Below are 72,089 nucleotides of genomic sequence, written 5' to 3'. Positions count from 1 at the left end.
CTTCTTGCGGCCTTCCTGCTGCTCCAAGTATACGATCTTGCCCTTGACCTGCCTGAAGGGGCGACGAGGATCCTCATCATCGCCTCCCCCTGGCGCCGACACACTCTTCGTGCGTGGCATCCTGACCTGACGACTGCAAATGAGAGAGAGAGGCTAAGCACAGGTCGATAATATCCGAGAGAATGTCAAAAGAGGAGATGGCTACCTGGAAAGTTCACACGAGAGGTGAAAATCCAAGCAGGACAGGAGACGGCTCACGGGCAGGCAAGGTCACTGAAATGACAGAAGAGGTGAGCACGTATTAGTCACATAGTCATAAGTATATGAAATGTGAATAAATATATACACAGAGAAATATGGCACAGAAAACGAGAAATATGGCGATCGAGATGTCAAACGACGCGAAAACGGCGTTTGAACGAGAAATTGTGCCATAGGAGGTTTGGAATTCGAATTGAGGCACGAAATGACGTGGAATGGAGCCGATACTTCACGAATAGGTTTATATGACAGGAAAAAGTAATTTTAGCGCGCGGCTGCCGGTGCACCGGACATTGCACAGTGCAGTGTCCGGTGCACACCGGACTGTCCAGTTAGCCCAGACAGAGGGAAGTTTTGAAATTTTTGAATTTTTCTATCTAATTTCCAACCAAACCAAATTCCAACTTATAATCGCACAAAATAACACTTGTTGGGACAGGCATTGGTACCCTCATATATTTTCTCATAATTTTCAAAATATTTTGCCATAGGCTAGATAATTTTTAGAGAAAATAGGCAAATGGTGAAATTTGCATTTTGGTCTTTCACTAGGGGTTTTCATGAGTGATTTGAGTTTTGAATACTCCCCCTAAGTACAGTACCTCATGCATATTTCAAGAAGCAACAATCGCATAAAAAGTAAGAATTCAAGTGCTAAAAGCTTAAAACTAAGACTTGTCAAGTTCGATCCGAGTTAAGCTTTTTCACACGCTTTGTTGGCGGTTATCTCAACTAGGTTAGACAAGCCCTAGATGCAATACAAGAAATTTAAACATGAAATGCAAGCTTGATGACACCATTTGACATCTTACATAAAATTTCTGAGATCAAGAATATTTAGTTCATTCCTCAACATGCAAAAGCGGGTCTTATCAAGTGGCTTAGTGAAAATATCTGCTAATTGATCTTCCTACCTCACTCCTTCTAAAATGATATCTCCTTTAGCAACATGATCTCTAAGGAAGTGATGATGGATATCAATGTGCTTGGTGCGAGAGTGTTGTACAGGATTATTAGCAATTTTAACAGCACTCTCATTATCACACAACAAAGGTACCTTTTCTAGAACTACGCCATAGTCTAGAAGAGTTTGTTTCATATATAAAATTTGTGTGCAACAAGCACCCGCGGCAATGTATTCCGCTTCGGCGGTTGACAAGGCAACACTATTTTGCTTTTTGGATGTCCATGAAACTAGTGATCTACCAAGCAGATGGCATCCCCCAGAAGTACTTTTCCTATCAATTTTGCAACCGGCATAATCCGAATCGGAATAGCCAATTAAATCAAAAGTAGCTCCTTTGGGATACCACAGACCAACGCTTGTGGTGTGCCGGAGATACCTAAAAATTCTTTTAACAGCGCGAAGATGAGCTTTCTTAGGATTAGATTGAAATCTAGCACACATGCAGACACTAAACATGATATCGGGCCTAGATGCGGTAAGGTATAATAAACTACCAATCATAGAACGGTAGAGAGTTTGATTAACTGGGTTACCTCCCTCATCTAGGTCGAGATGTCCATTTGTTGGCATAGGTGTCTTGATTGGTTTGCACTTCTCCATGTTGAACCTTTTCAACAAGTCTTTGGTATACTTCTCTTGCGAGAGAAAGTTACCATCTTTCATTTGCTTGACTTGAAAGTCGAGGAAGTACGTCAGCTCACCAATCATTGACATCTCGAACTCCTTCGACATCAACTCACCAAATTCCTTGCAATGATAGTCATTTGTCGAGCCAAAGATTATATCATCAACATATACTTGACAAATAAAAATATCACCGTTATGTTTCTTTGTGAATAGAGTTGTGTCGACGGTCCCGATCTTGAAGCCCTTTTCGATGAGGAAGTCGCGAAGGCGCTCATATCAAGCCCTTGGAGCTTGCTTTAGCCCATATAGCGCCTTGGACAACCTGTAAGCATGGTTAGGATATCTAGGGTCTTCAAATCCAGGTGGTTGCTCAACATATACAAGTTCATTTATGAAGCCATTTAAAAATGCACTTTTTACATCCATTTGATAAAGTTTTATATCATAGCATGATGCATATGCAAGTAGGATACAGATGGCTTCTAGTCGAGCAACAGGTGCAAAGGTCTCTCCAAAATCTAAGCCTTCAACTTGAGAGAATCCCTTTGCAACAAGTCTTGCCTTGTTCCTTACAATCACACCTTGATCATCTTGTTTATTTCTGAACACCTACTTTGTTCCAATGATTCTTGTATCTTGTGGGGGCTTCTCCAGGGTCCAAACTTGGTTACGGGTGAAGTTGTTAAGTTCTTCATGCATGGCGTTCACCCAGTCCGGATCCTGTAGCGCCTCATCTATACAAGTAGGCTCAACACAAGAAACAAAGGAGTGATGTTCAATAAAAGAAGCATGTTTATGTGATTGAGTAATAACCCCTTGTGAAGGACTCCCAATGATTTGGTTTTGAGGATGAGCTTGAAGTAGTGATGAGTTTCTCCTGTCAACCACTTGGGAAGAAGATCCTGGAGCATCAACATCTTCGGCTTGTACCCTTACTTGTTCATGAGAGACAAATGTATCTTCATTTGCATGCCTCTCATTTTTTCATCATCTTGTGGTACATTTGATGAAGAAGGTCTGTCAATGTTTTGCACCTCTTCTTCATCTTCTTTTGGTTTGATAGCTCCAATTGGCATGTTCTTCATTGCTTCCCTAAGTGGCTCATCACCTACATCATCAAGATTTTCAAGTGCTCCTTGGGAGCCATTAGTCTCATCAAATTCCACATCATATGTTTTTTCTACCACGCTAGTGGCATGGTTGAATACTCGATATGCTTTGGACTTTAATGAATAACCCAAAAGAAAACCAATATCACAACGTCTTTGAAACTTTCCTAGGTGATGGCATTTCTTGTAGATGTAGCATTTGCACCCAAACACCCGGAAGAAGGAGACGTCTGGCTTTTTCCCATTTAGTACTTCATAGGGAGTCTTCGCAAGTAGCCGGTGAGGAAATAGCTTGTTTGATGCATAACATGCAGTGTTGACAGCTTCGGCCCAAAACCTCTCTGGTGTGTTATACTCATCAATCATTGTTCTTGCAAGTGTGATCAAGGTCCTGTTTTTTCTTTCAACAACTCCATTTTGTTAAGGTGTGTATGTTGCAGATACTTCATGCTTGATCCCAATTTCATCACAGTACTCATGAATGTTGGTGTTGTCAAATTCTTTGCCATTATCACTTCTAATCTTCTTGATCTTGCAATCAAATTCATTTTGTGCTTTCTTGGCAAACTTCTTGAATATGGATGCAACTTCAGATTTGTCATGGAGAAAGAACAACCAAGTGTATCTTGAGAAATCATCAACAATCACTAGACAGTAGAGGTTGCCACCAGCACTTACATAATTTGTAGGTCCAAATAAATCCATATGAAGTAGTTCTAGTGGCCTTGATGTTGACATGAAAGCTTTTGTAGGATGTGTGTTAGCAACTTGCTTCCCAGCTTGACATGCACTACATGGCTTGTCCTTTTCAAATACCACATCCTTTAATCCTCTAACCATGTCTTTCTTTAATACCTTCTTGAGTGTGCTCATCCCAACATGTGCAAGCCTCCTATGCCAAAGCCATCCAAGTGAAGCTTTGGTGAAGAGGCAAGTTCTTAAGTCTGCATCTTCTGAAGTGAAATCTACTAAGTAGAGATTGTTGTATCTAAATCCTTTGAACACCATTGATTCATCATCCATCTTTGATACAATAACCTCTGTTGGAGTGAATAAGCATTGAAGTCCAAGATCACAGAGTTGACCCACTGATAATAAATTGAAGCTCAAAGGTGCAACCAAGAGAACATTTGATATTGATAAATCATTTGAAATTGCCACCTTGTCAAGTCCTTGCACTTTCCCTTTTGAATTGTCTCCAAATGTGATTTTGTCTTGTCCATCAACATTCTCATCAAGTGAGGTGAACATTCGTGGGTTGCCTGTCATATGTTGTGTGCATCCACTATCAATAACACAATGGCTCCCACCGGTCCTGTAGTTCACCTACATCCACAGACAAATCAAGCTTGAGTTTTGAGGGCCCTATATTGCATAGGACCAGTGACTTTCTCAATCAAGGACTTTGCAACCCAAATTTGTCTAGGTCTACTCTTGTTTGGTGGACCTAGAAATGTAACTTTGACCTTTTCATTTGCAACTTTTCTTAGAACATAATGAGAATTGAAAGCAAATGGTCTTGAGTGCTTAGGCAAGAGAGTTGGTGGTTTGGCTTTGCAGTTGTGGGCAAAATGACCTTCATTTCCACACTCAAAGCATTTGATAGGCTTGTGAGTCTGCTTTGGCTTGTATTGAGTAGTAGCTTTCTTTTGCACAAAAGCATTGTATCCAATACCACTCTTGTTGTTTTTCATGACAGTGTTCATAAGCAACTCATTTTGGAGGTATTGGCCCTTGTTGAACTTTTGCACACTTGTTGCAAGATGTTCATTTTCACTCTTAAGTTTCTTGACCTCATTTTTAAGTCTTTCATTATCCACTGCCAACTCATTGTTGAAATCATTATTCTCAATAGCAACCTTTCCTCTAGTAGTTGCATCAGTCAAGTATTTCTTCAATTTTTGGTTGTCTAAAGTCAAGACTTCAACTTTTTCAGTCAATTCAGCATGTAGACTAGTTTGCTCTCCTTGACTCAAATCATCACATGAGGTTGCTACATCAATCTTAACAATAGGGTTAATAGCCTCATGTGTTTTTAAAGATAAAAGTTCATTTTCAACAAGAAGATTATCATGATCAAATTTAATCTGAGTATAGTCTTCCTTAATTTTTACTAGTCTATCTTGCAACTCCCTATTAGCTTCATTTAACTTGTCACATTTATCCTTAGCATCTTTTAGGGAGGTTGTGAGCTCATTTATAGTTGATGACATAGTTTTGTTCTCTTCTTTCATTTCATCACTAGCTTTCATAACTATGTCATATTTGGCATTTAAAGATTCATTTTCATTTTTCAACCTATCACATTTAGCTTTTGACTTCCTAATGATTTGAGTATATTCTTTAAGCAAGTCAGCTAGTTCATCATATGAAGGTGAAGCAAATTCCTCATCACTATCACTATCACTATCATCAGTAATATCAATATCATTTTGTAACTTCCGTTCACCTCTAACCATGAGGCATAAGTGAGAAGTCGATGATGGTGATGGTGGTGTTGAAGAGAAGTCCCCGGCGATGGTGGCAACTTTTTTATCATTCTCTTCTTCACTTGAAGAAGATCCACTTGATGACTCAATGTCAGTGAGCCAGTCACCAACAATATATGCCTTTCCATTTTTCTTTTTGTGGAACCTCTTTTTCTTCCCATCCTTCCTCTTGAAGAATTTCTTTTCCTTCTTCTCATCATCGCTGTCATCTTCTTTCTTGCCCTTGAACTTGTTCTTCTTGAGCTTGTTACATTGATGAGCTAGATGACCGAGCTCTCCACAGTTGTAGCAATCCATCTCAGAAATGGGCTTTCTTTTGTTGGAAAAGAATTTCTTCTTTCTTGAATCAAATTTGATGCCATCTCTATTGAGCCTCTTTAACATCTTGGTGGTCTTCCTTACCATCAAGGCAATGTTAGCATCAAGGTCATCATCACTTGAGGATTCTTCCTCAATTTGTATTTTAGCTTTTTCCTTTTCTTTCTTGATTTTCTTTGAGAGCCAAATCCTTTCTCTTGGAAGATGACTCATCTTTGTCGTTGATGTGCATGTATGATAGTCGCCTAGAGGGAGAGTGAATAGGGCGAAACTGAAATTTACAAATATAAACACAACTACAAGCCGGGTTAGCGTTAGAAACAAAACGAGTCCGCGAGAGAGGGTGCAAAACAAATCTCAAGCAAATAACAAGTGAGACACACGGATTTGTTTTACCGAGGTTTGGTTTTTGCAAACCTACTCCCCGTTGAGGAGGCCACAAAGGCCGGGTCTCTTTCAACCCTTCCCTCTCTCAAACGGTCCCTCGGACCGAGTGAGCTTCTCTTCTCAAATCACTTGGGAATCAAACTTCCCGCAAGGACCACCACACAATTGGTGTCTCTTGCCTCAATTATAAGTGAGTGTTTGATCACAAGAAAGAATGCCAAAGAAAAGAAGTGATCTAAGCGCAAGAGCTCAAATGAACACTACAAATCACTCTCTCTAGTCACTAATGCTTCGTGTGGAGTTGGGAGAGGATTTGATCTCTTTTTGGTGTGCTTTGCAATGAATGCTAGCTCTTGTATAGTGGTTGGAAGCTGGAAAACTTGGATGACTTGAATGTGGGGTGGTTGGGGGTATTTATAGCCCCAACCACCAAACTAGCCGTTTGGTGAGGCTGTCTGTTCGATGGCGCACCGGACAGTACGGTGCACACCGGACATGTCCGGTGCGACAGCCACGTCACCAAAAGCCGTTGGGTTCGACCGTTGGAGCTCTGTCTTCTGGGCCCGCCTAGATGTCCGGTGGCGCACCGGACAGGCACTGTAGATTGTCCGGTGCGCTAGTATGGGCGTGCCTGACCTCTGCGCGCGTAGCGCGCGCATTTAATGCATCGCAGGTAGCCGTTGGTGCCGAGATAGCTGTTGCCCTGCTGGTTCACCGGACAGTCCGGTGCACACCGGACATGTCCGGTGAATTATAGCGGAGCAGCCGCTGAGATTTCCCGAGGCTGGCGAGTTCCTGAGGCGCCGTTCCTTGGAGCACCGGACAGTCCGGTGAATTATAGCGGAGCGCCTCTGGAAATTCCCGAAGGTGGCAAGTTTGAGTTGGAGTCCTCTGGTGCACCGGACACTGTCCGGTGTACACCGGACAGTCCGGTGCCCCAGACCAGAGGTGCCTTTCGGTTGTCCCTTTGCTCCTTTGTTGAATCCAACATTTGATCTTTTTATTGGCTAAGTGTGAACCTTTTACACCTGTATAACTCATACACTAGAGCAAACTAGTTAGTCCAATTATTTGTGTTGGGCAATTCAACCACCAAAATTATTTAGAAACTAGGTGTAAGCCTAATTCCCTTTCAATCTCCCCCTTTTTGGTGATTGATGCCAACACAAACCAAAGCAAATATAGAAGTGCATAATTGAACTAGTTTGCATAATGTAAGTGTAAAGGTTGCTTGGAATTGAGCCAATATTAATACTTACAAGATATGCATGGATCGTTTCTTTCATTCTTAATATTTTGGACCACGCTTGCACCACATGTTTTGTTTTTGCAAATTCTTTTGTAAATCCTTTTCAAAGTTCTTTTGCATATAGTCAAAGGTAAATGAATAAGATTTGGCAAAGCATTTTCAAGATTTGAAATTTTCTCTCCCTGTTTCAAATTCTTTTCCCTTGACTAAACAAAACTCCCCCTAAATGAGATCCTCCTCTTAGTGTTCAAGAGGGTTTTGATATATCATTTTGAAATACTACTTTCTCCCCCTTTTGAACATAATAGGATACCAATTGAAAATACTCTTTTGAGAGACTAAGTTTTTGAAATTGGTGGTGGTGCGGTCCTTTTGCTTTGGGCTCATACTCTCTCCCCCTTTGGCATGAATTGCCAAAAACGGAATCATTAGAGCCCTTAGAAGTACTTTCTACCCCTTTGGTCATAAATAAAACATATGAGTAAAGATTATACCAAAGATGGAGAATGATGCGGAGAGACGGCGAAGGATGAGTAGTAGAGTGGAGTGGAAGCCTTTGTCTTCGCCGAAGACTCCAATTCCCTTTCAATATACCTATGACTTGGTTTGAAATACACTTGAAAACACATTAGTCATAGCATATATCAAAGAGACATGATCAAAGGTATACTTATGAGCTATGTGTGCAAGTTTAGCAAAAGAAATTCCTAGAATCAAGAATATTGAGCTCATGCCTAAGTTTGGTAAAAGATTGTTCATCAAGAGGCTTGGTAAAGATATCGGCTAATTGATCTTTAGTGTTAATATATGAAATCTCGATATCTCCCTTTTGTTGGTGATCCCTCAAAAAGTGATACCGAATGGCTATGAGTTTAGTGCGGCTATGCTCGACGGGATTATCCGCCATCTTGATTGCACTCTCATTATCACATAGCAAAGGGACTTTGGTCAATTTGTAACCGTAGTCCCGCAGGGTTTGCCTCATCCAAAGCAATTGCGCGCAACAATGGCCTGCGGTAATGTACTCGGCTTCGGCGGTGGAAAGAGCGACTGAATTTTGCTTCTTTGAAGCCCAAGACACCAAGGATCTTCCCAAGAACTGGCAAGTCCCCGATGTGCTCTTTCTATTGATTTTACACCCCGCCCAATCGGCATCCGAATAACCAATCAAATCAAATGTGGATCCCCTAGGATACCAAAGCCCAAACTTAGGAGTATAAGCCAAATATCTCAAGATTCGTTTTACGGCCGTAAGGTGAGCTTCCTTAGGGTCGGCTTGGAATCTTGCACACATGCATACAGAAAGCATAATATCCGGTCGAGAAGCACATAAATAGAGTAAAGAACCTATCATCGACCGGTATACCTTTTGATCCACGGACTTACCTCCCGTGTTGAGGTCGAGATGCCCATTAGTTCCCATGGGTGTCTTGATGGGTTTGGCATCCTTCATTCCAAACTTGCTTAGAATATCTTGAGTGTACTTTGTTTGGCTTAGGAAGGTGCCTTCTTGGAGTTGCTTCACTTGAAATCCTAAGAAATACTTCAACTCCCCCATCATAGACATCTCGAACTTTTGTGTCATGATCCTGCTAAACTCTTCACATGTAGATTTGTTAGTAGACCCAAATATAATATCATCAACATAAATTTGGCATACAAACAAATCATTCTCAAGTGTTTTGGTAAAGAGCGTAGGATCGGCTTTTCCGACTTTGAAGCCATTAGCAACAAGGAAATCTCTAAGGCATTCATACCATGCTCTTGGGGCTTGCTTGAGCCCATAAAGCGCCTTAGAGAGCTTATAGACATGGTTAGGGTACTCACTGTCTTCAAAGCCGGGAGGTTGCTCAACATAGACCTCTTCCTTGATCGGTCCGTTGAGGAAGGCACTTTTCACGTCCATTTGATAAAGCTTAAAGCCATGGTAAGTAGCATAGGCCAATAATATGCGAATTGACTCAAGCCTAGCTACGGGTGCATAGGTTTCACCGAAATCCAAACCTTCAACTTGGGAGTATCCCTTGGCCACAAGTCGAGCTTTGTTCCTTGTCACCACACCATGCTCATCTTGTTTGTTGCGGAAGACCCATTTGGTTCCTACAACATTTTGATTAGGACGTGGAACTAAATGCCATACCTCATTCCTAGTGAAGTTGTTGAGCTCCTCTTACATTGCCACCACCCAATCCGAATCTTGGAGTGCTTCCTCTACCCTGTGCGGCTCAATAGAGGAAACAAAAGAGTAATGTTCACAAAAATGTGCAACACGAGATCTAGTAGTTACCCACTTATGAATGTCGCCGAGGATGGTGTCGACGGGGTGATCTCGTTGGATTGCTTGGTGGACTCTTGGGTGTGGCGGCCTTTGCTCTTCATCCTCCTTGTCTTGATCATTTGTATCTCCCCCTTGATCATTGCCATCATCTTGAGGTGGCTCTTTTGTTTGATCTTTCACTTCATCAACTTGAGCTTATCCTCATTTGAGTTGGTGGAGATGCTTGCGTGGAGGAGGACGGTTGATCTTGTGCATTTGGAGGCTCTTCGGATTCCTTAGGACACACATCCCCAATGGACATGTTCCTTAGCGCGATGCATGGTGCCTCTTCATTACCTATCTCATCAAGATCAACTTGCTCTACTTGAGAGCCGTTAGTCTCATCAAACACAACGTCACAAGAAACTTCAACTTGTCCAGTGGACTTGTTAAAGATTCTATATGCCCTTGTGTTTGAATCATATCCTAGTAAAAAGCCTTCCACAGTCTTAGGAGCAAATTTAGATTTTCTACCTCTTTTAACAAGAATAAAGCATTTGCTACCAAGGACTCTAAAATATGAAATATTGGGCTTTTTACCAGTTAGGAGTTCATAGGATGTCTTCTTGAGGATTCGGTGTAGATATAACCGGTTGATGGCGTAGCAGGCGGTGTTGACCGCCTCGGCCCAAAACCGATCCGAAGTCTTGTACTCATCAAGCATGGTCCTTGCCATGTCCAATAGAGTTCGATTCTTCCTCTCCACTACACCATTTTGTTGTGGCGTGTAGGGAGAAGAGAACTCATGCTTGATTCCCTCCTCCTCAAGGAAGCCTTCAATTTGAGAGTTCTTGAACTCCGTCCCGTTGTCGCTTCTAATTTTCTTGATCCTTAGGCCGAACTCATTTTGAGCTCGTCTCAAGAATCCCTTTAAGGTTTCTTTGGTTTGAGATTTTTCCTGCAAAAAGAACACCCAAGTGAAGCGAGAATAATCATCCACTATTACAAGACAATACTTACTCCCGCCGATGCTTATGTAAGCAATCGGGCCGAATAGATCCATGTGAAGTAGCTCAAGCGGCCTGTCGGTCGTCATGATGTTATTGTGTGGATGATGGGCTCCAACTTGCTTTCCTGCCTGGCATGCGCTACAAACCCTGTCTTTCTCAAAATGAACATTTGTTAGTCCTAAAATGTGTTCTCCCTTTAGAAGCTTATGAAGATTCTTCATCCCAACATGGGCTAGTCGGCGGTGCCAGAGCCAACCCATTTTAGTCTTAGCAATTAAGCATGTGTCGAGGTCAGCTCTATCAAAATCTACTAAGTATAGCTGACCCTCTAACACACCCTTAAATGCTATTGAATCATCACTTCTTCTAAAGACAGTGACACCTACATCAGTAAAGAGACAGTTGTAGCCCATTTTGCATAATTGAGATACGGAAAGCAAATTGTAATCTAATGAATCTACAAGAAAAACATTGGAAATAGAATGGTCAGGAGATATATCTATTTTACCAAGACCTTTGACCAAACCTTGATTTCCATCCCCGAATGTGATAGCTCGTTGGGGATCCTGGTTTTTCTCATAGGAGGAGAACATCCTTTTCTCCCCTGTCATATGGTTTGTGCACCCGCTGTCGAGTATCCAACTTGAGCCCCCGGATGCATAAACCTACAAAACAATTTTAGTTCTTGACTTTAGGTACCCAAATGGTTTTGGGTCCTTTGGCATTAGACACAAGAACTTTGGGTACCCAAACACAAGTCTTTGACCCCTTGTGCTTGCCCCCAACATATTTGGCAACTACTTTGCCGGATTTGTTAGTTAAAACATATGATGCATCAAAAGTCTTTAATGAAATGCTATGTTCATTTGATGCATTAGGAGTTTTCCTTTTAGGCAACTTAGCATGGGTTGGTTGCCTAGAACTAGATGTCTCACCCTTATATATAAAAGCATGATTCGGGCCAGAGTGAGACTTCCTAGAATGAATTCTCCTAATTTTGTCCTCGGGATAACCGGCAGGGTATAAAATGTAACCCTCGTTATCCTGAGGCATGGGAGCCTTGCCCTTAACAAAGTTGGACAGTTTCTTAGGAGGGGCATTAAGTTTGACATTGTCTCCCCTTTGGAAGCCAATGCCATCCTTGATGCCAGGGTGTCTCCCATTGTAAAGCATGCTACGAGCAAATTTAAATTTTTCATTCTCTAAGTTATGCTCGGCAATTTTAGCATCTAATTTTGCTATGTGATCATTTTGTTGTTTAATTAAAGACATGTGATCATGAATAGCATTAATATCAACATCTCTACATCTAGTACAAATAGAAGTGTGCTCAATAGTAGATGTAGAGGGTTTGCAAGATTTTAATTCTACAACCTTAGCATGTAGCATATCATTCTTAGTTCTAAGGTCGGAAATAGTAGCATTGCAAACATCAAAATCTTTAGCCTTAGCAAGCAATGTTTCATTTTCAATCCTAAGGCTAGCAAGAGAAATGTTCAATTCTTCAATCCTAGCAAGTAATTCATCATTATTATTTCTAGAATTGGTAATTGAAACATTACAAACATGAGAATCAACCTTAGCTAACAAATTAGCATTTTCATTTCTAAGGTTGTCTATTGTCTCATGGCAAGTGCTTAGCTCACTAGATAATTTTTCACATTTCTCAATTTCTAGAGCATAAGCATTTTTAACCTTAACATGTTTCTTATTTTCCTTAATTAGGAAGTCCTCTTGAGAATCCAAAAGGTCATCCTTTTCATGAATAGCACTAATTAATTCATTTAATTTTTCCTTTTGTTCCTTGTTAAGGTTGGCAAAAAGGGTACACAAATTATCTTCCTCATCACTAGCATTATCATCACTAGAGGACTCATATCTAGTGGAGGATTTAGATTTAACCTTCTTCTTTTTGCTGTCCTTTGCCATGAGGCACTTGTGGCCGACGTTGGGGAAGAGGAGTCCCTTGGTGACGGCGATGTTGGCGGCGTCCTCGTCGTCGGAGGAGTCGGTGGAGCTCTCGTCGGAGTCCCACTCGCGGCACACGTGGGCATCGCCGCCCCTTTTCTTGTGGTACCTCTTCTTTTCTCTCCTCTTGCCCTTCTTGTCGTTATCCCTGTCACTGTCACTTGATAATGGACATTTAGCTATAAAGTGACCGGGCTTACCACACTTGTAGCAAACCTTCTTGGAACGGGATTTGTAATCCTTCCCCTTCCGTTGCTTGAGGATTTGGCGAAAGCTTTTGATGATTAAAGCCATCTCCTCGTTGTCGAGCTTTGAAGCATCGATAGGTTGTCTACTTGGTGTAGACTCTTCCTTTTTCTCCTTCGTTGCCTTGAATGCCACCGGTTGTGCTTCGGACGTGGAGGGATCATCAAGCTCGTTGATCTTCTTTGAGCCCTTGATCATACATTCAAAGCTCACAAAATTCCCGATAACTTCCTCGGGGGTCATTAGTGTATATCTAGGATTACCACGAATTAATTGAACTTGAGTGGGGTTAAGGAAGATGAGTGATCTAAGAATAACCTTAACCACCTCGTGGTCATCCCATTTCTTGCTCCCGAGGTTGTGCACTTGATTCACCAAGGTTTTGAGCCGGTTGTACATATCTTGTGGCTCCTCCCCTTGGCGAAGACGAAAGCGACCGAGCTCCCCCTCGATCGTTTCCCTCTTGGTGATCTTGGTGAGTTCATCACCTTCGTGCGTGGTCTTGAGTAAGTCCCAAATCTCCTTCGCACTCTTCAACCCTTGCACCTTGTTATATTCCTCTCTACTTAGAGAAGCAAGGAGTATGGTTGTGGCTTGGGAGTTGAAGTGCTCGATTTGGGCCACTTCATCCTCATCATAATCTTCATCCCCTACGGATGGTACCTGTGCACCAAACTCAACAACATCCCATATACTTTGGTGGAGTGAGGTTAGATGAAATCGCATTAAATCACTCCACCTAGCATAATCTTCACCATCAAAAGTTGGTGGTTTGCCTAATGGGACGGAAAGTAAAGGTGTATGTTTAGAAATGCGAGGGTAGCGTAGGGGGATCTTACTATACTTCTTACGCTCTTGGCGTTTAGAAGTGACGGACGCCGCGTCGGAGCCGGAGGTGGAGGTTGATGAAGAATCGGTCTCGTAGTAGACCACTTTCCTCATCCTCTTTTTCTTGTCCCCACTCCGACGCGTCTTGTGAGAAGAGGATTTCTCCTTCTTCTCCTTTTGGTGTGAAGAAGATTTCTTCTCCTTCCCTTTGGAGTTCTTCTTCTCCTTCCTCTTGGTGCGGGACTCTTCCGATGAAGTGCTCCCATGGCTTATAGTGGGCTTTTCGCCGGTCTCCATCTCCTTCTTGGCGTGATCTCCCGACATCACTTCGAGCGGTTAGGCTCTAATGAAGCACCGGGCTCTGATACCAATTGATAGTCGCCTAGAGGGGGGTGAATAGGGCGAAACTGAAATTTACAAATATAAACACAACTACAAGCCGGGTTAGCGTTAGAAACAAAACGAGTCCGCGAGAGAGGGTGCAAAACAAATCTCAAGCAAATAACAAGTGAGACACACGGATTTGTTTTACCGAGGTTCGGTTTTTGCAAACCTACTCCCCGTTGAGGAGGCCACAAAGGCCGGGTCTCTTTCAACCCTTCCCTCTCTCAAACGGTCCCTCGGACCGAGTGAGCTTCTCTTCTCAAATCACTTGGGAATCAAACTTCCCGCAAGGACCACCACACAATTGGTGTCTCTTGCCTCAATTACAAGTGAGTGTTTGATCACAAGAAAGAATGCCAAAGAAAAGAAGCGATCCAAGAGCAAGAGCTCAAATGAACACTACAAATCACTCTCTCTAGTCACTAATGCTTCGTGTGGAGTTGGGAGAGGATTTGATCTCTTTTTGGTGTGCTTTGCAATGAATGCTAGCTCTTGTATAGTGGTTGGAAGCTGGAAAACTTGGATGACTTGAATGTGGGGTGGTTGGTGGTATTTATAGCCCCAACCACCAAACTAGCCGTTTGGTGAGGCTGTCTGTTCGATGGCGCACCGGACAGTCCGGTGCACACCGGACATGTCCGGTGCGACAGCCACGTCACCAAAAGCCGTTGGGTTCGACCGTTGGAGCTCTGTCTTCTGGGCCCGCCTGGATGTCCGGTGGCGCACCGGACAGGCACTGTAGATTGTCCGGTGCGCCAGTATGGGCGTGCCTGACCTCTGCGCGCGCAGCGCGCACATTTAATGCGTCGCAGGTAGCCATTGGCGTCGAGATAGCCGTTGCCCTGCTGGTTCACCGGACAGTCCGGTGCACACCGGACATGTCCGGTGAATTATAGCGGAGCAGCCGCTGAGATTTCCCGAGGCTGGCGAGTTCCTGAGGCGTCGTTCCTTGGAGCACCGGACAATGTTCGGTGTGCACCGGACAGTCCAGTGAATTATAGCGGAGCGCCTCTGGAAATTCCCAAAGGTGGCAAGTTTGAGTTGGAGTCCTCTGGTGCACCGGACACTGTCCGGTGGTGCACCGGACACTGTCCGGTGTACACCGGACAGTCCGGTGCCCCAGACCAGAGGTGCCTTCGGTTGTCCCTTTGCTCCTTTGTTGAATCCAACATTTGATCTTTTTATTGGCTAAGTGTGAACCTTTTACACCTGTATAACTTATACATTAGAGCAAACTAGTTAGTCCAATTATTTGTGTTGGGCAATTCAACCACCAAAATTATTTAGGAACTAGGTGTAAGCCTAATTCCCTTTCAATGTACATCTCATGAGCATTGATCTTTCCCAATATCTGTGTAGGTGTGGTAACTGAAAGATCCATTTGATGTAGCACGGTGACAATGTGTCCATTTTTGTCTATTGGAAGGACACTAAGAATCTTCCTCACAACATCCGGTTGTGAGATTTGAGTAAGCCCCAATCCATTTACTTCCTATACAAGAATATTGAGACGTGAGTACATAGCATTGGCATTTTCATTAGCAAGCATTTCAAAAGAATTTAACTTTCTCATAGCAATGTGATATCTCTCCTCACGCTCACTTCTAGTTCCTTCATGTAGAGCACAAATGTCCATCCACAAATCATGAGCATTTTTATGATTTCTTACTCTATTGAACACATCTTTGCAAAGGCCTCTAAAAAGGGTGTTTTTGGCCTTGTCATTCCATTTTTCATAATTAAACTCATCACCTACAAGATTTGTGCGATCTCTAGGTTCGGGGAATCCTTGTGTGGTGGCTTTATAGACACCAATGTCTATAGCCTCTAAATATGCTTCCATACGAATTTTCCAATAAGGAAAATCGTCACCATCAAAAACGGGAGGAGGTCCATCCCCACCGGACATCGTAACTCTTAGCGGTTAAGCTAATCTAAGAGCAACAAGGCTTTGATACCAATTGAAAGGATCACGATGCCTAAGAGGGGGGTGAATTGGGCTTTTCTAAAAATCAACACTAATTAAAACCTAAGCAAGAGCTAAGCAAGAGCCCAACTTCACCCCAACAACTAGCACTAAGATAATAATACTAGAAATACAACAATGCTAAGATAATACTTCAAATACCTGCTAAACAAATACACAATGTAAAGTGCTTGAATTAAGTGCGGTATGTAAAGCAAGGTTTAGAAGACTCCTCCAATTTTTCCCGAGGTATCGAAGAGTCGGCACTCTCCACTAGTCCTCGTTGGAGCACCCGCGCAAGGGTATCGCTCCCCCTTGGTCCTCGCAAGAACCAAGTGCTCACTACGAGATGATCCTTTGCCACTCCGGCGCGGTGGATCCCTCGAGACCGCTTACAAACTTGAGTCGGGTCACCAACAAGATCTTCACGGTGATCACCGAGCTCCCAACGCCACCAAGCCGTCAAGGTGATGCCGATCACCAAGAGTAACAAGCCGTAGACTTTCGCTTGACCAAGAGAAGCCTAATGCAAGTGGTGTGTGCTCTAGGTGGCTCTCGCTAGCGCTAATGAGGAACAAATGCGGGATTAAGATTCTCTAATCTCCTCACTAGGATTTTGGTGCTTGCAATGCTCTAGCAATATGCTGGAATTAATGTGGGGCTGCAAGACATTGAATATGGTGGGTGGAGGGGGTATAAATAGCCCTCACCCACCAACTAGCCGTTACCAGCACTTTACTGCGCATGGGCGCACCGGACAGTCTGGTGCGCCAACGGTGCGCCACTGGTGCTCCAACGGTCGTTTACAATGGCTAGTTCTGACAGGTAGCCGTTGGACCGATGGAACACCGGACAGTCCAGTGCACTGTTCGGTGCGCCACTAAAATTCATTTCAAGAACAGGCGCTCTCGGGTTTCTGTGGGAGAGAACACTTCCCCAGGGCCATCTTGGCCTCACTTGGCAGAGGGTGCACCGGACAGTCCGGTGCCCCAAGGCCAGAAACCTTATCTCTTGTTTTTCAGCTGATTTTCAAATCGGTTTTCGTTCTAACTTGTGAGTGAGTTCTAGAGTGACACCTAGCACTGAATGTGAGTGTGATTGTGCACCAACACTACACTAGAACTCTCTTGGTCAAACTACTCATCGACAACCCCTCTTTATAATACGGCTAAAAGAGAATAAAAGACCTAACTAAATCACGAGTGTCCACATCTCCTTGACACTCGGACTCCGTAGTCCTTCACCTTTTGTTTCGTCGTTTTAGCCGTCGCTTTGAGTTCTCATCTCCGGGATTATTTTCACCGTTGTAGTACTTCTACCTGTAATGCGACCTAACTTACCATTTGTCTCTACAAAACACACGTTAGTCACATATAACATTAAGTTGTCATTAATCACTAAAACCAACCAGGGGCCTAGATGCTTTCACGTTGCTCTGGCGACCGTTGGCTCACCGGACAGTCCGGTGCACCACCGGACAGTCCGATGAATTATAGTCGTACGCCGCCGATTTTTCCCGAGTGGCCTGTTTATCGGAAGCCAGCCTACACCACCGGACATTGTCCGGTGCACTACCGGACAGTCCGATGTGCCAGACTGAGCTGAGTTTTGGCTGCACCGAGCCGAGTCTTTTTTGTTCTTTTCTTCTTTTATTCTCACTGTTTCTAGCACTTAGATAAAACATATTAGTACTTAAAAACTATGTACTAAGTCTAGAAAGATACCTTCTCTTCGATTTGCACTTCTCTCTTCATTTAGCACATAAGAACTTATTTAAATGTGTTGGGCACTTAATCACCAAAACATAATAGAAATTGTCTAAGGGCACATTTCCCTTTCAGAAGGCGTTTGACAGATAGGTCCCCTAGGGTACTTTCAAGCTCTTTTTTCAAGAACCCGACCTAAGATTCAGCAGACTTCGCTCGCTACTCCAGTTCCCTCACCTCCCTATCTTCTCCTTTAACTCCTCTCTGAGAGACAAATTCTCCATTTTAGCCGCAGTCGCTTTGTCCCTACTCTTCACCAAGGGGGGCTAGGGTGTCAGCAACAGCGGTAATCTGAAAAGCACACTATCAGCCTAGACCAAAACCAAAAGGCTAAAAATTTACGACAAAACCACCCTCACCGAACGAAGGTGAGCAGCGGCCTCCTTCAGAGCCCCTTTGTTGATCTTCAAGATATCAACATCCTCGGCTCCTGATGCGAAGACACCCAAAGACCCCCGTAGCACCAAACACCACTCCTGCAAATCACACGATTAATAAAAAAACTTACTCGGTGGTGACACCATTAGGGGCGACTTCGTAAGCATCTCCAGATCATCGAGATCGTAGTCCTTGTTGGTCAGGGGTACAATGCCTCTATCGGTCTCCTCAACAACATCAGCCTTGGAGGCAGTCTTCGCCTCTTTAGGAGACCTCGCGGGGGTAGACACCTTGGAAGCCCGAGCATTCCACTTCCTTGACCGACTAGCTAGGTTCCTTGCCCCATATACTGGGGCAGAGACCTTCCCCTTCAGGGATGTTATGTGAGTAAGGGAAGATAATTAATTCCCTTGCCATACGGGCTAGCGCAACATCCTCGCAACCACATGTTGCGGTCGTATTCCTCACCACCCACCGTTTTGTGCTTCCCGAGCCGACCCTCATTGGGATCAAATCTCTCCCCAACTTACCCCCAATGACTTTCTCGATGAAGTCCTCCGTGGCCTGGGCTCCCGCGTCGCTCGCCGATTGCAGTGGCTCGCTCATAGCTGCAAGATCCGTGGGAAATGCCTTAGAAGCAGCGCCCGCATCCACTCCTCTGAGCAGGCCGACAGGGTCTCAGTCGATGTCTGCGATAGGGCGGGGACCCCGGTCGGTGTCTTCCTCCCCCTCTTTAGCAAGGTTTTTTGCTCCCCATAGACAAGACTCATCAAGCTACAAACACGTTTTAGGCGAACGTAGCCCCCGCGCAGAGCATCACCCTTTTCAAGCTCAACCTCCATTACGGGACCAACAAGGTCCTCCATCTTAGTCTCTGCGACAAAAAGCTCACAGGAACGGTCTCAAAATCTGCTTGTCAAAACCATCAAAGTCTCTGCGGGTCATGGCCCTGACCGACCACCCTCGACTAAGTGGTCGCACGCTGCATGTCAGAAACTCTTCCACCAGGTCTCTGCCACTACAAGTAACTACAACAATCCTGAAAGCATGGTTCCTTTGGTCCTTTTCATCAACAGCAAAACGAGGGAAGGCTCAAATTGAAACGATGACATCGTACTGGGTCGAGGCCAGCCTTTGCCTCCCGCGCATCGCACATAGAACCAATTCTCCATCCACCCACCACACTTATTCTTAACACAGGGGGCTAGCTCAACAACTCTCTCTCCTTTGTTTTCCCCATCTTCTGGGTAAACTTGCAACTCCCAAACTGATCGATTCGTCCGTCTATTGACCTTTTCTGCCAATGCAAGCAATAGTGCTTAGCGAAGACCTCCACGGACGGGTCTCCGCCAAACGTGGTCGCCTCCCAAACAAACTTGCTCAGAGCCACCACTGTGTTTGGAGTCAGCTGATGAATCTGAACCTTGCACTTGTCGAGGACCTCAACCAGAAAATCATGGCAGGGAAAGCAAAGACCATCGAGAAACAAACTCTAAAAACCAAGACTTCGTCGTTCGTCCTGGGAATGGTCTCCGCTCCGGCACCCCGGCCACAGCCAACAGCGAAAAAACCCAAGGATTCCATTTCTTTCACTCTACGCCATGAAGTCTTCGAACGGCCTAGCTCATAATTCACTTGGCCCGGCCCACCAGCACGACTAACCCTAGTAGAGGAAGAGGTGGCGCCCGTCAGAGCGGCGGTGGCGCTCAGCGTCGTCGCCGCTCTATCGCCACTCGGAGGAGGCATGGCGGCGTACCAGGGTCGACGGCGACCGATGGTCTTAAAGTGGGCCAGTGGTCCGCACCACGGCATCGAGCTCACCGCCGGTGTGACAGCGTCGCCGGCGAGAAAACAAGCAACGGCTGAGCATCATTCTTTTTGCTACAAAAAGCAACAAGTAGGAGCTCAGCCCCCCCTAACGCGGACCACCAAATTTATAGTCGCGCGTGGGTGACTAACCAATTGTAACGCCATAGAATTCCCCAACAGTCACATCCAATGCCCTAGGTGGTTCACCCGATGATCGAGGGCAGCGTTCTTCACCTCAAACGCTAAAAGACTTCGGGGACGGTCCATCGGGATGAACAAATCCCTAGGGTGCTATTGTTGGGAGGACGCCGGACACAGCCTCGATCGCAAAGCGAAGACCATACTTTTTGTCGTGCTAACCCTACAGGCATACAGGTGATGGGGCCCTCGACTCAGGGACCGACAATGCATTAGATCCACATGCGAGGGGGTCTTCAACTCAGGCAACATTCTCCAATGAGGAGCTCACTAGCGAGGCGACCTTCGAACCAGCACACCGCAAGGGGTCAATAGAAGATGAGGCCTTCGCTGCTAAGACGACCAAAGGATCTTCATACGGAAAGGTGCAGCGAAGGGGGCGACGATGCGAAGTCTCGGAACGAAGAATACGAGTCTGCCCTTTGCACCGCTAGTCCACCAAAAGACGTCATCGGAGGCCCACAAGTCAGCATAGTGTTGGGGCGAAGGCGAAGACGCCACCCTTCGCTTGATGCCTTCGCCAGCCTCGCTGCACCAACGGAGACAAGACGACTGGCGGACTTACCCTTCGTCCCACGCGCCGCCGGACGAAGGCCTGTGACGAGGTCGTCCCATCTCGCGGCCTCGTCCAACATGGAGGCCCACGTGTGATCCGGCCCATTGTAACAGGCCCTGTGTGGCCGCTGCGCATTACGGGCCTAATTTGTAAAGGTCTCCCTGTAATTACAGTTTGTAACCCAGCTTTATGGGAATATTCCGGGGATAACCTAGGCGTCTGAGGGCACATGCGTCCTTAACTCAGGACGCTGGGCACTCATATACCTATAAATACCCCCGCACGGTGCCCTTGAGAGGCTAGATTAACAGAGCTTTTGCCATCTCGAATTGAAACCTTGTTTACGTTGCTCTCACTTCCCCGTTGGATCAACTTGCTCGGGAGAGCAAGTTCCAACATTTGGCGTCCACCGTTCGTGCTACGGAAAAACCACCCGCGATGGCACCCAAGAGAGCTAGCTCGAAGGCTGACGAGGCTGCGAAGGCAGCACTGCTGGCTGAGAAAAAGGGCAAGGCCCTTGTCGACACCACCCACCAAGAGGCCACCGAAGACGACGCTCTCAGCAAGAGGCAGCGCAACGAACAACCCACTCCCGAAGGCAGTCTCCGCACCTGCAGCTCTAGAGGACAACCGCAACTTCCCTCAGGCTTCGCTCCACCGGAGGGCGCGGACGTCATCGAGGACGGCGAAGTCATCGGCGTCTCAGCGGAGGAGTAGCTACAGTTGCGCGCCTTGCGCATCAAGAACCGCAACCTCCAGAAGCAAAAAGAAATCCTTGAGGCCAAGCGCCAACGTGTGTCTGCACAAGCTAAGGTGCGACAGATGATACGCGACGAAGAGCAGAAGGCCCTGGAGCTCGAACAAGAGATTGCGCTCATGCAGCGCGAAGGCCACCTCGGCCTGCAACACGGCCCTCCCCTGCAGCAGCGCGCACAAGTCGAAGACCTGTACTTCCCTCAGCACGGCCACGCCATCCCACACGCCACGGCATTCCAAGGTGTCAACTACCTCGACGAGCGAAGTCCTCTGGCACCACACCTGCAAGTGTCACCATGGCCCGCCAACTTCAGGGCAGGGACTTATCTCAAGTACAACGGCAGCACTGACCCGGCACAGTACATCATGAGTTATCAGGTCGCCGTTGCATCATCCGGAGGGGATGACGCCACCATGGCCAAGTCATTCATCATCGCCCTCAAAGGCCCAGCCCTCACCTGGTACACCAGGTTGCCCCCACTGTCCATCGACTCCTAGAGATGTCTCCGGGACAAATTCTTGCTCAACTTCCAAGGGTACCGCCCAGACACCGACGCCTTTGCTAAGCTTTCACTCTGCAAGCAGATGGAAAAAGAGACTATGTGGGAGTACTACCGCAAGTTTTTGACCCTCAAGTCGCAACTGCCTTCGGTCGATGACCAGATTGCCATCCACTACGCCATCAGCGGCCTTCGGGTCGGCGTCCTTTACAGCCACTGCATCAGGGATCCGCCCAAGAACCTCCAGGAGCTGTATCAGCTATTTGAAAAATACGCCAGATCCGAGGAGCTCCACCAGCGCAAAGTCGAGTCTCAGAGGAAACCCAAAGACACTCCACAGCCCAGCCGCACGTGGACGAGGACCTCGCAGGCAGACTCCGGTCGGGACGGCCGCAATTAGCAACAGGTGCACAACATCGCCAACCAAAGCCCCGCTGGCGAAGCCCCTCGCCGCCAGGAGTATCCCCCCAGGGCCGCGGAAACGGAACTCGCGGTCGGGGCCGGGGACGCGCGCAGCAGCCGCGCAGATTTTACTGCATGTTCCACGGCGAAGACTGCGCCCACCCTACAAGAGACTGCCCAGAAACGAAGGCAACCAGAGACAGGATGGCACGAGTGCAACCAGCCGACAACCCTAGAGTTGTCGCGCACACATACCAGCAACCCCTTCAGCCATACAACCACGGCCCCACTCCGCACCCACCGCACCACGCATACCAACATCACCAGGAGGTACAAATCGTACCTCCCCCACCCCCACCCCCACACCAGCAACAGCAAAACGTCCACCACCACAACCACCCCCAAGCCCCAAAGCAAGAAGACTTCACCGATCAACCGTATCGCGGAGTCATTCACATGATCACTGGGGGGTCCAGCGCAGACTTCGACACAAAGCGGCAGAAGAGGGACCATTACCGCAGCGTCAACCACGTCGCCGTCACCGGTCCAGTCGTGCAGACAAAGTGGTCCCATGTACCATTGACCTACGACGCCCGCGACGTCGACCTGCGCAACGCACCACACATCGACGCCATGGTTATCAACTACAGCGTGGCAGGATGGGATCTGCACAAAGTCTTAGTCGACAATGGCAGCCAGGCAGATATCATTTTCCTCCATGCCATCGATCGCATGGGCATAAGCCACAGTCTGCTCAAGCCTTCGGACAACCCGCTGTACGGCTTCGGCGGCAAGGGCACCTTTCCTGTCGGCAAAATAGAGTTACTCCTCTCCTTCGGTGTAGCACCCAATGCCCGAAGTGAGCAAGTCACATTCGACATCGTCGACATGGTGTACCCGTACAACGCCATAATGGGCCGGGGCTCCATCAACAAGTTCGAGGCAGCCATTCACGGTCTTTATCTGTGCATGAAGATCCTAGGTCCGCAAGGCGCCATCACAGTCTACGGCAACCAGCAGGCTGCGCGTAACATAGAAAAAGACTTCGTTCCCGGGCAAAGAAACGTACACTGCCTCACAGCCCAGCGCGAGGTCCCCGAATCTGCCAGCCCAACCGCCAAAGAACATGACAAAGCACAGCTGCAAAGCAACGACGGGACCAAGACTGTCCCCCTCGACAAGGCGACACCCAAGCAAACTGTCACCATCAGCGAAGACCTCACTTCGCATGACGATGAGAGACTCCTCTGCTGTCTGTCCAAGGATAAAGACGTCTTCGCCTGGTCCGCCCTCGACCTGGTTGGAGTCAGTCGCTCCATCATCGAGCACAGCTTGGGAATTGACCCTTTAGTAAGGTCGAAGAAACAGCGGCTGCGCAAGATGTCCGACGAGAAGACAGAGGCCGCCAAGGCTGAGGTACATCGCCTGCTTGAGGCCAAATTTATCGAGCCAATCGCCTACCGTACATGGCTCGCCAACGTAGTGATGGTGCAGAAGAAGAGCGGCAAATGGCGAATGTGTATCGATTTCACCAGTCTTAACAAGGCCTGCCCCAAGGACAACTTCCCGCTGCCTCGAATCGACAAAATCGTCGATAGTGCGGCCGGGTGCGAAGTCATGTCACTCCTCGATTGCTTCTCCGGCTACCATCAAATATACATGAAGAAGGAGGACAAGGCGAGCACCAGCTTCATAACACCCTTCGGCACGTATTGCTTCATCAGAATGCCGGAGGGACTTAAGAACGTCGGGTCCACTTTCTCTCGGCTCACCAAAACGGTGCTCGAGGGCCAAGTCGGCAGAAATATATTCACGTATGTGGACGACATCGTCGTGGCCAGCAGAAGCAAGGAAGACCATCTGGCCGACCTCGCCAAAACGTTTGCGAACATGCGGGACGCACGACTTCGCCTCAACCCCGAAAAGTGCGTTTTCGGTGTTCGCCAGGGGAAAATCTTGGGCTACCTGGTGTCGCACCGCGGGATTGAACCCAATCCAACCAAAATCCAGGCTATCATCAATATGACGCCCCCGCAGTCAGCCAGAGACGTGCAACGACTGACAGGCAGGTTGGCTGCCCTCAACAGATTCATCTCCAAATCCGCAGAGCGAAGCCTCCCTTTCCTCAAAACACTCCACGGCGCAAAAGACTTCGCATGGGGGCCAGAGCAGGCAGCGGCCTTCGCTTCATTGAAGCAGTACCTGTCAGAATTGGCGATTCTTATAAGCCCCGACCCCTCGCTACCCCTATTGCTCTACGTCGCGGCTTCGCCGCACGCGGTTAGCGCAGCGCTGGTTCAAGAGCAGAGCAAAGAGGGCACAATCAGGCAATGTCCAGTTTATTATGTCTCCGAAGTACTTACAACATCCAAATGTAATATGACGGAACTGGAAAAAATAGCCTATGCAGTTGTTATGGCCTCACGCAAATTGCGCCATTATTTTGAAGCATTCAAGGTTCGGGTCACCTCAGATAGGGGACTCGACAAATTATTCAGAAACCCGGAGGCATCAGTCCGGATTGCCAAATGGGCAGCCGAACTCTCCGGCTACCACATCACATTTGAACCCAGGACAGCTATCAAGTCACAAGTCCTAGCAGACTTCGTCGTCGACTGGACTGGGCCAATAACACAGCCGGACCCGTCCATAGAGAAGGTGTGGACAATCCATTACGACGGTGCATGGTGCCATGCGGGGGCAGGCGCCGCTGCAGTCATTACTTCACCCACAGGGGTCAAGCACAGATACGCAGCACGCCTCAGCTTTGCTTTGGAGTCTGACAGATGCACTAACAACATAGCAGAGTACGAAGCTGTCATCCTCGGCCTTCGCAAGCTAAGGGCCCTTGGCGTCACCACCTGCATCATCAGAACAGACTCCAAGGTAGTCGCCGACCAAGTCGAGAAAGACTACGCAGCGAAGGACCCCGCACTTATGCAGTACCTCGCAGCTATCCGTAGTCTCGAGAGGCAATTCAAAGGTTTCACCTTGCAGCATGTGGACCGTGCCAAGAATGAGGAGGCCGACGCGTTGGCCAAGGCAGCCGCCAGAGGCGAGGCCCTGCCCTCCAACGTATTCTACCATGTCATCGGCACGCCAGCCGTCCACAGCCCAGAGGGGCTCCAAATAACCAACGACAGCGAGGGCCACCGCATAGTCAACCTGATCATGACCGAAGACTAGCAGGCACCAATAACCCTGTTTCTGTAGGGGTACTATCATCCAACCGACATCAATGAGGCCAAGCGCCTCAAACATCGAAGCCGGGACTTCGCACTAATTGAAGGACAGCTTTACAAGAAGGGGGTCAGTCAACCCATGCTTAAATGTGTCACCGAAACCAAAGGCGTCCAAATTCTGCGCGAAGTCCACAACGGGACTTGCGGCTCTCACGCAGGGCCTAGGGCACTAGCCGCAAAGGTAATCCATCAAGGTTTCTACTGGCCCCCATGATCTGCGCCGCAAATCGGGTCACAAGGTCCTGCGAAGCCTGCCAGAAATTTTCTCCACGCTCGGGAAGCCCTTCGCAATTCACGAAGCTAATCGTCCATACATGGCCTCTTCAGCGCTGGGGCCTGGACATTGTCGGGCCCCTACCCACAGCCCAGGGGAACCTCAAGTTCACCTTCGTCGCTGTTGAGTATTTTACCAAATGGATCGAGGCGAGGGCTGTATCCACAATAACATCGAAGACTGCCCCAGAAATTCTTCTGGCAAAACATTGTTTGCCGCTTCGGAGTCCCGTCCGAACTCACAGTTGACAACGGCAAGCAATTTGACAGCCAAGACTTCAAGGATTTCTGCTTCTCCATTGGCACCAAGCTTGCCTTCGTCTCAGTATACCACCCGCAATCAAACGGAGTTGTGGAACGCGCAAATGGCAAAATTTTCACAACTGTCAAGAAGATGCTCCTCGACAATAAAAAGGACAAGTGGGCCGATTTGTTACCTGAAGCGGTCTGGGCATTAAACACGACTGAGTGCAGGGCGACTGGGTTCACCCCTTTCCGCCTTCTATATGGATCGGAGGCCATGACCCCGCAAGAAATAAAACATGGGTCACCACGGACAGTCCCGTCAGCCGTCCCCGACGTGGACGAGCCCACTTCGAAGGACCTCATCGACGGAGACCGCGTCTTCGCCCTACAGGCTCTAAACAAATACCAAGCCCAAACAAAAGCATGGCGCGACCACACGGTCATCCCGAGGGAATTCAGCGAAGGAGACCTCGTACTCGTCCGGACAGCTCGGACAGAGTCCCGGGGCAAGCTGGAGCCCAAGTGGGAGGGCCCTTTCATCGTCAAGACAAAGGCGTCCCCCAGCGCGTACAGGCTCACAACGCCATCCGGTGAGGACTTGGAGCATTCTTGGAACATTGATAATCTCCGCAAATTTTTTGTTTGACTCCTCAGGGCCAGCTCGCCCTTGTAATTCGCAAAACAATTTTATTCTGGCCCGCACTCTTTTCCTCCCGGGGGGTGAGGTTTTTAACGAGGCGGAGCCATGTAATATACAAGTGAAAAATCCCTCGCAAAAATCTACGTCGAAAAAAGACCGCATCGACGGTCTTCGACATTCGACCAATACAAAGTCACCGCGAGGGGCAACGCTAGCTACCATCGCGTGCGACACTCCGCGCAAAAGTCGCCTAAGGGTGCAGCCGGACTAGCACAACAAGTGCGCAAAATCGAAGTCTTCCTCAAAAGACTATCCGTGCAAAAGCCGCCTAAGGGTGCAGCCGGACTAGCACAACAAGTACGCAAAATCGAAGTCTTCCTCAAAGACTATCCGTGCAAAAGTCGCCTAAGGGTGCAGCCGGACTAGCACAACAAGTGCGCAAAATTAAAGTCTTCCTCAAAAGACTATCCGTGCAAAAGTCGCCTAAGGGTGCAGCCGGACTAGCTCAACAAGCGCGCAAAATCGCAGGCGCATTACATCCGTACAAAAGTCTACACCAAGAAACTGTCCGCGCAAAGACCGACTACAGGCGCTGTCAGACCGACATAATAAATGTGCTAGACCAAGTGCGCAACGCCCCTATGGACATATCCGGATGCGCGAAGGCGCACAACCTCATCATACAAACTATAGTCACACACGTACAGCGAGGGCATTACACCTTACATTGGTTCAACCTTCGGAATGATTCCCATCTCCCTATAGTTAAATAGCATTATCCTAAGCTCCTCACCCTCAAAAAGACTTCGTAACTCCCCCTCACCTACACTCGCCCCAACCGGCGAGGACAACAGTTCCCGCTTGCCAGCCCTGCCCACACGAAGCCGACCGCCATCCACTTCACTCACTCTACGCTTCGCCACCGCCCTTCGCCGCCTACGCCCAGCACTCGGAGCAGGCAAAACTTCAGCACCCGTAACACGCGGAGAAGCCTCCGCCGCAGCCACATCCAAGACCGCAAAGTAATCCAAGTCCTCATCCGAAGACTCTTCCGTCCACTCAACCGAACTCCCAGAGTCACCAAAATCAGAAAACTTAGACGTAGACTCATCCGATTCATTTCCAGCGACCACGGTCGAAGCCGCCACAAAATTAGCAGTAGCGGTTGCGTGCGCAGGCCCAAAATCTTGAACCTGCGCAGCAACCAAGGTTCAGTAACATAGACAAAATTCTCTAACTACCCCACACCCACTAAGCCACCTGCGAAGACCCAGCCGCCGACATGGGATCCTCCGCTGCCAGCTCCGTCGCCGCCTTCGGGGGATCCTCCGCTGCCAGCTCCGTCGCCGCCTTCGGGGGATCCTCCACCATCGGCACAGTGGCTGGCGACGAGCCTCCACCGGACACAATAGCCGCAGGGGCAGCGAGGGAGCCTTCACCGGTTTCCGGGGGCGGTGCCGGGTCGACCTCAGCCTCGGCCACCACCGAGTTGGCCTCCGCTTCGGGCTGCGCGCTGTTCAAGGGTCCGAAGTCCTCCACGTCCTCGGCACGCGCCATCTACAACATAGCACACCAATTCAGCAAGCCCACGTATACCCACATTCAACGACACTATACAAAAGACAAACTTTACCTGATCCCTTGCCCGGTCAGACCGCTCCCTAACCACCTCCCGACCGTAGGGGCCCCACATCCGGTCGAAGAGGGCCCCCGCGGAGTCCTTCACCACAGGGTCTTCGACCTTAAAAATCTCGCGCCCAAAATCTTCATCAGATCGGTCGAAGACCTCATAGTGACTGCACCCCTCGCGGGACAGCGCGTTCATCGCCCCTTCGCAGGTGACGAGGGAGGCAAAGGACATGAATCCCTCCACGATGATCGGGAGCGCCAACAATTCCTCCTGCAGCCACTCGAGGAAGCGAAGGCCCGCCTCTCGGTCGGGCACTTCGAAGTCAGCAGTCCGCGCGCCCAGCTCGCGGTATGAGTCCACGAGCTGTTTGCGCGTTCGCTCAACTTCCGAGCGCGTAGAGGCCTCGGCCCTCTCCATGCGGGCCTGCAGAGCGTTGAACCGCACCTCCCATTCCTCGGCGCGCTGGCTGGCGAGACTCCCCTCCACCCAAGCCAATTTGGACTCCACCTGCGCCGCCTGCGCCTTGGCGATGGCCTGGTTGGCCTCCTTCCTCTCCTCCACCAGCTGGCGCCAGAGGTCCATCCTCTCGCCCTCCAGGGCGGCCACCTTCTCCGCCAGCTTGCGGCACTTGCTATCTGCAGCTGACTTTTTTCGAACGGCGTCAGCATGCTGCGCCCGAAGTCTCTCGACTTCGGCAGACACATCTGCAGTAAGGGCCCCCGACGCCACGCGGTCGGCGAAGTCGGCCGCCTAACAGACACACATGAGACCACAATCCCCATGGAAGCGGTAAACACCGAAGTCCAGCTCAACTTACTTGACTCAGCTGCTGCGACGCCTCCCTCAGCCGGCGGGACACAGTGCCCGCTTCATCCTTGACGGCAGTGACCGCCGAAATCTCGCCGCCAGCGCTAAGAGCGCTACCCTTCACCCCAGGCACCGCGGTAGACACCGTGGTCGCCACCGCAGGCGGAACAACAACAAGTTGCCCCTCGCCCGATCCTGCAACGTATCACCAGTCAAAAAAACAAAAAAAAAAACAAACTTACCAACCAGATAATCGTCCACGCTAATATTTGTGCCGAAGTCGGCAACGCGTTTCCCCGGCGAAGGCAATTCCCAGACCTTCGCAGCTTCGTCCGGGGCAGACTTGGTTCCGCCGGCGCCGGCCGCCTTCTCGCTCTCCGGCACCTTGCTGGACCCAGGGGCGGCCGTCTTCGCCGCCAGCGTCGGCTGGCTACCGCCAGGAGCGGTAGCCTTCGCAGTCCCCCGCGCCCTCTTCGGCCTAGCTTCGGGGAGCCTGATGACCGCCCGGCGCTTCTGCGCAGCTTCCTGGGGATCCTTGTTCATCACTGCTGACACAACAGCAGCGATATTTCGTCCGTAAGGAAACACTCTCAAGTCACGAGCCATGCGAGACGTAAAAAAGTCTTCGCCGGCCGCGCGGGGGATAGGAACGTCCTTGGACCATCGACCCCCGGTAACCTCCAGCATTCGCGCCGAAGACTCCCGGAGCTCGAGCGAAGACATCCTTCCCCCGGGGGCCGCGCATGTTCCCATCAACTCCATAGCAAAGCTATCGGAGACCCCCAGTTCTCCCACCGCAGTACCTAGCTTCCTCTTTTTAGTGGCTGGGGCGGCCTCCGGCGCGGGGTCATCCTCAGTCACAGCCGCTGGTTTTTTCCCGCGGCGATCGACGACGTCCTCCCCAGGGTAACCGCCATACGGCAAACAATTCAACTCGAAGACCCTATTCAGGCGGTCGTTGGATCCACGTATATCCCAACTCCGCTGGGCCTCCGTCTTCGGCACATAGCGCCCAACAATTCTCACCGCCCCATCCTCCGCCTCACGCACAACCGAGGTGGGATCCCGTCCTCACAAATCCAAAGCAAAACGCGGACATCGCACCTTCCGTCCACCCAGGGAGGGCATCTCGCGAGGGCATACTTCGCCCAGCGCCCATCCATGTGCCAAAGGCCACACCCCATACCCTATGAATTCCTCAACCAGATCGCGTCCACTACTCGAGCGGGCAGCAATCCGAAGGGCACTCTCATTTTCATCATACTCCGCCACTTCAAACGACGGGTACGCCACATAATAATGCAAACACATAATGGCGGCAGGGAGCCCTGGGTGATCTTCGACTTCAGCCTCCGAAACATAAAACCAGTAGTCCCACCAGTTGCCCCACTTGTTCCGGGCACACGGGACCAGCTCCACAACTTCCATCGAAGTCTTCCCAGACTTCGGCGTGAAAGTGCACGATCCAAATTGCGCAATCTTCTGTCCTATTTTTCTCTTCTGCCAGTGCAGACAGTATTGCTTGGCGAAGACCTCCACCGAAGGCTGGCCGCCATATGACATCGTTGCCCAGATATACTTCGCCAACGCCACCACAGCGTTTGGTGTCAACTGATGAACATGGACTTCGAACTTCTGCAAAACCTCCGACACAAAACGATGCGCCGGCAGGCGAAGTCCGACGATAAAAAACGCCTCAAAAACAACCAATTCGCCCTCGGGCTCGGGGACCTCCTCCGCCCCCGAGACCCGACCAACCCCGCCGCCAAAATACCCCAACCGTTGCATATCTTGAACGCGGGCCAACGATATCCGCGAAACACCGAATTCCACTGTATCACCCGGTCGCAACTCCGCCGCCGCCACAGTGCCTGAGAGATCTTCAGAAGACGCCCCGGCCGTCGGCGTGGTCGCAGCAGACGAGGAGGAAGAAGGCATGGCTACGTACCGTCGACGGCGGCGTGCGGTCTGCTTCACGCGGGCCAGTTCTCCGACGAACAGGAGCAAGGAGGGCAGACGAGCAAGCGAGCAGTTTGAAAGTGAGGCTAGGGTTTTCGCGGTGCGCAGAAAGGTAAATTTCAATCCGCGCCGCCCCCGCCCCCTTTATATACACAGGGCGCGACGCTTCGGGAAACCCGCAATCCAACAGTGCGGCGTCAATCAACGGTCATGTCAAAAACCCCCGCGGAACCACTTCGAGCGAGGGCAGCGTCTCCACCATCTAGCGACGTCTTCGGCACCAGATGACTTAGTCGAACTGGTCCCTCGGAGGGCAAATGTTGGGGCGAAGGCGAAGACGCCACCCTTCGCTCGATGCCTTCGCCAGCCTCGCTGCACCAACGGAGACAAGACGACTGGCGGACTTACCCTTCGTCCCACGCGCCGCCGGACGAAGGCATGTGACGAGGTCGTCCCATCTCGCGGCCTCGTCCAACATGGAGGCCCACGTGTGATCCGGCCCATTGTAACAGGCCCTGCGTGGCCGCTACGCATTACGGGCCTAATTTGTAAAGGTCTCCCTGTAATTACAGTCTGTAACCCTGCTTTATGGGAATATTCCGGGGATAACCTAGGCGCCTGAGGGCACATGCGTCCTTAACTCAGGACGCTGGGCACTTAGATACCTATAAATACCCCCACATGGTGCCCTTGAGAGGCTAGATTAACAGAGTTTTTGTCATCTCGAATTGAAACCTTGTTTACGTTGCTCTCACTTCCCCGTTGGATCATCTTGCTCGGGAGAGCAAGTTCCAACACATAGTGTGCGGGTACACTATCTAGTGTGCGTCGTTTATTGTACAGACAACACTGTAATTACTCTGTTACACTGGATATCCCCTGGATATGGTTGGTGTCCGAGGGTAAGACCGTACTTTAGACCACCTACCCTATATAAATACCCCCGTCATTGTCATGTAGCAGGATGGGACACACATAATGAGAAGCTACAATTCCCACCAACCGTCTTATCGCTCTTTCGTGCTCTACATTTTGTTACTGAGTGTTTGGGCCCACCTAACAGCGTGTCAGTACCGAACAGCAAGATTAGATGAAGATTTAGGAAGCAAGTTATAATTGTTTTATGCAAAGAATTTTTACACGCAACTGCACATACACCTGCATGGGGACCAAACAAGTAATCCAAATTGGCACTTTATTTTTTGTACGAACGCACAAGCACCCCTACACCCCATGTCCCCATGTATGCATATAGCAACAACATATGCACGTTCACCTATATGAACAGAATCAACAGGCAGGTCTTAAGAGAACAATACCGTTAATAAATCTTGAAATAAGTTCCAAAAATATTACGATCAACCATATCGATCAAGGATTTGAACCAGTTGACACCAAAGAAACCCAAGCAACTGACCCTTCAAAGAGGATTCCTGACGGCTGACGCCCACTCAGATAACCGATGGGTCATTCTATCAGACTTGCATCAAAGAGGATTCCCTGAAATCCATGTTATAAACATTTTTTGGCATTCCAAGGTCTTATACAACGGCGCAACATGTCCAGCACCCTGCAAAATGTTGTGCACTCAAGATTGTGATATAAAATGTACTAGTTCATATATAACTACGGAATTTCATAATACATAGTATCCAAATTTAATCAATACTTTCTCCATACTAAAATAGTACCTCATCCGTTCTTTTTTATTTGTCGTGTTTTAGTTCAAAAATGAACTAGCCGGCAACAAATATTCGAGAACAGAGGTAGTATTTATTTTAGCTCTCAGTTTTTATGTCTATATTCAAATGAATGATGATGAATCTAAAAACACATATATCAAGTATTGTATGAATCTATTGACTTCTTAAAATGCATTTTAATTTGGGACAGAGAGAGTAGTGTTTTGGACAAAAAACATTTTTCTTTAGCACTTAGCTACTACCTTCACGGTGGCAAATGTTAGGCCGCTCGCATAACTCCTTGTGAATCTAGGAGGAAACAAATGAACTAGTTAGAGGGATGTAAAAATAGAGGCAGTATTACTGTATAAAATCTACCTGCTACAAAGTTGTTCAATTTTTGCTTAAGATAGTTCCATGACCGGTGAGATTTCTTTGAGAAGACTGTGTTAGTACTTTAGAACAGATTTTCAAAAAGGCCCATTCACAACTTTCCGTGCCATAAACTAATAACAACGTTGACATATACAAAACAGAATTTCAGAAGAAAAATATATTTGACAGGGAATAATTCAACAGGAATATAACAACACTCTCTGCCTATATTTCTGGTGTCTGAATTTTAAAGATGATTTCAGGCAACATTCTTGTACAACGAACTAGAATAAGTATTTTGTTACTTTTGTAATTTTGCATCATAAACTTTTTGTACTTGTCTGACTATATAAGCAATTATAAATTGTTAATTGTCTTTGTGCCAACACGAATCAAATTTTGCTAGATTTATGGTTTTGTCTAATGAGTTTTTTTATCCATGGAACCAAAAATTGCAGATTATGCTTACATAAATTGCAACGAACTAAATATGCTATTTTAGTATGAAATATATGCACTAACCGTTGCCTGAAAGGAAGCTAAAATTTAGACACCTAAATTTTTAAGTCTTATATAACAACTTAATTGTCCAGGGTAAGTCAACCAAGAAGGCAAGAACCAACTCATAGGTGTGTTGACATTTGGGAATGAGAAATCTTGTGTAAGCATGCTCCTTAGTCCTTACCCAGCAACTTGGCCTCCAACGTACCATGGTCGCCAATCATCAACGATTGTCAAGTTGAGGTATCTAATCCATGCTTGTGTGCCAACATGGGGTACAACAGCATCGTGGTCGCCGCTGCATGATAAATTAATTGCACAATCAATAATACCAATACTTTGATAAGCATGTCAACAGATATAAAAATAATATTCACTTCTTAGCTAGCCCAAAAAACATTGCAGATAATGTAACGTCCATGACTGGTGTATGCTGTAATCTACAATTTGCAATATAAGACATCGATTTTCAGGGTTAAGTACCTCTGTATATCAGCGCCCTGTATCCTTTTGTGGCTAGCCTTGAATGGTAATCCACTACACTCTGGATATCATAATTGTAAGGCAATGCATGGCTGTATCGTTTCCATGCTCCAATTGTCCCCTGGAATAATGTAGAGATGTCCAATGTCAAAACCAAACTAAATGCAAAACGCAAAATGTGCCCTTTGTTTCCTCCAAAAAGAGTATATACTGTGCATCCTAGACTGCTAATACCTTGCGGATACCGAGGCTCTCCTGAACTGTATCATCATTCCCCCAAGCGTAGGATAGAATGTATAAAGCTTCCTGCGGCCAAAGGAAAGTGTAGGTCAGATAAGCAGTCAAGGACTTGACAGTGTAGGGACAAGGGGATTGAATTAGTTAAAGGATATGATCTTTGGAACTTAGCTGCACATTTGGAACCAAGTAGAAAATCTGCAGACTCTAGCATCAACCTGCTCGTTCCATCTGTCTCTGCTACAGTCTTGGGGCTCAACAGATCATCATCCGGGCAAGCAGGATCCAAGATGTATTGCTTATTGATATCCCGTGTGCACTGCATTTTCATGATTTAGGCAGTAAATCATGGGAGCCACACGCCCGGGCAGTATAAAGGGACAGGAGCACAATATATGGCCCCAATTGATGCATAGGCTACTACAATGTCTGATTCAAAATATGTGACAAGCTAATGCCATAAGCTCTGTTGTTTCGTAGCCCCCACAGGCTATAGTAAAGAAAACGTGTAAGTTTGAACGTTAATTTCTCTCTAACATGTAATTTTGAACATAACTATTTGTAAATACTACGTTTGCAGAAAGCATAACTAAAATTGTATATAACAAGACTGCTTTTGAGTTATATCCAATGATGTCACACATGATCAATATGATTTCCATGTAATGAGCTCTATGTTACACACATTGTATCAGATATCTAAGGAGTACTCACATTGTTGATAGCTTGGACAGCCTCTGCACATACAGCATTCAGTGGAGCACTATACTTTCCACCACAGTTCTCCCTAGCATTCTGTAGGTAAAATTATCGTATTCTAAATGTGTGAAACATATATAACAAGGGTAATTTTGTGTTATGGAAACCATGAATTTGAACAGATAGGTTACTTGTTATCACTTATCAGATGATCTTAAATGTTATCTTTAGAGAATATAGAACCATACTCTGAAAGTATTGTGTGTAAATCACTTTAGCTTTCATGAAATAACGGATCACCTTGTAAAGTTCATCGGATACAAGTCCCATGGCATGAAAGTATGGAATTTGGCTGTCTGTATCAAACTGTCCGCCAGTCAACGGGTTGCCAGCAATGTACCCCTGAGTTGAAGGAAAAAAGAATGAATTGTCCACGTGTTCTATAACCAATCCAAGCAGAACCTAAATTGTGTAGCTAGGCCCAGACATGAAAAGTAAAAATTTTCCATTATATCTTCTTGATTCATTAAGATTAATTATCTTCTTGTGGATTAGTTCATTTTTAAAATCAAACTCTAAAGTAAATGTTAAGTAAATAGCTACATCAGTACAGTAGAACGTGCACGAAACTGTATGTTCATTCATAAATCTTGATCCTTTCTATGGAGGATGTACAATTCGTTTTATTTTTATGGTCTGAGTTGACTTGTTCCTGAACCAAAAAAAACAGAAAGAAATAAAAAAAAAGTGCAAATGCACGATGTTGTTAATCGAGGTAAGCTCGGGTGATAAATGTCTTAATAATTAAATAAAAGACATTTCAGCAAACCTTGAGACCGGAAAATATCTTTTCACCGAGTTCTATGCCTGCAAATTGTACAGATATCAAGTGTTAATAACAGCTCCATCATGTGTACACCCTCAAATGTGCACCCAAGTAAAAAAAAATCCCTGATGTACAGAGTAACAGATGGAAGCTTACTTCTGTCAATTTCTAATGCAAGAGTAGGAATGATGAGACCACTGTATGAATCTCCAGCAATATAAAGAGGATTCATCACGAACCGGGGATGGTCTTGGAGCCACTGCACACAACAATTATTATCTCAGAGCAAAACAAACAGAAGTTTGTGTTCTGATTTGTGCAGAAGGCTCTAACCTTCCTGAGGAAAATGACTAGCTGCTTCACTTGCTTGGTGTCGCCGGTCTCGAGCCCTTCCTCGGACTTGGCGTACGAGAACCCAGTCCCCACCGGCGAGTCCACAAATATGATGTTGCTCACCTGCGAAGCCACACAAATGTTGTTACGAATGACCTTTTCTATGAATAAGTGGCAGATTGAAGGGGACGCACCTTGGTCCATGTCTCCGGTCGGTAGAGAAGAGTGGGAAATTCACCTTGCCCTCGGGCATCAAATTTTAAGGGTCCTATCTCGTAGGCAAGGCCGGAGATGCCGGAGCAGCCTGGGCCGCCGGACAGCCACAGCAGCAGCGGGTCCTCGTAGGGGTCGCGCTCCGAGCGCACGAAGTAGTAGAAGAGCTGCACACCTTGCTGCTCGTCCACCTCCACGTACCTGCATCGCAATACGAAGCCGCCGCACCGGCGGTGCCGGTGAGAAGAAAATTAAAACTTGGGCGGTTTGCAGTCAAGCACGGAAGCAGTTTACTACCCGGTTTCGAGGTAGAACGGAAGTGGCCCGTCGAACCCGCGCATGCGCGTGACGACATGGCCGCTGCCGCCGACCGCCGGGAGCTGGAGGCTGCCGAGGAGGAGAACCCACCGCGACAGCGGCAGCAGCAGCAGCCACCTCTTGCCGCCACCGTTCGGCATGCCTGTTGACTTCAGCTGGTCAAATGCCACTCCGGTCCCTATACTGTGGATAGGGTGCAAATGGACCACTAAAAATATATAAAAACAGATGTGTTGGCATGCAAGCACCAAATAGAGAAATAAACTTTATTAGATAAAAAATATGTTCGTAAACAGTACAGGTAGCAGGTATTTATAGGGTCCCCGTCTCTCTTATTTACATATAAAAAAAGCTATTATATCCTTTCGTTTTTATATTATAACTAGTCCATACCGATGCGTTGCCACGAAGCAAAAAACAATATAAAAAATATATGGAACTGTTCGAACCAGAATTGAGCGGCGGACTGTCCGGCCCTGAGGCCGGACGGTCCGCGGTCCGGACGGTCCGCGCCTGTGGGCGACGGTCCGCGCGTGCGCAGAACAGATTAGGGTTCCGAGTTTTGTGCTACGGTTGTTAGCTATATTCGCGGGATTAGCTCGGAATCAGTTGTGTAAAGAGTCCAGCCCCCCTCCTCTATAAATAGAGAGGTCTACGGGCGATTTGTAATCATCAACAATCGAATCAATACAGCTTTTATTCGCATTTTATCCTAGGAGTAGTTCTAGTCTAGTTTAGGTTTAGCCTCTCAATCCCCAAATTCTCCGCCTCTCTTCGACTCTACGCCGATTGGAGGAGTCTAGGTCGGCCGGCCCGAGCCTAGACAACCCCTAGGATCTCTCCTCCCCGACGGGGTCCCTCCCGGGAGCGAGATCCAGGCCGCCGCCGGCGATTTCCGCCGCCCCTGCGCACGCGCGGACCGTCCGGCCCTAGGGCGCGGACCGTCCGGCCGTCAGGCAGGAAACCCGAGCTCCTGCACCAGGTCGCGGACCGTCCGGCCCCGTGCCACGGACCGTCCGCGCCTGACCAGAGAGCACCGCCGCTGGTTCTCTTGAGTAATTGGCGCCTCCAAAAAGGTGTCAACATACTTTTTGGCGACTCCGCTGGGGAAAACGTATCTAAGCTTATCAAATCGGCCCTCAATGGCCGGTTCAAGGGATAGCTCTGATATTTCTCCAAGCAACATCATAGAGCCGACTTGGGAAACCTTGCCGGCTGACGAGCAGCTCCAGTTCGAGGAGCACAAGGAGCGGATGATCCAGGAGGCGAAAGCAAGATTCTTGGCCAACTTCAAAGTGGACAGGAACAACAAGGTCGTCCGACATCGGGCGACGGATCCGGCTTCGCTCCAACCCACGTCAGATATCCCCAATGTAAGTAATACCAACGAGCTACAATCTCTTAGAAATTATGTAGAAGAGCAGCGTGAACAAATGCAGAGCATCATAGGGGGTATGCAAAGCGATGTTAAGAGACTAGTACGTGCATTCGATAAGTCTAACATCGCAAATTTTCCTTCACACGAGGTTGGGTTAGGAGATAACGCGTGTAACACATCGGCTACAGGTTGTCACGACCAGTCACAACCCCTTTATGGGATGCCGATGGACACATACCCTAAGCAACCGCAAATCGGCAGCAAACCAGCCGATCTGCACATGCCCGGACCGTCCGCACGTGAGCGCGGACCGTCCGGGCCAGCAACAGTCGGGCCTATTTTTAATGAGTTACCCAGATATGCGCCCGAGCCACCACACACGGTACAGAACTCAAACTACCCAGTCGGACGGCCCGCATACAACGACGGACGGTCCGCATATAACCACGGACGGTCCGGGTACGTATCCGGACAGTCCGCGCATGAGTATTTTGAGGAGGATTATTACATGAATCCTCGCCCGTCCCAGCAACACTTCCCATCACACTATGCGATGCACCAGCCCATTAATTCAGGATCCAAAGCCCAGAAAAGCTTTCCGGCCCCACCTAGAAGGCCGGAAAGAAACGATCAAACCTATGACCCATATAGGACAAATGAAAATGCACCACGTAACTCAAACCAATGGGGGGAAAGACAACATGCTAATATCCAGCCAACCCCACCTATGTTTGACCAGAGAGCCGGTGGTCTTGCACCGGCTGCCATTGATATAGTAAGGGAAGAAATAGCCGGGGCGTTCCGAGATAAGCTCGGAGTAAGCATGGTCCCTGGGGGGCAATCATATCGGAAACCTTATGACAGCCGATTTGATCACCACCCATACCCACAGGGAACTAGAATACCCGAATTCGCAAAATTTTCGGGTGACCAAGGGAAAAACACGCGTGAACATATAGGCCAGTTCTTAGCACAATTGGGAGAATTGGCCGACACAGAGGCATTTCGCGTGCGCTTATTTTCGTTATCTTTAACAGGAACCGCGTTTGCATGGTATGCCACTTTACCTCCTAATTCCATTTCATCATGGGGGGATCTAGAACAAAAATTTCATGATCATTTTTTCTCCGGTGACTATGAGTTGGATTTGGTAGATTTAGTGTCATTGCGACAGACAAAAGATGAATCGGTTAATGATTACATCCGGAGATTCCGAGATACAAGAAACCGATGCTTTCAAATTCATTTAGCAGAAAAACAGTTAGTAGGATTAGCCTTTAATGGTCTACGATATTATTTAAAAGAAAGATTAGAAGGCATCCAATTCTTTACACTAGCACAATTACACCAGAGAGCTTTGGCTTGTGAAAGCCGAAGCAAAGAAACTGCTAAAACAATTCGTCACAACATACATGTAGTAGAATGCGACCAAAGTAGCTCAGAAGACGAATCAGCAGAGGTGTATGCTGCTGAAATGGTTTGGCCAAAGAAGGCCAAATCTTCGGCTTGTGCCTCCTTACAGCCGGTTCAAAAGAAACGGCAAGAGGAGGTTAAGTTTACATTTAATGTTGGTAAGTGTGATAGAATATTTGATGAATTACTCAAAATGGCAACATTAAAATAAATCACACTGTTCCATCCGCCGACGAGCTAAAACGTCGTGCATATTGCAAGTGGCATAACTCATTTTCTCATGCCACTAATGATTGTAATGTATTCCGTCGACAGATTCAATCGGCCATTAACGAAGGACGATTGAAATTTCAGGAAATGCAGGTGGACACGGAGCCCTTTCCAATGAACATGATCGACTTTGAGGGCAAGAAAGTCCTGACTCGGCCAAACACAGCCGATGAAGGCAAAGGCAAAGAAATAGTCATCGGCGATGCAAGAAAGGCCGGTGGGAATCATAAGACTTCTTGCAGAAAAGTGGTAGCCGAGAAGACTCCTGATGGAGGGGAGACCTTGAAGGTGACCATCACAGCCTCTGGCACTGGGGGGCAAACATAGACAGGGAGACAGGCGCAAGAACCCATTCTGCGCATCGCGGACGGTCCGCCATCCAGACGCGGACTGTCCGACGCTTCTCCGGACGGTCCGGCGAACCCCAGCGGACGGTCCGGCCGTGCTCAGGACCCGCAGCAACCACGTACCTTCAAACCACGACGACCCGAGATAGGTACGTGGAAAACAAATACATTTAAAGCAGCTGGTCGGCTGATCAAGCCTGGCCCGACTTTCGATCAATTGTTGTCTAAATACGTGAAAAAGAAGGCCGGCCCCAGTGACCGGCCACCAAAGCGATCCCGCTCACCCGTTCATGAGCAACGTCAGGTCAGGCCGATTGGACCACCTCACCAATCGGAAGAAATGAAAGGTCCTATTGTACAATTAAGACCTAACATACCGACATGGACCCCTCCACCTCCTTATCCATCTATGCCATATCCATACACATACTTACCTCCACCATATGTCCCAAATCAAATGTGGGGCATGCCACCATATCCATTTGGGATGCCACAGTACCCCACCTGGGGGGCACCCCAAACATCCGTTTTTGATAGGTTGGCGCCGCCAGTGCAAGACCGATTGAGCGCTGCTAAATCTGGTCACCAGGCACAGGCCCAACAAGATTGCCGGACTACTCGGCCTCCTAGGCCGACCAATCCGGCAGGGGGGCATATGCCTGTAGCAACTCAAAGAACAACAAAAAAGGACATCATCAAAATAGGCACTGCAGATGTTGTCATACAGGGAGACAATAAAGGGCTGATGATTTTCGGCGAATCGGCCAACACAACAGAAAAGGATACAGCTACCATCAAAACAGCTGATCCAAAATACTCCATGCCTCGATGGTGCCCAGCGGGATTGACACGATCCCAAAAGAGAAAATTACAGCGCCTAAGAGCAAAGGAGAGCCAGGAGAAGGAGGTGGAAAAGACATTTAATGACACACATCCACTATACCCGCCACCACAAAAGAAATGGAGACCGAAGGCCGTTGAGAAAAAACAAACGGCCACAAAAATAGAAAGTCAATCTGCACCAGGCGCGGACCGTCCGGCCTCTGCGCGCGGACCGTCCGCCGTTCACCAGGAAGTCTCTGGACAACCTGCACCAAGCGCGGACCGTCCGGCCCCCACACGCGGACCGTCCGCCGTTCACCAGGAAGCCTCCAACGACACGACAACATCAATGGAAGAGAACGACCTGCTGGGAGAAGACCTGGTCGACTACGAGGCTTCTCCAGAACGCCCAGGTATGGATGTAAATATTATTACATTTTCTGCCGATTGTACTATCATCGGCGACGATGAACCTGTTGTTGCCCAGTTTGATTTTGGTCCTAAAGAAGCCGCCTTTACTAAACCAAAGGAATCGGTAAATCATTTAAAGCCGCTCTTCGTGCGTGGTCACATTGATGGGATACCGATTGCTAAGATGTTGGTAGATGGAGGGGCGGCTGTAAATCTAATGCCTTATTCATTATACAGAAAATTAGGTAAACAAGATGACGAACTTGTCAAGACCAACATGACCCTCAGCGGTGTTGGGACTGATAGTTCGATCAAAGCCAGGGGAGTCACGTCCGTTGAATTAACCATCGGGACTAAGACCCTTGCTGCTGCATTCTTCGTCGCTGATGTAGAAGGAAATTACAGTTTAATCCTAGGCAGAGATTGGATTCACGCCAATCAATGTATACCTTCTACATTACATCAAATGCTGATACAATGGGTAGGCGATGACATAGAACAAGTACATGCTGATGTATCGGCCTGCATCGCTGTGGCCGATGCCCCTGTACTCTGGACTTATGAGACTGCTACATGTCTCACAGGAGTAGACTTTTCTGATTATCAATTCATAAGTATAGATAAGAAAGGTTTCATTCCTGTAATGCTAGAGCCGATGGAGAATCGGCTAAATCCTAAATAAAGTTAAATGATGAATACACACAAAGTTCATGAGTCTTTGGTCACGGACAGTTCGGCCGCCAAGGCCGGATGGTCTGGTCTTTCACAAAAGAGTTCGGACTTTAAGACCGAACATCTACCACAGCGAAAAGACAGTATTACGGATGATCCGGTCCACGAGACCGGAAAGTCCGCCATCACACAAAGATCATCTGATTCCTCTGTGGGGGACATGATAGAGGAATTCAGGGATCTTGATAAACTAGGACAGGGGTTTACATCGGCCGATCCTTTGGAGGAGATTGACATAGGAGATGGTAAAACTCCAAGGCCGACTTTTGTAAACAAGACCCTGGAGACCGATCCTAGAGATGAGATGATCGGTCTATTGAAGGAATATTCAGATTGCTTTGCTTGGAATTATACTGAAATGCCTGGATTAAGCCAAGAGATCGTAGAGCATCGGCTGCCTATTAAATCTGGTTTCAGACCTTTCAAGCAAAGAGCTAGAACCTTTCGTCCAGATCTTCTCCCACGCATCAAGGACGAAATCCACCGGCTGCTAGAAGCTGATTTTATCAGACCTTGCAGATACGCAGAATGGGTCTCCAATATTGTGCCGGTGGAGAAGAAGGAGTCAGGTAAACTTAGAGTATGCATTGATTTTCGCAATTTAAATAGAGCAACTCCTAAAGACGAATATCCCATGCCCATAGCCGATACATTAATCAATAATGCATCAGAAAATAGAATTATTAGCTTCCTTGATGGTAATGCCGGATATAATCAAATTTTCATGGCCGAAGAAGATGCGTCTAAAACGGCCTTTATATGTCCAGGCTTCATTGGTTTATTTGAGTGGGTTGTCCTGACATTTGGTCTGAAAAATGCTGGTGCTACTTATCAGAGGGCTATGAATTTGATCTTCCATGAATTGTTAGGAAACACTGTGGAAGTTTACATTGATGATATTGTAGTCAAATCAGCTGAGTTTAGTTCTCATATAGCTGATTTGCGCAAAGCCTTTGATAAAATGCGTCAGTATGGTTTGAAAATGAACCCACGTAAATGTGCTTTTGGAGTGTCGGCTGGTAAGTTTTTAGGATTTGTCATACATGAACATGGTATAGAAATAGACCCTGACCGAATCAAGTCTATTCGGAATGTGGGACCTCCGACCTGTAAGGTCGAGGTACAAAGGTTTCTCGGCAAGGTGAATTATTTACGAAGGTTTATTTCTAACCTAGCCGGGAAGATTGATGCGTTCACCCCTATTCTTCGGCTTAAGAATGATGCCGAATTCGCTTGGGGGGGCAGAACAACAAGAAGCATTTGATCTCATCAAAAAATACTTATCTTCGGCTCCCGTATTAAAAGCACCACGAGCAGGAGTACCATTCCGATTATACATTGCAGCTGAGGATAAGGTCATTGGGGCTGTTCTGACACAAGAAACCGAGGGGAAGGAGCATGTGGTGACATATCTAAGCCGAAGGTTGGTGGATGCTGAAACAAGGTACACTTTTATTGAAAAGTTATGCTTATGCTTGTTTTTTGCATGCACCAAATGTAGATGCTATTTATTGTCTAGTCATTGCACTGTTTCTGGTCAAGCCGATGTGATCAAATACATGTTGCATAACCCAATTATGAGTGGTAGAATTGGTAAGTGGGCCTATGCACTCGTAGAATATGACTTGGCCTATGAACCATTGAAATCTATGAAGGGCCAAGTCATAGCAGATTTCATTGTAGAACATCGGGTTAATGATATTCATGAACTAGACATGTCATACCTCACTATTACTCCTTGGACTTTATATTTTGACGGATCGGTTTGCAATGAAGGGCAAGGAATTGGCATTGTGCTTGTTTCACCAAGTAATGTCTCCTTTGACTTCTCTAGCCGATTGAAAACGTATTGCACTAATAATCAAGCTGAATATGAGGCCCTCCTATTCGGTTTAGAACTGTTAAATGGTATGGGAGTAAAACATGTGAAGGTATTTGGTGATTCTCAGCTGGTTGTCCAACAAGTGTTAGAAGAATATCAATGTCTTGATGGTACTCTAAATAGTTATCTTGAGAAATGTTGGAGCATAATCCATTCTTTTGATGAATTCAGTATTCAGCATATCTCTAGAGTTGAGAATCATAGAGCTAACAACTTGGCACAAGATGCATCGGGTTATCGGATAAAGAGAGGGAATTTCACAAAACTGAAAATCTGATAACCAGTGCAGAGCCAAAATCCCAGGTCGCGGACCGTCCGCGTGTTGACGCCGGACCGTCCGAGGTTACCAGAAAGGTTCTCTTAATCGATTCGGCTGACAATGAAGCCGATACAAGTGATTGGAGGATACCTATACTTAATTATTTGCAAAATCCCAATACCAGGACAGATAAGAACATTCGGCGAACATCTTTCAAGTATGTTTTGATGAATGATGAACTTTACCGCCGAACGGTTAATGATATCCTGCTTAAGTGCTTGGGCCCAGATGATGCTATATTAGCCATGGCCGAAGTACATGAAGGAATTTGTGGTACCCATCAATCAGCCCCAAAGATGAAGTGGTTGTTGCGAAGGTCTGGTTTTTATTGGCCTAATATGACAACTGATTGTTTCAAGTACTACAAGGGGTGCCAAGTGTGTCAAAAATTCGGCGACCTACAGTTGGTCCCTGCAGCCGAATTACATCCTATCATCAAGCCTTGGCCATTCAGAGGATGGGGATTAGACTTTATTGGAGAAATTCATCCTTCATCATCAAAGGGGCATCGGTTTGTGTTAGTTGCCACTGACTATTTCACCAAATGGACTGAAGCCGTTGCTCTAAAGAACATGACGCACAAGGAGGTAATTGAGTTCATAACTGAGCATATTATTCATAGATTCGGCATTCCCCAGACCTTGACTACAGATCAAGGTACTTCTTTTATGTCAAAGGAGGTACGTGAATTTGCTGAATTATACAGAATTAAGCTGCTTAATTCGTCTCCATATTATGCTCAGGCCAATGGACAGGCCGAGTCTAGTAATAGGACGTTGATTAATTTGATAAAGAAAAAGGTATCTGATAATCCTAGACATTGGCATAAGATTTTGTCTGAAGCTTTATGGGCTCATAGAATATCTAAGCATAGTGCTACTAAAGTATCTCCTTTTGAGCTTGTCTATGGGCAGGAAGCAGTGTTACCTGTGGAAATAAGTTTGAATGCTGTCAGGTTTGCCAGACAAAATGATCTAACTGCTACTGATTATTATAATTCAATGATGGATAATATTGATGAGGTGACCAACAAGAGGATGATAGCTTTGGGAGCAATAGAAAAGGACAAGATCATGGTAGCCAGGGCCTACAACAAGAAGGTCAAAGCAAAATCATTCCAAGTAGGAGACTTGGTGTGGAAGACCATTCTACCTCTGAGGAATAAAGACCGAAAGTTCGGGAAATGGTCGCCAAGCTGGGAGGGTCCTTATAAACTGAAACAGGTGATGTCTGGTAACGCTTATTTACTACAAACATTACAAGGCAAGGATTTACCTAAGGCTTTGAATGGGCGTTTCCTCAAACAGTACCATCCTAGTATGTGGCAAGATGCCTAAGGAAACCGATGTAATCACATCGAGTTAGTTGCTTTTGGTTCGCCCAGCTCCACCAAAAGGCAGGGGGGCATATGTTCGAACCAGAATTGAGCGGTGGACTGTCCGGCCCTGAGGCCGGACGGTCCGCGGTCCGGACGGTCCGCGCCTGTGGGCCGGACGGTCCGCGCGTGCGCAGAACAGATTAGGGTTCCGAGTTTTGTGCTACGGTTGTTAGCTATATTCGCGGGATTAGCTCGGAATCAGTTGTGTAAAGGGTCCAGCCCCCCTCCTCTATAAATAGAGAGGTCTACGGCCGATTTGTAATCATCAACAATCGAATCAATACAACTTTTATTCGCATTTTATCCTAGGAGTAGTTCTAGTCTAGTTTAGGTTTAGCCTCTCAATCCCCAAATTCTCCGCCTCTCTTCGACTCTACGCCGATTGGAGGAGTCTAGGTCGGCCGGCCCGAGCCTAGACAACCCCTAGGATCTCTCCTCCCCGACGGGGTCCCTCCCGGGAGCGAGATCCAGGCCGCCGCCGGCGATTTCCGCCGCCCCTGCGCACGCGCGGACCGTCCGGCCCTAGGGCGCGGACCGTCCGGCTGTCAGGTAGGAAACCCGAGCTCCTGCACCAGGTCGCGGACCGTCCGGCCCCGTGCCGCGGACCGTCCGCGCCTGACCAGAGAGCACCGCCGCTGGTTCTCTTGAGTAATTGGCGCCTCCAAAAAGGTGTCAACAGGAACGACAAACAATATTACTATATATAAAATCCGTTGGACAAAATGTGCCATAATATTATTATAAATATGCCAACCTAAATAGACTTAATTGATGTCGAACAAACATTATCAATATCGCACAAATTATTTCTAAAGAATCAATATAGACTCTTTTGACGAACGTACACTAATCTATTATTTTTAGCGATATTGATAAATCTCTGTTGTATATTTGCACAACATCAAGTAATATCCTCACGAGAAATTGAGATAATGAAAGGTTAGATTTAGAAAATTGAGTCAGGCAAAACTGAGAAGAAACAACTAAGGTTGGCCTCAGTTAGTATGTAGCAGTGGCTTAGCAATAGCAGTTTTTAGTTAGCAGTGGCTTCAGTTAGCAAATAGTAGTTTAACAAGTTTGAACAGGTTCTAATTAGCAAGTAGTAGTGCCTTAGCGGTATCAGTTAAGCAAGTTGCTTAGTAGTAGCAGGTTTCAGTTTAACAGTAGCATATTTCTGAGAATGATCAGGGCAAAGCAACTGATTCTAGCCAATAGGAGGTTTTATGGTTGCAAGGGAAAAGGGGTACTATCGGTGATGGTAAGATTCTGTCAAGTCAAACCGAGGTGGATGGGGAGGCTGGTAATGGTAGGATACCAACAGAGAGGTGTTTTAAAGCTCCTACCGAAGAACAATGGTGCTGTGATGGAGAGTAATGATTGCAAGGTGGATGAAGACACTGGGGACGATAGGATTTCAATGAAGAACACTAAGGTGGTTGATCTGCAAGCCACATCTGGCCATGTGCTCAACAAGCTTGAAATGAAGAAGCCAAAAGGAGGACCCCTCAACAAACATAAGCAGGATCTCAGGAACAAGATAAAACATTTGCTTTTAGATAATGGGTGGAAAATTGACATAAGGCAGAGGAAAAACAAAGATTATGAAGACTCGGTCTATGTTTCTCCTAACGAGACTGACTATTGGTGCAGTTTTCCAAGAACAGTTTCAAAATATGGGTCACTCATCTAAACTTAATAATACTAAACCAGGTGCTTCATTAGCTCTATATCGAAGGATGATCTAGCATTGCTAAAAAAGAATATAGTGAAGAAGACTAATAAGAAAAATTGTGGTGCTGAAAAGAAACCTGGGGTTAGCAGAAACATAATCTCAAAAGATATCCTTGCTAATAGAGATTCTAGAAAAAAACACCAAAACAAGGAGGAGAATAGATAATTCAGTTTAGTCGTATTTTCACTGAAAACTGAATCACTGAAAATCGAATGAGACTCTCTCGTAACCTCCTAGATTGAAATAAAATAGCACATAGCAGTATAGCACAGATCAAACATACCAGTATGAACAAAATAGAGCTAAGTATTAAGAGAGAAAAAGAGAAAGCATGAAGCAACTAACCAAATATTGGAGGACTTATCAAAAACTAAATTGTAGATGTTTTGGGTCTGCACACATATCGAAAGATCAAAGAGTATACTTGAGAATGGATGAACAGTAAGGCAGGACACATAAGAGTACTTACCATAGCAAAAATATATTTTAAAATAGTGTAGCTTAAATGGTAAAACTGCTGATGGCATATGAATTCTATCAAGGTTGCTCATTTGCCTTATTATTACACTCTAAACTTTAGTAAAACAATCGATTGCAGGTATTTTCAAACAAGCAAAGTATCCACAGAACAGAGACACTGCTTCAAATAATCCATTCGTTAACTGAGGGAGTGACTCCAAATAAAACTACATCATGAAATATTGTGTACCATTTGGCCGAAAATATTATGGTGAATCGTGAACTTGGCAGGTTAAAATGCATTCTTACCATAGGCCAAGCAAACACTGAACATACAATGTTGTCATGTCTTGTTAAAGCAGAAACACGTACTTTTGTTCTGATGTCCCACACATGTATATATAACCCAAGCAAAACCAAGTGACCATTAAATACAATGATTTTTTCATAAGGTGTGATTGCAAGAGAGATCATACCCTGCAAATTGAATCTCGACCACCAGTCAGTAAGATATCAAGTGTTGGATGGAGAGCTAGGCAGTAAACACCACTCAAATGAAACAAATGTTGGAAGCTGATTAACAACATTTATATTAAGGAGGTTCGATATCTGAAGAGCTTGTTTTCCAGATATATAACTTCGAGGATCTAGATCAGATCCCTTCCTCTTGAAAGTTTGTACAGTTGAAGAAAATGAAAAAACAACAGTCTCAACCCCATTGTTTTGCTTGTTAAATGAAATGCATAGCCTAAGCAGCGTACCTATTTTTGCCTGAGGAGTATTGACTTCCAATTTTAAACTAGATTCCACACCATCGATGGATTCCATGAGTTCAAGGATGAAATAGAAACACGATACAAGGAAACGAGCATGCCTTCAGAGTTGAGGGGACTTGCGGAGAAGCATGAATCTGGCAAAATGGAACGGCGACATCACTTTTCTTGGGTTGTCTCCGGCAACGAAGAAGCTCCAACTCGGGAACGATGTTGGGCCTTGTGGGAGTTGATCCGTTCGGTCCGAGAGGATGGCTTGGAACCCGCTTCGGTAGATCTCGCCTTCCATGAAAGGGGACCGACAACCATGGATCGGTGCGGACATGATGATGGTGTGCGGGGATGGCAAGCGGCGCGTCGAAGCAAGAATGGCGGCGGTGGAGGGCTAGGGCGGAGGATGTGGGCCGCGGACGCACTTCCATGAACGACGTGGTCGAATACGCATGGTCCTCGCCCCATCGTATAGGTGGGCCTCGCGTTGGTGCACCATTACAGGAGAGGGTGGACACGAGGGCTATTGGAGCGGCGTGCCCATGCGAGATTGTCGAGCGGGGATGGCGAGCGGCGTGCCGATGCGAGATTACCGGGGGAGGGCGAGGGCGGAGCATGTGGGCCGCGGACGCGACCTCTGCAGGGATGGGGCGGGCGCCGATGCAAGATTGCCGAGCTAGGATGGCACTACGCTGCGAGATTGCCGGGGGCGGGGAGGGCGAGGGCGGAGGCGTGGTGACGCCCGGTGGACGCTCTCGGTATCAACATATGGTGTAGTAGAGATAGTTTGTTTACTTAAGGGTAATGTGGTCATTCCTCGTCTCCTTTATCTATCTCTATTGACCAACTTTTGAGAATGACTAATCTTTGTGACCATGTTTGAGTGATCACGAAGATTTTATGACTTATTCACTTGAGATCTTAAGGTGGTTCTTTTTAATAAAGCTTCAAAGGATATTTGTCTTTGTATGCAATTTTTGTGGGTGAGGTTTTGCAGACGTAGTCTTTGTAGGTGAAGGTTTGTGCATCTTTCCTTCATTGTAGGAGTTCATGGATAAAAGTTCATGCACTTGAAATTCATAGGCTGGACTTTGGGTTCATCTTGCGCAAAGTCAATTCTACAAGCCTATGTTGATAACAAATGCTTCTTAGTTAGTTCTAAATTATTAGTGGACGTGTTACGTGTAGTGAAACCATCAATAGTAGATCCTCATAGGCAAAGGCCTACTCCGAAGGTTTGAACCCGTGAAGTCATGATTTCTAACCATGTGTGTCTAAGTCACACGAAAGTACCCCAAAAAATTGAAGTCAAAATCAGAAATATTGGAGAAAAAAGCCCTCACTGTAGCCTATCTGGGCGCACCAGACCATGAACAGGAGTGATCGAGTGGCGCACCAGACCGACTGAGCAGAGGGCCCAGCTGAAGGCTTCAACGGCCTAGTGCACCAGATCGGGCCCATGTGCATCGGCCCACTAGTATGGATGAACAGGTCGATCTCAAAAATTATTTTTATAAATAACTGGACCTTCATTGTTCATGGTCCGGTGGTGCGCCGGACTGCCCTCTAACGGCTACTTCCAACGGGCGCGGGCGCTGCAACGGATAGTTGACGTGGCACCCGGTCCGATAGCGCACCGAACCAACCTGATGCCCGTCAGTAGATGGAAAGTAGAAATCAGATCCTAGACTGGGGGCTAAGGGACCTGGTCCAGTGGCGCACCAGACCGGTCCGATGCCCCCGAGAAAGTGCATATTGCAACATCTTTGAGAAGAGAAGAGCCATGACTATAGGACCTTTTGGGACTATTAAAGGACTCCCTAGGCGTCCTCTTTCAGTACACAAGTGCAGCAAACAAGTGTAGATTCCAACCAATGACGACAAAGGAAAACAACATCAGAAAGGTCATAGATCAATTTATTATTAAAGCAGGCACCATTCTAATTTAGGGTTTAGGACTAAACCCACATCCTAACATGACCAGCCTTCGATGTTCTTTATTAAAACTATCCAGCCAGTCACCAAATAAAAGACTTAGCATCATTCCAAGTGAATTAACCCATTTTATTTTTAAATTTTATTCTCAGATTAATGCGCAATGTCTGCAATGCTGTGTATGTTGATATGTGTAATGTGTGATTCCTTGTTTCAAATAATGATTAAACTAATGATTCAAACAATGTTTGAAACAATGATTAAAATGGTGATTACATATTTAGAACGATTCAAGCAATGTGTTTTTAAAATAGTGATTGAACTAATGGTTACTTGCTTGAGTACTGTGATTATATGCATCTAATTGGTGTACGTTTAGACTTTAGAATATGTAATATGCTCATTGAATTTATCATGTTGTTATATTATATTGCTTCACGTAATGCTTTTATGTTGCTTTAAACGATGTTTATTTAGAATTGTTTAGCTATCTATTTATTTACATATGTTATTATTTTTAATTACATTTATTTATCTAAATTATGTATGTGTCCCATGCGACGTATGTGAGATGTGTTGATCTAGAATTATCCATTTGTACATAGCCTTGGAGTGGTCGACAAAGTGTGGGATTTATGACGAGGCATGAGCGTGGATGAGATTTCTATGGCATAACTATGTTGTTCTTAATTGCATCATTGTTAGGCGTGCAACCGGATTTTGTCTGGACTCATGTCATGCCATAAATTGTGTTGTATCGATCACTCTTTAGTGGGTTTAGAAACTATTTTTACATATAAATGTAAGGGCGTAATATATGTATAAACGGTGTGAATTTATGATTTATCTTTATGTAATGTTGGCCTCAAGTACAGGTGAGGATCGTTGATGAAGGTATGAATCTTAGAACAAGATTGAAAATCACTCGTGGGAAATTAACTAGGTTAATTTACATCAGCCAGCCATAGCGGACAAAAAAATAGGAGTCTAATTTATGTTGACTTAGGCCTTGTTCGTTTCTGCCGGATTGGTGATTTGAAACGATTACTAACCGGATTGCTTCTCTAATTTATATAAACTTTGTTTAGATGGAACGATTCCGGATACAATCTGACACAAACGAACAGGGCCTTAAATGTGTAAGCCGACAAAAAATAAGCTGCTAATGTTCTTCTACTGCCGACAAAAGTTGGCTATTTTTCGTCCGTTAATTCTCGATAGCTCCATATCGATGAAAATAAGGCTCAACCTCTTGATAGAAGTTGCCTAAGATTATAGTTGTGAATAGAGAACCTTACACATGTTTTTTAACTCTCGGTATTGTTTGATATTGGTATACGTAACTCTTCAAAATGTATTCTCATGTTTTTTAACTCTTCAAAATATATTCTCTTGATAAATGTTTTTAACTCCCCGTGTGTCCTAAAAAAATCTTCAGAATATGTCTGATATTGGTATATATAACTCTCGGTATGGTTTGATAATATATTTTTAACTTCGCTATGTTTCCCGTTTCTCTTTTTTATGATCTTATTCTCATGTTTTTTTCGTTTTCTTTGCTTTCTAATCTATTTCTATACTATACTTAAAGCACCAGTTTCAACGGTCGTCATACGTCATCTTTTTACAAAAAAGTACTCATATTTCTTTTAAATCAACTCAATAAAAGGTGCAGGAGGTGAGGTTTTAACCCATATCCTGACAGAAGAAGGGTGGGAGACACTAGGCAAAGTTGTCTAACTAATAAGTCATCATGATCAGGTGTTTATAATATTGAATATAAATTTTATATATGTATATATGATTTTTTATAAAATAAAAAATAATCGTGTCGGGTCGGACCAGCACTATGGGCCGAGGCTACGGCCCAAGCACCGCACGACGCTCGTGCCGGGTTGGCCCAGGCACTATTAAATGGGTCGTGCCTCGGGCCGGTTTGCTAGACACGACCCATTTGATCATCTATACCTCCACACGATAATGATGGTCCTCGCCTAAGTTGCTACTACCTCATTCGCCATTCTACTTCTTTTCTCTCTCCACTCATGCCTCCATCTCTACGCCCCATTCTCGACAGAGGGCATAGGAGCATGCGCCTCCTCCCTGTAATCGTTCGACACCAGCCTCGACACCGACTCGCGCAATGGCTATTGCACGTCCACGAGGACGTTTCATATCATGCGCGCACCATCGTTTTCGCCGTCATCGGACGTCACGCTCGTCTTCCCGGCCTTCGCTCTGTTCTTCCTCACCTACCTGCTGCCCCCACCCACGGTCGCAGCCGCGAGCCAACCGACGCTCGTCGACGCGGTACGGGGCGAGTCGGTCATGCTCCTGGCCTTTCTCCATGCGTGTCGTCGAGGAGGACATGGTGGCGCCTATCACGCTTAGGTTATCTTGGCGAAGAGGAGTCCAGGTCTGAGATATTAGACAACCAAGCCCCATAGCGTGGCAGCAGTTGGCATATGCTACGAAGTTGGTGGTGGTGTTGTGTCGCTTCAGCGGGTCTAGGGCTGGGAAGACACTCACATTCTCTCGCCCTTCTCGGATTGACGCCTGGTGCGGGTGCCTCTCGGTTTGGAGTTGCTCTGGTTGTGCTTCTTTCTCCGCTTGCGTTCTCTCTCCCTATATATCTACTGGTATACTACCTATGTCGCCTCCAGATGCTCAGGTCTTCGTCGTGTCCTTCTTCGGCAACAAACAGGTATGTCCGCCTCTTTCCTTTCCCTCCTGCTCTACGAAACCTTGAAAATGTGGGAGGCGAGGGATGGGGGTCTCTTATTTGCTGCCTATGGTACTCGTGCGTTCATAAAAAAATATTATACGAAGAGCGGAGACAATCAATAAAAAAATCTTGAGATCTTTTTGGTGGATAGTTTATATGGGTATTGTTGTGAGCCGTCGCAACGCACGGATAACATACTAGTACTATATTAAAGCATCAGTTTCAACGGTCGTCCCGCATCATCTTTTCACAAATAATCTCTCACATCTATTTCAAATTAACCTGTTGCACGCCCGTTCGATCCGCGCAAGCAACCTCCACGTCCCAAAACACATGCCGGGCCTGACGCCCATGGCCACAGCTCTGGCCCAGACACGGCATGCCGGCCTGCTGACTGTGTCAGCCTGGCCCGTTAGCCCATCGGACTATTTGGTTAAATCAGCGGTGTAGGAGGTGGGTTTGAACCCACGTCCTGATGGAAGAAAGGCGGGAGACACTAGGTGAAGTCGTATAACCAGTAGAACATCATGATCATGTGTTTTTAATATTAAATATAAATTGTGCATATACGTTTTTATGTAAAATAAAAAAATATATAATTGTGTTAGGCCGGGCCAGCACTATGGGCAGAGGCTACAGCCCAAGCACGGCACGACGCTCATGTCGGGCTAGCCCAGGCACTATTAAATGGGTCGTGCCTCAGGCCGGCCCGTCATACACGGCATGATAATGACGGTCCTTGTCTCAGTTGTCGCTACCTCGTTCGTCATCTTGCTTCTTTTCTCTCTCCCCTCATGCCTGCGCCTCCGCGCCACCACATTCGCGGCACAGAGCGTTGGAGCAGGCGCCTCCTCCCCGCATTTGTCCAACACCAGCCCCGACACCGACCCACGCAATGGCTATTGCACGTCCACGAGGACGTTTCACAGTATGCGCGCACCATAGTTTTCGCCATCGTCGGACGTCTCATTCGTCTTCCTGGCCTTCGTCCTATTCTTCCTCCCCAACCTACTGCCCCGCTCACGGTCGCAGCCGCGAGCCGACCGATGCTCTTCAACGCGGGTACCGAGCGAGTTGGTCTTGCTACTGCCCTTTCTTCGTGCGTGCCGCCGAGGAGGATACTGTGGTGTCTGCCACGCTTAGGTTATCTTGGCGATGAGGAGTCCAGGTCTGAGATATTGGACAACCAAGGCCCATAGCGTGGAAGTAGTCGACATATGTGAAAGGGAAATAGGCTTACACCTTTTCCTAATTGATTTTGGTGGTTGAATTGCCCAACACAAATAATTGGACTAACTGGTTTGCTCTAGATTATGAGTTCTACAGGTGCCAAAGGTTCACAACAAACCAATAAAAAGGCCAAGAAAGGGTTCAAATAAAAAGAGCAAAAGACAACCGAAGTGTGCCCTGGTCTGGCGCACCGGACTGTCCGGTGTGCCACCGGACAGTGTCCGGTGCACCAGGGAACCCAACTCTGAACTTGCCACCTTCGGGAATTCTGGGAGCCGTTCCGCTATAATTCACCGGACTGTCCGGTGTAGCATCGGACTGTCCGGTGCGCCAGCGGAGTAACGGCTACACAGCGCCAACGGTCGTCTGCAAGAACAATAAATGCGCTACAGTGCGCGCAGAAGTCAGAGCAGCGCTAGAAGGCGCACCGGACAGTGAACAGTGACTATCTGGTGCACCACCGGACTGTCCGGTGGCCCAGCTGTCAGAAGCTCCAACTGTCAGAACCCAACGGCCGGGTGACGTGGCTGGCGCACCGGACAGTGTCCGGTGGCGCACCGGAAGTCCGGACTGTCCGATGCGCCATGCGACAGCAGCCTCCACTAACGGCTCTTTTGGTGGTTGGGGCTATAAATACCCCCAACCACCCACCATTCATTGCATCCAAGTTTTCAGCCTTCAAACCTCATACAAGAGCTATAACATTCAATACAAGACACAAACAAAGAGATCAAATCCTCTCCCAAGTCCGGAATCACTCCAACCAAATTAGTGACTAGAGAGAGAGACATTTGTGTTCATTTGAGCTCTTGCGCTTGGATTGCTTTTCTTCTTCCTTCTATTCTTGTGTTCAACTCACTTGTAATCAAAACAAGAGACACCAAGTTGTGGTGGTCCTTGTAGTTGACTTAGTGTCCCATTTGATTGAAGAGAAAGGCTCATTTGGTCTAAGTGACCGTTTGAGACCCGGTCTTTGTGACCACCTCAACGGGGAGTAGGTTTGCAAGAACCGAACCTCGGTAAAACAAATCACCGTGTTCATCCACTTTATTTCTTTGTTGATTTGTTTTCCCTCTCTTTCGGACTCGTTTATATTTCTAACGCTAACCCTGGATTGTAGTGTGTGCTTAAGTTTATAAATTTCAGATTTGCCTATTCACCCCCCTTCTAGGCGAGTTTCAATTGGTATTAAAGCTCGGTGCTTCATTAGAGCCTAACCGCTCGAAGTGATGTCGGGAGATCACGCCAAGAAGGAGATGGTGACCGGTGAGAAGCCCACCACAAGCCACGGGAAGGCTCCATCAAGGGAGCCCGGCAACAAAAATAAGGAGGGATCCCCTTCACGCATTAGGACGCACAAGAGTGGCGAGAAGAAGAAGAAAATGAAGAAAGTGGTCTACTACGAGACCGACTCTTCATCGCCCTCTACATCAGGATCCAACGTCGCGTCCATCACTTCTAAGCGCCAAGAGCGCAAGAAGTATAGTAAGATTCCCCTACGCTACCCTCGCATTCCTAGACATAATCCATTACTTTCGGTCCCATTAGGCAAACCACCGACATTTGACGGTGAAGATTATTCTAGGTGGAGTGATGTCGGCGTTTCGACCCCGGGGGGTCCCTGGACCGACGAGTAAATTGTCGTCGCGTGCCCCAGCCCAGATGGGTTGGCGCGAGACGGAGCGCGAAGGGGGGAGAAAGCCGGAGGGAGACAGGCACAAAAGGGGAAACCCGCGGCCTTCGTGTTTGTCCCGCGCCCAGGTCGGGTGCGCTTGCAGTAGGGGGTTACAAGCGTCCGCGCGGGAGGGAGCGAGAGGCCTACGCGTGCGTCGTCCCGTCCTTCCCCGCGCGGCCAACCCTCTCTAAGAGGGCCCTGGACCTTCCTTTTATAGGCGTAAGGAGGGGGTCCAGGTGTACAATTGGGAGATGTAGCAGTGTGCTAACGTGTCTAGTAGAGAAGAGCTAGTGCCCTAAGTACATGCCGTCGTGGCAGCCGAAGAGGTTTTGGCACCCAGTTCGTGTGGTGTCGTGGCCGTCGGAGGAGCACTAGAGCCTGGCGGAAGGACAGCTGTCGGGGCTGTCGAGTCCTTGTTGACATCTCCTTGCTTCCGTAAGGGGCTGAGAGCCGCCGTCGTCATGGAGCATGCGGGGCACCATCATTACATGTTTACCGGTGCGAGCCAGATGGGACGCTGGTCTTGTTCCCCGTAGCCTGAGTTGGCTTGGGGTAGGGTAATGATGGCGCCTCCTGTGACGTGGTCGGTCCGAGCCCTGGGTTGGGCGAGGTGGAGGCTCCTCCGAGGTCAAGGTCGAGTCTGTCTTCCGAGGCCGAGGTCGAGTCTGAGCCCCTGGGTCGGGCGAGGCGAAGACCGTCGGCTGAGGCCAGGGCTGAGTCCGAGCCCTGGGGTCGAGCGAGGCAGAGTTCGTCGTCTTCGGGGGCCCAGCCCGAGTCCGAGCCCTGGGGTCGGGCGATGCGGAGTTCGTCGTCTTCCGGGGCTGAGCCCGAGTCTGAGCCCTGGGGTCGGGCGATGCGGAGTTTGTCGTCTTCCGGGGCTAAGCCTGAGTCCGAGCCCTAGGGTCGGGCGATGCGGAGTTTCCTATGGCACCCGAGGCCGGACTTGGCTGCTGTCAGCCTCACTCTGTCGAGTGGCACAGCAGTCGGAGCGGCGCAGGCGACACTGTCCTCTTCTCAGGCCGGTCAGTGGAGCGACGAAGTGACTGCGGTCACTTCGGCTCTGTCGACTGAAGGGCGCGCGTCAGGATAAGGTGTCAGGCCACCTTTGCATTAAATGCTCCTGCGATACGGTCGGTCGGCGTGGCGACTTGGCCAAGGTTGCTTCTTGGCGAAGACTGGGCCTCGGGCGAACCGAAGGTGTGTCCGTTGCTGGAGGGGGTCCTCGGGCGAGACGTAAATCCTCCAGGGTCGGCTGCAGTTGCCCGAGGCTGGGCTCGGGCGAGGCGAGATCGTGTCCCTTGAGTGGACCGAGCCTTGACTTAATCGCACCCATCAGGCCTTTGCAGCTTTGTGCTGATGGGGGTTACCAGCTGAGATTAGGAGTCTTGGGGGTACCCCTAATTATGGTCCCCGACAGTAGCCCCCGAGCCTCGAAGGGAGTGTTAATACTCGCTTGGAAGTTTTTGTCGCACTTTTTTGCAAGGGGATCGGCCTTTCTCGGTTGCATTTTGTTCCGGTGGGTGTCGGCGTTTCGAGACCGGGGGGTCCCTAAGCCGACGAGTGAGTGTGCTGCGTGCCCCAGCCCAGATGGGTCGAGCGCGTGGGCGAGCGCGAAGGGGGGAGAGGCGAGGTGGCCGGAGACGGGCGTGAGAGAGGTGGAAGTCCCGCGGCCTTCGTGTTCGTCCCGCGCCCAGGTCGGGTGCGCTTGCAGTAGGGGGGTTACAAGCGTCCACGCGGGTGAGGGAAGCGAGCGGCCCCAAGAGAGCGCCTGTCCCGTCCTCGGTCCCGCGCGGCCAACCTTCTCTAAGAAGGCCCTAGTCCTTCCTTTTATAGTCGTAAGGAGAGGATCCAGGTGTACAATGGGGGGTGTAGCAGAGTGCTACGTGTCTAGCGGAGGGAGAGCTAGCGCCCTAAGTACATGCCAATGTGGCAGCCGGAGAGATCTTGGCACCCTGCTGGTGTGATGTCGTGGCTGTCGGAGGAGCAACGGAGCTTGGCGGAAGGACAGCTGTCGGAGCGGTCGAGTCCTTGCTGACGTCCACCTGCTTCCGTAAGAGAGCTGAGAGCCGCCGCCGTCATAGAGCTTGGGAGGCGCTATCATTGCCTATCTGGCGGAGCTGGCCAGAAGGGACACCGGTCTTGTTCTCTGCGGCCCGAGTCGGCTCGGGGTAGAGTGGTGATGGCGCTCCCTGTTGACGTGGCGGGCCCGCGCCCGAGGCCGGGCGACGTGGGGGCTCCTCCAAAGCTGGGGTCGAATCTGTCTTCCGTTGCCGAGGCCGAGCCCGAGCCCCTGGGTCGGGCGAGGCGGAAGTCGTTCGGCAGAGGCTAGGGTGGAGTCCGAGCCCTGGGGTCGGGTGAGGCGGAGTTCGTCGTCTTCCGGGGCCGAGCCCGAGTCCGAGCCCTGGGGTCGGGCGGAGCGGAGTTCGCCGTCTTCCGGGTCTTAGCCCGAGTCCGAGCCCTGGGGTCGGGCGGAGCGGAGTTCGCCGTCTTCCGGGTCCGAGCCCGAGTCCGAGCCCTAGGGTCGGGCGGAGCGGAGTTCGCCGTCTTCCGGGTCTTAGCCCGAGTCCGAGCCCTGGGGTCGGGCGGAGCGGAGTTCGCCGTCTTCCGGGTCTTAGCCCGAGTCCGAGCCCTGGGGTCGGGCGGAGCGGAGTTCGCCGTCTTCTGGGTCTTAGCCCGAGTCCGAGCCCTGGGGTCGGGCGGAGCGGAGTTCGCCGTCTTCCGGGTCTTAGCCCGAGTCCGAGCCCTGGGGTCGGGCGGAGCGGAGTTCGCCGTCTTCCGGGTCCGAGCCCGAGTCCGAGCCCTGGGGTCGGGCGGAGCGGAGTTCCCTATGGCGCCCCTGGCGAGGCCTGACTGCCTGTCAGACTCACTCTGTCGAGTGGCACCGCAGTCGGAGTGGCGCAGGCGGCGTTGTCCTTCTGTCAGACCGGTCAGTGGAGCAGCGGAGTGACGGCGGTCACTTCGGCTCTGCCGGGGGGCGTGCGTCAGGATAGAGGTGTCAGGCCACCTTTGCGTTAAATGCCCCTGCAACTTGGTCAGTCGGTGCGGCGATTTAGTCAGGGTTGCTTCTTAGCGAAGCCAAGGCCTCGGGCGAGCCGGAGATGTGTCCGCCGTTAAAAGGGGGGCCTCGGGCGAGACGGAAGTCCCTCGAGGTCGGCTGCCCGAGTCCGAGGCTAGGCTCGGGTGAAGCGTGATCGAGTCACTCGTATGGACTGATCCCTGACTTAATCGCACCCATCAGGCCTCTGCAGCTTTATGCTGATGGGGGTTACCAGCTGAGAATTAGGCTTCTTGAGGGTACCCCTAATTATGGTCCCCGACAGTAGCCCCCGAGCCTCGAAGGGAGTGTTAGCACTCGCTTGGAGGCTTTCGTCGCGCTTTTTTGCAAGGGGACCAGCCTTCCTCGGTTGCATTTCATTCCGGTGGGTGCGCGCGAGCGCACCCGCCGGGTGTAGCCCCCGAGGCCTCGGAGGAGTGGTTTCACTCCTTCGAGGTCTTAATGCCTTGCGTAGCGCTTCGGCTGGTCTGGTCATTCCCTCATGGGAACTGGCCGTAGCCCGGGTGCACGGTCGGGGCCCAAGTTCTCGGGCTGGTATGTTGACGCTGTCAACGGTTCGGCCGGAGCCGGGTTTGCGAGAGCAGCCCCCGAGCCTCCGCACAGGGCGAGAGGACGATCAGGGACAGACTCGACTTTTTGCATACGCCCCTACGTCGCCTTTCCGCAAGGAGGAGGGGGGAGTGCGCCATGTTACCCTCGATGGGCACCGAACATGGTGTCTCCGGTGAGCTGCAAGCGGGTAATCCGAGTGGACGTCCGTGCCCCGTTCGTTGGGGGTCGGCTAGGGGCCCAGAGGCACGCCCAAAAGTACCTGCGGGTGATCTGCCGGACCTGGTCCCCTGGCGACGGGGTCCGAGGGCTCGATGCCTCCCTCCGATGGGATTCCGTTACAAGATCGCTCCCACTGGTCTCGGAAATGTCCTAGGGTACCTCGGGAGCGTAGCCCGAGCCTCGGTTATGTATCGAACGTACCCCTGGTCATCCCTCGCTCGGCGTCTGAGGCGACTGTGAACCCTTCGGGGGCCAGCCTTCGAACCTCTGATCAGTAATGGGCGCGGAGCCCGAGTAGCCTGAGGCGGCCATGGAGCCCTTCGGGGGGCCGGCCTTCGAACCCCTGACCAGTAGTGGGTGTCGGGCCCACGCGATCTGAGGCGACTGTTGAACCCTTCGGAGGGCCAGCCTTCAAACCTCTGATCAGTAGGGGGGCTCGGAGCCCGGTTCCTTCACAAGGAAGGATCCTTTTCGGGGTATCCCCCTTTCCCGGTCCCTGTTGTAAGAGATAGAGAAAGAGGAAAAAAGGAAAAGGATACGAAATCGAACGACGTGGCGTACCTTTTTTGGCGCGGTTATTACAGCGAAGGCGAAGCGTCGTCCGCTTCCCCTGCCAGAAGCGCCGCCTGTCCTGCCGCGGAGTTAATGCGACGGGGCGAGTGGTTGGCGGGGCGGCCGTTGCGCGTGCGCGAGCCGTTCGAGGAACGGATCACGGGCGCACCGTCTTCACGCCGTGGGAGGAGGCTCTCTTGCTGTCCCTGGATGGGACGTGAGCCTGGCTGACGACGTGACTGCTGCTCCCGTCCGCCTGCCACCGTCATTACTGTCGGCCCACTTTCGGCCGCATTGACCGTCGCGCCAGGCTGGCGCCGCTGGGTCGTGCGCTGGGTCGCCTCGAGTCGCGGCATAGGCTCCGCAACCGAAGAGGCGCGACGGTGGCACAAGTGGTGGCGCGGTTGCTTGCATGCAGCAACTGGCGCGCTGGTTGCATGACGCGTGGGCCTGGGCCTCCAAGCTGGCGTGTCAGAAGTCGGAGAAGCGCGTCCACCTGGCGCGGTTGCATGCCGCCTGCATGGCTACCCGCCCCTCCCGCCCGTTGGTCTGGGCAAAAGTGGGGGGTCGCTTGTAACCGCTGGGCGGTTGTGCGCACCACGCGCGGCGGTTTGGCTTCTTCTGCTCGGAGCCGGTCGCTCGTACCGATGTTCGTCCCCCCACAGGCCCGAGGTCGCTCGTACCCGCGGGGACGGAACCGGAGTTCCGTTTGTGATGGCACCTTGAATGCCAGTGTTTTATGTTCATTGTGGCTGTCGAGGCCTGAACATGTATGTAATTTCGGCACGGAGCCGTGTTTTTTCCTCATTTTCGAGCACTAAGTCTCGCCTGTTGATTATCTGTACCGCTTCACCAAGCATGAGTCGCCCCGTGTCAAGGTGACGAGTGAGGTATCCGTATCCCGGAGGCGTAGGAATCCCTCGGCTCGATCGACCTTGTTGTCTGAGGCTCCTCTAGCTTAGTTAAAGAGACCCCTCGGCCGCTCTTCGACGAGCCGAGGCCAGGGGTAGCGATATCAGTACGAACAGAGGCGGAGTTGGCTCGAAAATGGGAACCTGGTTGGCCGGAGCCTAGCCGGGTTGTCCGTCAGCGGATCCGACGCCGGAGTCGATCAGCGAGGCCTCGGGTCGGGCTAGCGCCCTTGGAAGATGGTTGGCCGAGGCCCCGGGGGTAGCCGGCCGAGCCGCCTGCTCGGGCCGGATTCCCGGAGAAGTCCCTGGACCGCGCTGCCGTCCGAGGCTGGGTCGGACCTTGCTGAAGTCATCGTTGACGCCGAGGGTGCTACGGCCCCCTTCAGCGTGAAGACCTGAGCCTGCAGGATCAGATCGTCTTGTAGCGTGTGCCTTCTGCGGCCGCTGAGGCCAGAAAACACACCCTTGCTGCGCTTGCAAAGCTGCGTCTCTTTTCCCCTTATTCCGAGCCTCTGGACTTTCCGTCGGTAACAGGGATGTTTGTGCGGGCGAGAGTTGCTTCTCGCGGAAGGTGATGAGTGAGGTATCCGTATCCCGGAGGCGTAGGAGTCCCTCGGCTCGGTCGGCCTTGCCGCTTACTCGTACCTTCGCCCGTCCATGAGGCCCTGTCTCCGACTTAGTCGAGAAAGCTTGAAGGACCACTTTGGCAGAAGAGCTTCCGAACGTGAAGACTTGTTCGGTCCACGGAGTCGCTTTATCCGAACGCGAGTTACTTATCGCAGAAGGTGACGAGTGAGGTATCCGTATCCCGGAGGCGTAGGAGTCCCTCGGCTCGGTCAGCCTTGGCTGCTTACGTGTACTCCGTCGTTTCCAGGATCCGCTTTTCGAAGTAGTCAAAAAGCACGAAAGAAATTCTGCTAAAAAGAGATCTTTTTTCGAGGGAAAAATTCGACGCAGAGGGGGTCTCCCCCCTTTTAGCCCCCGAGGGAGGGTCGGGCTCTGCCGAGGCGAGGCCGACCCTTCCTTGATGACTAAACTTTGCATGGGTGCGAAGTATACGAACAACTTGAAAACATCTTAAGGGTAGAAGCGACGTAGCTATTTGATGTTCCAGGCGTTGCCGTAGATCTCGCCTTGATTATTGGCCAGCTTGTATGTTCCGGGCTTCAGGACTTTGGCGATGACGAATGGCCCCTCCCAGGGGGCGTGAGCTTGTGCCTCCCTCGGGCGTCTTGCCGCAGCCGAAGCACCAGATCGCCCACCTGGAGGTCTCGGGACCGGACCCCTCGGGCGTGGTAGCGTCGCAGGGACTGCTGGTACCGCGCCGAGTGTAGTAAGGCCTTGTCCCGAGCCTCCTCCAGCTGGTCCAGCGAGTCTTCTCGGCTAGCTTGGTTGCTTTGTTCGTTGTAGGCCCTCGCCCTCGGGGAGCCGTATTCTAGGTCAGTGGGCAAGATGGCCTCGGCCCCATAGACCAGGAAGAACGACGTGAAACCCGTGGCTCGGCTTGGCGTTGTCCTCAGGCTCCAGACCACCGAGGGGAGTTCCTTCATCCATCGCTTGCCGAACTTGTTGAGGCCGTTGTAGATCCGGGGCTTGAGCCCTTGTAGAATCATGCCGTTGGCACGCTCCACTTGCCCATTCGACATGGGATGAGCCACGGCGGCCCAGTCCACCCGGATGTGGTGATCTTCGCAAAAATCCAAGAATTTTTTGCCGGTGAACTGGGTACCGTTGTCGGTGATGATGGAGTTTGGGACCCCGAAGCGATGGATGATGTTGGTGAAGAACGCCACCGCCTGCTCGGACCTGATGCTGTTCAGGGGTCGGACCTCGATCCACTTGGAGAATTTGTCGATGGCGACCAGCAGGTGCGTGTAGCCCCCGGGCGCCTTCTGCAAGGGACCGACGAGGTCCAGACCCCATACAGCAAAGGGCCAGGTGATGGGTATCGTCTGCAGAGCCTGAGCAGGCAGGCGGGTCTGCTTCGCATAGAATTGGCACCCTTCGCAGGTGCGGACAATTCTAGTGGCGTCAGCCACCGCCGTTGGCCAGTAGAAGCCTTGCCGGAAAGCATTCCCGACAAGGGCTCGGGGTGCTGCATGATGGCCGCAAGCCCCCGAGTGTACTTCTTGCAGGAGTTCCTGACCTTCGGCGATGGAGATGCATCGCTGGAGGACGCCCGAGGGGCTGCGGTGGTAGAGCTCCTCCTCATCGCCCAACAAGACGAACGACTTGGCGCGTCGAGCTACCCGCCGAGCCTCGGCTTGGTCGAGGGGTAGCTCTCCCTGGCGGAGATATCGCAGGTACGGGGCCTGCCAATTTCAATCAGGCGTGGCCCCGCTCTGCTCTTCCTCGACGTGCAGCGCCTCGCCTTCGGGGGCCGAGGGTGCCTCGGGCCGTGCCGAGGGTGCCTCGGGCCGTGCCGAGGGTGCCTCGGGCTCGAGAGCGTCGTTGATCTTGACGGAGGGTTGATGCAGATCCCGGGAGAAGACGTCCGGGGGACCGTCGTTCGCCCCGAGGCTATTTTGGCCAGCTCGTCTGCAGTCTCGTTGTAGCGCCGAGCGATGTGGTTGAGCTCGAGCCCGAAGAACTTGTCTTCCAGGCGCCGAACCTCATCGCAGTAGGCCTCCATCTTCGGGTCGCAGCAGTGGGAGTTCTTCATGACTTGGTCGATGACGAGCTGTGAGTCACCGCGGGCATCGAGGCGTCTGACCCCTAGCTCGATGGCGATCCACAACCTGTTGACCAGAGCTTCGTACTCGGCCACATTGTTGGATGCCGGGAAATGGAGGCGTAGCACGTAGCGTAGGTGCTTCCCGAGGGGCGAGATGAAGAGCAGGCCCGCGCCGGCTCCCGTCTTCATCAGCGACCCGTTAAAAAACATGGTCCAGAGCTCCGGTTGGATCGGAGCTGTCGGCAACTGGGTGTCGACCCATTCGGCCACGAAGTCCGCCAACACCTGGGACTTGATGGCCTTCCGAGGGGCGAACGAGATTGTTTCGCCCATGATTTCCACCGCCCACTTTGCGATCCTGCCCGAGGCTTCTCGGCACTGGATGATCTCCCCCAGGGGGAAGGATGACACCACAGTTACCGGATGAGACTCGAAGTAGTGTCGTAACTTCCGCCTTGTCAGGATCACAGCATACAGCAGCTTCTGAACTTGTGGGTAGCGGATCTTGGTCTCGGACAGTACTTCGCTGACGAAGTAGACTGGCCTCTGAACGGGCAATGCATGCCCTTCTTCTTGCCTCTCGACTACAATCGCGATGCTAACCACCTGAGTGCTAGCGGCGACGTAGACCAAGAGGGCTTCTCCATCAGCTGGGGGCACCAAGACAGGCGCCTTTGTAAGGAGCGCCTTCAGGTTCCCGAGGGCTTCCTCGGCCTCAGGGGTCCAAGCGAAACACTCAGCCTTCCTTAAGAGGCGGTACAGAGGCAGACCTCTTTCGCCGAGGCGTGAGATGAAGCGGCTCAGGGCCGCAAGACATCCCATGACCCTCTGTACGCCTTTTAAGTCCTTGATGGGTCCCATGCTGGTGATGGCTGCGATCTTCTCTGGGTTGGCTTCGATGCCTCGCTCGGAGACGATGAACCCCAGGAGCATGCCTCGGGGCACCCCGAAGACACACTTCTCAGGATGGAGCTTGACTCCTTTCGCCTTGAGACATCGGAATGTCACTTCAAGGTCGGAGAGGAGGTCAGAAGCCTTCCTTGTCTTGACTACGATGTCATCGATGTAGGCCTCGACTGTGCGACCGATGTGTTCGCCGAACACATGGTTCATGCACCGCTGGTACGTCGCGCCCGCATTCCTCAAACCGAACGGCATGGTGACATAGCAGTACATGCCGAACGGCGTGATGAAAGAAGTCGCGAGCTGGTCGGACTCTTTCATCCGGATTTGGTGATACCCTGAGTAGGCATCGAGGAAAGACAGGGTTTCGCACCCAGCAGTGGAATCCACGATTTGATCGATGCGAGGCAGAGGGTAGGGAACCTTCGGACATGCTTTGTTGAGACCAGTGTAGTCTACGCACATCCGCCATTTCCCCCCTTTCTTCCTCACAAGCACAGGGTTGGCAAGCCATTCGGGATGGAATACCTCTTTGATGAACCCTGCTGCCATTAGCTTGTGGATCTCCTCGGCTATCACTCTGCGCTTCTCCTCGCCGAATCGGCGTAGAGGCTGCCTGACGGGTCGGGCTCCGGCCCGAATATCCAGCGAGTGCTCGGCGACATCCCTCGGTATGCCGGGCATGTCCGAGGGACTCCACGCAAAGACGTCGGCGTTTGCGCAGAGAAAGTCGACGAGCACTGCTTCCTATTTGGGGTCGAGCCCGGAACCGATCCGGATCTGCTTGGAGGTGTCGCCACGGGGGTCGAGAGGGACGGCCTTAACCGCCTCCGCTGGCTCGAAGTTGCCGGCATGACGCTTCACATCTGGCACCTCTTTGGAGAGGTTCTCCAGGTCGGCGATGAGGGCCTCGGACTCGGCGAGGGCCTCGGCGTACTCCACGCACTCCACGTCGCATTCAAATGCGTGTTTGTACGTGGGACCGACGGTGATGACCCCGTTGGGGCCCGACATCTTGAGCTTCAGGTAGGTGTAGTTGGGGACGGCCATGAACTTCGCGTAGCATGGCCTTCCCAGTACCGCGTGGTAGGTTCCTCGGAACCCGACCACCTCGAACGTCAAGGTCTCCCTTCGGAAGTTGGAGGGCGTTCCGAAGCAGACGGGGAGGTCGAGTCGTCCGAGGGGCTGGACGCGCTTCCCAGGGATGATCCCGTGGAAGGGCGCAGCGCCTGCTCGGACGGAGGACAGATCGACGCGCAAGAGCTTGAGGGTCTCGGCGTAGATGATGTTGAGGCAGCTGCCCCCATCCATCAGGACCTTGGTGAGCCTGACGTTGCCGATGACGGGGTCGACGACGAGCGGGTATTTCCCCGGGCTCGGCACGTGGTCGGGGTGGTCAGCCTGGTCGAAGGTGATGGGCTTGTCGGACCAGTCTAGGTAGACTGGCGCCGCCACCTTCACCGAGCAGACCTCCCGGCGCTCTTGCTTGCGATGCCGAGCCGAGGCATTCGCCGCATGCCCACCGTAGATCATGAAGCATTCGCGGACCTCGGGGTACTCTCCTGCTTGGTGATCTTCTTTCTTGTCGTCGTCGTGGGCCCTGCCACCCTCCGCGGGTGGCCCGGCCCTGTGGAAGTGGCGCCGAAGCATGACGCACTCCTCGAGAGTGTGCTTGACGGGCCCCTGATGGTAGGGGCACGGCTCCTTGAGCATCTTGTCGAAGAGGTTTGCACCTCCGGGGGGCTTCCGAGGGTTCTTGTACTCGGCGGCGGCGACAAGGTCCGCGTCAGCGGCGTCGCGTTTCGATTTCGACTTCTTCTTGCCCTTCTTCTTGGCGCCGCGCGGAGTAGACGCCTCGGGAGCCTCTTCCGATGGGCGGCCCTGGGGCTGCTTGTCCTTTCGGAAGATAGCCTCGACCGCCTCCTGGCCAGAGGCGAACTTGGTGGCGATGTCCATCAGCTCGCTCGCCCTGGTGGGGGTTTTGCGACCCAACTTGCTCACCAGGTCTCGGCAAGTAGTGCCGGCAAGGAACGCGCCGATGACATCCGAGTCGGTGATGTTGGGCAGCTCGGTGCGCTGCTTCGAGAATCGCCGGATGTAGTCCCAGAGCGACTCTCCCGGCTGTTGCCGGCAGCTTCGAAGGTCCCAGGAATTCCCGGGGCGCACGTATGTGCCCTGGAAATTGCCGGCGAAGGCTTGGACCAAGTCGTCCCAGCTGGAGATCTGCCCCGGAGGCAGGTGCTCCAACCAGGCGCGAGCAGTGTTGGAGAGGAACAGGGGGAGGTTTCGGATGATGAGGTTGTCGTCGTCTGTTCCACCCAGTTGGCAGGCCAGGCGGTAGTCCGCGAGCCACAGTTCCGGTCTCGTTTCCCCCGAGTACCTTGTGATGGTAGTCGGGGGTCGGAACCGGGTCGGGAACGGCGCCCGTCGGATGGCCCGACTGAAGGCCTGCGGACCGGGTGGTTCGGGCGAGGGACTCCGATCCTCCCTGCTGTCGTAGCGCCCCCCACGCCTGGGGTGGTAGCCTCGGCGCACCCTTTCGTCGAGGTGGGCCCGACGGTCACGTCGATGGTGCTCGTTGCCGAGGTGGCCCGGGGCCGTAGGCGCGGTGTTGCGCGTGCGTCCGGTGTAGACCGAGGCTTCCCGCATGAATCGGGAAGTCGCGGCATGAGGTTCCGAGGGGTATCCCTGCCTTCGAGAGGCAGTGCTCTCGGCCCGTCGGGCCGCAGCGCCTTCCAGGAGATTCTTGAGCTCTCCCTGGATCCGCCGACCCTCGGTAGTTGATGGCTCCGGCATCGCACGGAGGAGCATCGCTGCGGCTGCCAGGTTCTGAACAACCCCGCTGGATGCGGGCGGTGGCCTGACCCTGACATCGTTGGCGACGCGGTGCTGGAGACCTTGGGGCAGGTGACGTATTTCTCCGGCTGGGGGTTGGCCCGCCCATACCCGTCCGACGTCCCGACGGATCGGCTCAAGCGCTTCTGTTCCCTCGTCGAGCCTGGCCTGCGCCTCGCGGACTTGCTCGAGTTGTGGGTCGTAACCCCCCGCCGGAACGGGGACCACAGCTAGCTCCCGCGGGATGTCGGCGCGAGGCGCCGGCCTAGGAAGATCACCGTCCTCCGGCATGCCGAGATGGTTGCCTTCGGAGGGATCCCCTAGCTCGATGTGGAAACATTCGCGGCTTGGGCCGCAGCCCTCGTTGTCAAGGCTGCGGCTTCCGTCGGAACAGTCGGAGAGGCAGTAGTTACATGCGGTCATGAAGTCCCGCATGGCACTAGGGTTGCCAAGTCCAGAGAAATCCCAACAGATGCTGGGATCGTCATCTTCCTCGGACCCAGAGGGCCCGTAGGTCGAGACGTCCGTCAACCGGTCCCAAGGCGACCGCATATGAAACCCCAGTGGGGTTGCACTCGCCTCAATGAGAGCGCCCGTCAAAGCAAGGTTGCTAGGCGGGTTGAGGCCGAGTCGAAATGACGTAAGATGGGAGTTAGTCAGTACCTTTTGGTCGACGCGGAGCGACGTAGTCACATCGGGGACTGGTTGCGCCGTCATCTCAGGTACAAGGGCGACGTCCTGCAAGCTTTCCGTGAGCGCGCTGGCGTCGTCTTCTTGCTCGGGATCAGCGTGTCGCGGGGGGACGGCGCTTGCCTTCGTCTCGAACGTGAGGTCGACGCCCGGCGTGCCTTCCGTCTGGGCGTCGGGGGCGTCGATTCGCTCGACGGCCGACGAAGCGCGGCCTCCCGCTTGGCCTTGGTTGCCCCGCCTCCTCCTCCGTTGGCGGGGGAGAGGACGGAGCGAGCTCGAATGTTGTTCTTCCACCACGCGGGGAAGATGTCGTCGATTCCGCCGCCGGCGGGCGGGTTGTCGGCCGCCATTGTCGTTGTCGCACGGCGGTGGAAGGAGTATCATGTCGTAGCTGCCGTCGAAGGACATGAACTCAAGACTCCCGAAACGGAGCACCGTCCCGGGCCGGAGAGGTTGCTGGAGACTGCCCATCTGGAGCTTGACGGGAAGCTGTTCGTCAACACGCAGCAGGCCCCTACCTGGCGCGCCAACTGTCGGCGTTTCGAGACCGGGGGGGTCCCTAAGCCGACGAGTGAGTGTGCTGCGTGCCCCAGCCCAGATGGGTCGAGCGCGTGGGCGAGCGGGAAGGGGGGAGAGGCGAGGTGGCCGGAGACGGGCATGAGAGAGGTGGAAGTCCCGCGGCCTTCGTGTTCGTCCCGCGCCCAGGTCGGGTGCGCTTGCAGTAGGGGGGTTACAAGCGTCCACGCGGGTGAGGGAAGCGAGCGGCCCCAAGAGAGCGCCTGTCCCATCCTCGGTCCCGCGCGGCCAACCTTCTCTAAGAAGGCCCTGGTCCTTCCTTTTATAGTCTTAAGGAGAGGATCCAGGTGTACAATGGGGGGTGTAGCAGAGTGCTACGTGTCTAGCGGAGGGAGAGCTAGCGCCCTAAGTACATGCCAATGTGGTAGCCGGAGAGATCTTGGCACCCTGCTGGTGTGATGTCGTGGCTGTCGGAGCGGTCGAGTCCTTGCTGACGTCCACCTGCTTCCGTAAGAGAGCTGAGAGCCGCCGCCGTCATAGAGCTTGGGAGGCGCCATCATTGCCTATCTGGTGGAGCTGGCCAGATGGGACACCGGTCTTGTTCTCTGCGACCCGAGTCAGCTCGGGGTAGAGTGGTGATGGCGCTCCCTGTTGACGTGGCGGGCCCGCGCCCGAGGCCGGGCGACGTGGGGGCTCCTCCGAAGCTGGGGTCGAATCTGTCTTCCGTTGCCGAGGCCGAGCCCGAGCCCCTGGGTCGGGCGAGGCGGAAGTCGTTCGGCAGAGGCCAGGGCGGAGTCCGAGCCCTGGGGTCGGGCGAGGCGGAGTTCGTCGTCTTCCGGGGCCGAGCCCGAGTCCGAGCCCTGGGGTCGGGAGGAGCGGAGTTCGTCGTCTTCCGGGTCTTAGCCCGAGTCCGAGCCCTGGGGTCGGGCGGAGCGGAGTTCGTCGTCTTCCGGGTCCGAGCCCGAGTCCGAGCCCTGGGGTCGGGCGGAGCGGAGTTCGCCGTCTTCCGGGTCTTAGCCCGAGTCCGAGCCCTGGGGTCGTGCGGAGCGGAGTTCGCCGTCTTCCGGGTCTTAGCCCGAGTCCGAGCCCTGGGGTCGGGCGGAGCGGAGTTCGCCGTCTTCCGGGTCTTAGCCCGAGTCCGAGCCCTGGGGTCGGGCGGAGCGGAGTTCGCCGTCTTCCGGGTCTTAGCCCGAGTCCGAGCCCTGGGGTCGGGCGGAGCGGAGTTCGCCGTCTTCCGGGTCCGAGCCCGAGTCCGAGCCCTGGGGTCGGGCGGAGCGGAGTTCCCTATGGCGCCCCTGGCGAGGCCTGACTGCCTGTCAGACTCACTCTGTCGAGTGGCACCGCAGTCGGAGTGGCGCAGGCGGCGCTGTCCTTCTGTCAGACCGGTCAGTGGAGCAGCGGAGTGACGGCGGTCACTTCGGCTCTGGCGGGGGGCGTGCGTCAGGATAGAGGTGTCAGGCCACCTTTGCGTTAAATGCCCCTGCAACTCGGTCAGTCGGTGCGGCGATTTAGTCAGGGTTGCTTCTTAGCGAAGCCAAGGCCTCGGGCGAGCCGGAGATGTGTCCGCCGTTAAAAGGGGGGCCTCGGGCGAGACGGAAGTCCCTTGAGGTCGGCTGCCCGAGTCCGAGGCTAGGCTCGGGTGAAGCGTGATCGAGTCACTCGTATGGACTGATCCCTGACTTAATCGCACCCATCAGGCCTCTGCAGCTTTATGCTGATGGGGGTTACCAGCTGAGAATTAGGCGTCTTGAGGGTACCCCTAATTATGGTCCCAGACAGTGGGTGCGCGCGAGCGCACCCGCCGGGTGTAGCCCCCGAGGCCTCGGAGGAGTGGTTTGACTCCTTCGAGGTCTTAATGCGTTTCGCGATGCTTCGGCCGGTCTGGTTGTTCCCTCATGCGAGCTGGCCGTAGCCCGGGTGCACGGTCGGGTCCCAAGTTCTCGGGCTGGTATGTTGACGTTGTCAACGGTTTGGCCGGAGCCGGGTTTGCGAGAGCAGCCCCCGAGCCTCCGCACAGAGCGAGAGGACGGTCAAGGACAGACTCGACTTTTTTACATACGCCCCTGTGTCGCCTTTCCGCAAGGAGGAGGGGGAAAAGCGCCATGTTGCCCTTGGAGGGCGCAGAACATGGTGTCTCCAGTGAGCTGCTAACGGGTAATCAGAGTGGACGCCCGTGCCCCATTTGTTAGGGGTCGTCTAGAGGCCCGGAGGCGCGCTCCAAAAGTACCTGCGGGTGATTTGCCGGACCTGGTCCCCTTTTGACGGGGTCCGAGGGCTCGATGCCTCCCTCTGATGGGATTCCGTTACAAGATCGTTCCCGCTGGTCTCGGAAATGTCCTAGGGTACCTCGGGAGCGTAGCCCGAGCCTTGGTTATGTATCGAATGTACCCAGGGTCATCCCTCGCTCTGCGTCTGAGGTGGCTGTGAACCCTTCGAGGGCTAGCCTACGAACCCCTGATCAGTAGTGGGCGCGGAGCCCGAGTGGCCTGAGGCGGCCGTTGAACCCTTCCGAGGGGCCGGCCTTCGAACCTCTGATCAGTAGTGGGCGCGGAGCCCGAGCGCTCTGAGGCGGCTGTTGAACCCCTCCGAGGGGCCAGCCTTCGAACCTCTGATCAGTAGGGGGGCTCGGGGCCCGTTTCCTTCGCGGAGAAGGATCCCTTTCAGGGTATCCCCCTTTCCCGGTCCCTGTTGTAAGAGAGAGAAAGAGGAAAAGGAAAAGGATACGAAATCGAATGACGTGGCGCACCTTTTTTGACACGGTCATTATGGCGAAGGCGAAGCGTCGCCCGCTTCTCCTGCCAAAGGTGCCGCCTGT

At 50.6% G+C, this 72,089-nt stretch overlaps 1 pseudogene across 1 annotated transcript; it reads right to left on the bottom strand.

Annotated features, from left to right (window-relative positions):
• Positions 1–32,406: 32,406 nt before the first annotated feature.
• On the bottom strand, positions 32,407–37,072 carry LOC100216996 (serine carboxypeptidase pseudogene; annotated as a pseudogene). Its single transcript, NR_159526.1, has 13 exons — positions 36,875–37,072; positions 36,559–36,778; positions 36,365–36,487; positions 36,188–36,290; positions 36,035–36,072; positions 35,506–35,607; positions 35,221–35,301; positions 34,679–34,825; positions 34,504–34,575; positions 34,270–34,390; positions 33,971–34,084; positions 33,174–33,219; positions 32,407–32,798 (listed from the first exon to the last, which is right to left on the bottom strand). The product of NR_159526.1 is annotated as a serine carboxypeptidase pseudogene (transcript).
• Positions 37,073–72,089: the final 35,017 nt, after the last annotated feature.

The sequence above is a fragment of the Zea mays genome, chromosome 10 (genome assembly GCF_902167145.1).
Source record: "Zea mays cultivar B73 chromosome 10, Zm-B73-REFERENCE-NAM-5.0, whole genome shotgun sequence".
NCBI lineage: Eukaryota > Viridiplantae > Streptophyta > Magnoliopsida > Poales > Poaceae > Zea > Zea mays.
This window is presented reverse-complemented; position numbering and strand designations above follow the sequence as displayed.